The sequence below is a fragment of the Nanorana parkeri genome, unplaced genomic scaffold (assembly GCF_000935625.1).
Source record: "Nanorana parkeri isolate BGI_ZX_2015 unplaced genomic scaffold, ASM93562v1 scaffold586, whole genome shotgun sequence".
NCBI lineage: Eukaryota > Metazoa > Chordata > Amphibia > Anura > Dicroglossidae > Nanorana > Nanorana parkeri.
In genome coordinates, this window is record NW_017306854.1 from 553,932 (window position 1) to 626,020 (window position 72,089).

At 44.3% G+C, this 72,089-nt stretch overlaps 2 protein-coding genes across 2 annotated transcripts in view; one reads left to right on the top strand and one right to left on the bottom strand.

Moving 5' to 3' along the window:
* Positions 1–6,761: 6,761 nt before the first annotated feature.
* Positions 6,762–28,221, bottom strand: COQ8B (coenzyme Q8B). Its single transcript, XM_018562585.1, has 15 exons — positions 28,126–28,221; positions 25,675–25,866; positions 23,355–23,627; positions 22,503–22,569; positions 22,326–22,403; positions 21,750–21,872; positions 20,554–20,639; positions 20,321–20,461; positions 20,057–20,138; positions 19,251–19,344; positions 18,439–18,580; positions 18,238–18,345; positions 15,448–15,513; positions 14,189–14,275; positions 6,762–7,121 (listed from the first exon to the last, which is right to left on the bottom strand). The coding sequence occupies exons 2-15, from the start codon at positions 25,849–25,851 to the stop codon at positions 6,816–6,818; spliced, it is 1,830 nt and encodes a 609-aa protein (XP_018418087.1). The 5' UTR covers positions 25,852–25,866; positions 28,126–28,221; the 3' UTR covers positions 6,762–6,815.
* Positions 28,222–67,265: 39,044 nt separating this feature from the next.
* Positions 67,266–72,089, top strand: part of ITPKC (inositol-trisphosphate 3-kinase C) — a 49,213-nt gene continuing 44,389 nt past the window's right edge. Inside the window, exon 1 of the mRNA XM_018562581.1 lies at positions 67,266–68,915. Coding sequence (XP_018418083.1) covers positions 67,266–68,915 — 1,650 coding nt within the window. The remainder of the gene's footprint in view (positions 68,916–72,089) is intronic.

The following is a 72,089-nucleotide window of genomic DNA, read 5'->3' on the forward strand; positions in this document are numbered from 1 at the left end:
TGAAAGCAAGGCACACAGTAGAGACAAAAGATCACCAGCACTCAGCAATATCTTTCAATATGTCCATTTAATTGGACAGAGCGTCACAATAACAAATGCCAACATTTCGGGGCCACACAGGGTCCCTTCCTCAGGGCAAAAAGATGTGACAACATAGACACATTAAAAAAACCAAGGCACACAGGCCGCACAGAACACGGGGATTCTTTATCTTATGGATAGAATTGGGCAGCTTTGCAGATGCCATTGGGACAAACGCATGTCAAATAAAAGTAAACGTTTTGCTTCTTGGAGAAGGCGGATTAGTGTAAAATAAAAGGGGCATTTCACAGCAGCAGCAGCAGGAAAGGATGCGGGTGAGGAAATGCATCCGCTCTATGCATGGCTGGCATTAATTTCCTACTAGGGGGTGCATGCTGCCATCCATTTATTTCTTTAATCTCCATTGTATATTCTGGCTCCGGAATACAAAGCTGTGATTTGGCTTTCTGGAGGCACATCAATGCATGAAACCTGGCTGACCTATTTTACATTGTTCCTGGGGTCCTCTTGTCAACAGGGACATTTCATGGGGAATCCTATCTTGCTCAACAACCAGGCGGCTTCAAAGGACACAGAACAGTGGATTATGTGATTAATGAAACCAGTTAAAATGACAAGTCAGTGAAAGTCAATCCACCAGTTTGGGGGACAGGCCTGACTTTTACCAGCTTGCAGAAATATATTACATAAGATTTTTTCCTCCTGGTTAAGTTTAAGGAGTTTGTCATAACTGAAAATATAGGAGACAAACCTATTCACTTACTAGACAGAATATAAAAACAGTTTCTGCTAGATTCCGTATTAAAGGGGAAATCTGCCTGAAAGTGAAATTCAGTTTATAGAAGGGCGGGTGGAATTCCCTGCCACAGTTCCTGGCAGGGCTGTAGCTACCATGGGGCGAGTGAGGCACGCGCCTCAGGCGCAGCTGAGAGGGGGCGCAGTCTGGCTGCGCCCCTCGCCCGTTGCCATGGCTAGCACAGGGCGGCCATTATAGCCGCGGCTCAGCAGAGAGATGGAGAATAAGTTAGTTTTGTCAAACGAAACAAATCTATATGCCATTTTGGATTTGGCCATCAACGCATTCTGCGCATGCGCGCTGCCATCCTGGAGGCGGGGCGCATGACGTTACATACCGCACATGTCTGCTGGGGGGCACAATTTTCTGTTCTTGCCTCAGACGCAAAAGGAACTAGCTACGGCTCTGGTTCCTGGCTCTACACTTTGCCACGGAGTTGGGCAATCTCTTCGTGTTTCCAGGGCCTACAGCTAACAGGCAAGACAGAAGCAGAGCGGGGTAAGTTCTTAGATGGCCAGAACATAGTAGAACAGTCGGCAAGCTGAGAGCCAGGTCAGATTCAGACAAACAGCATCCAGGTTTCAGACAGGTCAATCACTTAGCCCTCGTTCACATCTGAACGTTTTGTAGCGCGTTCTACACTCGACGAACGCTCTACAAAACGCTCAAAAATGTAAATCCCATTGTATTCAATGGTCTCGTTCCCACCTTGGCGTATTTCCGCCCGTCCCTAACGCGCTACAAAACGGCCCACGCCTGAAAAGGTACAGGTACTACTTTGGGCCGTTTTGTTGCGCGTTTCCATTGGGATACAGCCAAGTAGCCTTCGGAAACGCGCGACGGTCGCGCAACTTTTTTACTGCGAATCGCTGTTAAAAAACGCGCGACGGTCGCGCATATGCAATACGCCTAGGTGTGAACGAGACCTAAGAACAGAATGAATAGGCCAACAATCAGGATAAGCACAGACCAGCAGGTCATAGGCTTGAGGTTCTGCCCTCGTTTTAAAGTCCACTAATGAGGGCAGGTGTGCATACAATTAAATATATAAGAGGTATTTTCACCATTTTGACATGCAGACACAGCACGTCATGGTGAAGTTATTGAGTAAAAGATTTTTTTCACTTTGTACTGGGCAATTTGCCTGATCAATGTCCTTCCCTTGTGAAAATGGAAGCTGCCATCTGTCATGCTGATGCTCTGGTGCCAATACTTTAATAAAAGGCTTGCCAATCAGGTGCTTGGATTTCACTGGTTTCAAGCTTGTTCCACATCAGTGAAAACTAGGAAATCAGCATATTCAGGAGGTGATCAGTGGAAGCCCACACATATCAATTAGTTCAAGTTAAAGGTTTACTTTACTAAAAAAAAAAAAAAACACGTGTAAAATGGCACCCTATTCTGTCTGCAGACCTGAAGTGTGAAAATCTTTTCACCAGGGTTCCCAGCGGATATAAAAAATAATTGCATTATTTTCTAGCCGCTCATTACTTTCATATAATGAGCACCATACGCAGGAAGCACAGAGGAACAGTAAAGTGCAATCACTGTGCGGCAGTACTAAAAAGGAGACACAGCATGCATATGTAACAAAAACAAAAGGCACCCATCTCTATATGTACAGTCATGGTCAAAAGTTTTGAGAATGACACGAATATTCATTTTCACAAAGTCTGCTGCTTCAGTGTTTTAAAGGAGAACTATGAGGCGAGTGAAAATCACTCAGCCTCATAGTTCTAGCCGACCTGTGACAATGAAACTGTCACACGTCGGCTCAATAGATCGGGAAGTGAGCGAACACATAGCGTCGCTCGCTCACTTCTCGATCTATCCCTGCAGAGAGCCGTGACTGTCACTCAATTACATTAAGTGTACGCAGAGTCAATATTTGCAGTGTTGACGCTTCTTATTCCAGACCTCTTCAATTCCCCCCGGCATGCTGTCAATCAACTCCTGGGCCACATCTTGACTGATGGTAGCCCATTCTTGTATAATCAATGCTTGGAGTTTGTCAGAATTTGGGGAAGTGGGGTTTGTTCACCCGCCTTTTGAGGATTGACCACGAGTTCTCAATGGGATTAAGGTCTGGGGAGTTTCCAGGCCATGGACCCAACATCTCGATGTTTTGTTCCCCAAGCCACTTAGTTATCACTTTTGCCTTATGGCAAGGTGCTCTATCATGCTGGGAAAGGCATCGTTCGTCACCAAACTGTTCTTGAATGGTTGGGAGAAGTGGCTCTTGGAGGATGTTTTTGTACCATTCTTTATTCACGGCTGTTCTTTGGGAGTGAGCCCCCCGCTCCCTTGGCTGAGAAGCAACCCCACACATGAATGGTCTCAGGATGATACTGTCGGCATGACACAGGACTGATGGTAGCGCTCACCTTTTCTTCTCTGGACAAGGTATTTTCCAGATGCCCTACACCAGCGGTTACGCATCTGGTGCAGTCCCCCCTCCACGCCGCCAGATTTCGTTGCAGTAGCCATGTCATCCCTAAATTGTACCGTTGGGGGTCACCACAACTTGGCAAATGTTACCAAAGGGGTCCCGGCCCTAGAAAGGTTGAGAACCACTGCCCTACCCAATCAGAGAAAATGACTCTCCCTCAGTCCTCAGCAGTCCAATCCCTGTATATTCGGAAGAATATCAGCCTGTCCCTGATGTTTTTCCATGAGAGAAGTGGCTTCTTTGCTGCCCTTCTTGACACCAGGCCATCCACCAAAAGTCTTCAGCTCACTGTGTGTGCGCAGATGCACTCACACCTGCGTGCTGCCATTCCTGAGCAAGCTCTGCACTGGTGGTGCCCCGATCCTGCAGCTGAATCAACTTTAGGAGACGGTCCTGGCGCTTGCTGGACTTTCTTGGGTGCCCTGAAGCCTTCTTCACAACAATTGAACCTCTCTGCTTGTAGTTCTTGATGATCCGATCAATGGTTGATTTAGGTGCAATCTTAGTAGCAGCAATATCCTTGCCGGTGAATCCCTTTTTGTGCAAAGCAATGATGACTGCACGTGTTTCCTTGCAGGTAACCATGGTTACCAGAGGAAGAACAATGATTTCAAGCACCCTCTCTTTTTAAAGCTTCCAGTCTGTTATTCAAACTCAATCAGCATGACAGAGTGGTCTCCAGCCTTGTCCTCGTCAACACTGACACCTGTGTTAATGAGAGAAACACTGACATGATGTCAGCGGGTCCTTTTGTTGCAGGGCTGAAATGCAGTGGAAATGTTTTTTGGGGGGGGGATTACTTTCATTTTCATGGCATAGCGGGACTGGGCAATTCATTGCAATTCATCTGATCACTCTTCAGAACATTCTGGAGTATATGCAAATTGCCATCAAACTGAAGCAGCAGACTTTGTGAAAATTAATATTACACATACATACACACACACGAAACTTCCACTTATCCGGTACCTATGGGGATCAGTAGTTGCCAGATAACTCTAGCTTCTGGTTGCTAGAGACGATAGCAACTCTCAAGCAAACACCTCCCCTGAGGCCCCATTCACCTGCTGGCTAGCCTCTGCAGTTGGCAGGTTAATGTATACAATGGGGAGGAATAGCCAGATTGCGATTGGCTTTTACAAATTGCAATAGCCGATAACAGACGGGCTATTGCTTCCCGTTATTTACATTCAGCTGCTGACTGCGGAATCTCGATTTTTTTTGGCCAGTTTCTTGAGAGTGTCAGTTACTTGAATTCCAGAATTTCTATATTTTGTCATTTGCACAAATGTTACATTAAGGCAATATATAATATATTCAGTAAATATATTAAAGTTTAAATATGTAAATATGTGTTTTGGAAAAAAAACATAAAACTACTTTACAAGTGTAATAGCTGGGATTTCATGTCCCATAAAGTCCAAAATTCATATAAAAATGGATTTTAAAGAAGAAACTGGATAACTGAATTCGGTATCCTCAGTAAGGGTGTTGTCCATTGTTCCAGTTTCATTGTGCTGGGAACGTTCTACAATTCTGACAGCAAGGGGTGTTGTCAGATGCCTGCTGTGGGGGTATTATAGAAATGTTATGCTGGCCATACACTGGTAAATTTTCAAATGAACTTTCATAAGAAAAATCTCATTAGAACATTGGATACCATCAGAGACTATTGTTTGTCACTGTGGTCGAATATTATAATTGATTTGCCCCCATTAACTATTAGAAAGGCGAACAAATGTTCTGAAAACAAATCTTTCACAACAGTCCTCTATGAGCCCTGTAAATTAATGAAACCCACAGCGGCAAATAATGGGACAATGTGACTCATTCCATGACCATCTTCCTTTCTGTAATTTTTTTCAGCTTTTACAAACTGAAAGTTAAACAGAGAAGGAAGTCCGAGATATCTACTGCATCACATCATGATTATTTCATTTTATGGTACAGTGCATTCAAAGTATCAATCTCTCCACTCATAAAATAAAAGCCTGTGTAGATTAGAGGCAAACGGGCACAAATTCCGGTAACCAATGTGCGCAAAGTTGCTCAGGCTCTACTATTGTCAAGGAAGCATTTGTTCCTTGCTATTTAAAAAGGAAAGCTCCACTTTAATTAAGAAAAAACAAACAAAAAAACATTCCCTGCAATAGGAGTTTAGGTTTTGGTGCGTTAATTTGGAAGAAGAATCTTTTATCATCTTATTTAATCTTTTATCTTTTATATGGTGCTACCAATTAGGTGATAACAATGAAGACAAAACCTCTGATTTCTAGTCAATCTAAAAATGTTTTATGATTATATATATATATTTTTTTTTTCATTTACATTAAAGGAGAACTATGGGCTTAAGTCTTTTCCCCATAGTTCTCCTTAGGGTAACGGGACGACACAAACTAGCGTCCTCCCGTCACCCTAGGCTCAGTATACCGCAAGCTGTAGCTCGCGGTATACTGAGACGCCACAGCTGAAGCGGATCCCGACAATTGTGCCTGGATCTGCCCAGCTGTGTGACTGACAGCTGACTCTGCCTAGCTAAAAGGCAGAGCAGCTGTACCCGCCACCTCCCCCGTCCATTCCGCCAGTCAGCGGTGGCGGATCGGAGCGGGGAATCCAGCCCCTCCCCTGTCACAGCAGAGAGCCGTGACAGGATCGAGAGGTGAGCGAACGCCGGTATGTGTTCGCTCACCTCCCGATCTACTGAGCTGACCTGTGACAGTCTCATTGTCACAGGTCGGCTAGAACTAGGAGGTGAGTGAAAAGCACACACTAAGAGCCGGCCCGTACAGATCCGTGCAAGGCCGTATCGGGCCGCTCCCTGGAAGGACAAGTGCTGCGTGTGATTGCACAGCAGCCTGTTCTACTCTATGGGAGTACCCAGCCCTATGCTCACTTGAACTGCACATCCGTGAAGGTGTCCGTACTCGGGTGCAGACAGGATGTGCAGTTCGTGTGCTCCCATAGAAAAGAACAGGCTGCTGCGTACAATCACACGCAGCACCTGTCCTTCCCTGGAACGGCCCGATACGGCCGTGCAAGCCGCACAGATCTGTACGGGCCGACACTTAGCTGTGTGAATGAGGCCTTAAAGTCCATGGTTTTGAATTGGGATGTCTAACAAGTTCATATAGGTGTGATGGTGAAATGCCCACAAACTTTTGGCCATATAGTGTATGTTTGATTTCAGTAATCCAGGCACTACAAGTTCTGGTTGGTCACCAAGACCACAGGTCGCTTATGTATAGTGAAGATTGTTTAGAATGAAGGTGTTTTTTTGAAAGTACATTTACTAGCAAGGTGGACCCATAGTGAAAACTGCAAAAGGACAGTTATCGCTGTGATACATCAGTGTTCCACCACAAATTACCATAACGAAGTCTTCGTGCTCCATACAAATCCTCTAATCTCTTGCCAAACAGATTACCATTTAAAGATGACCTTCTTTTAAAGGCAGGATTTCCTGCTCCTCTCCTGCCCTGCTAGAATTTCAAGATTTAGTTCAAGTAAGTGACAAAATGGTAAAGTGGTTTAATCAGAGGCTGTCTGCTTCCCCTCACGTCTGCGTTTTGACCAATATTCCCTATAGACACCATCAAAGAGCTCCTTGCACGGAATAATAGCATTAAGCTTGGCGCAGATCAGAAACGAACCAGCCATCTTCCGGTGCAAGGAGTACGTTTCCTCAGGTGGAGGTGTAAGTCGGTGCTTCAGCATCACAGGGATCAAGTCATAAATCCTCTTGGTTGTGTTCTGTGTACCAAAATTGAATGGCTCCTCAGAGGCAAAGGCTTCTCCTAGGATCATGACAGTATCTACATGTGCTTCTTCAAACACCTGGGGAACACAAAACCAAAAATCACTGGTTACTCACAGTAAGGTACATAGGTATCCTAGTTTCATTGGTTAAGCTGGCCATACACAATAGAGTCTGACTGTACAATCTCCTTTTGTTTTATCTAAACTATGTAGTAGTTTTATACTACTTTCCTTAATACATGTTGACGTGTTTGCAGTGCAGGCTCCTTCTTTAAATGTCACACATTGATCTTTCTAGTAAGGGACTTCCTGCCCTAGACCGTCAACACTTCCACGTTGTATATCTATGCAGGAAGCTGGGACTCTCATGCCAACATGTAGATGCTCAGCATGTCTGTACTTTCAGCTAGACTGCCTATGTGATTAAAGTGACATTAAACCCTCAGATTTTTTAACATAAACCAATACTGTAATGTGTGCCTTACTGTAATCCATGGTAGTTTCCCTTCTCTTTGCTGCTCTTCCTTTTAAATCCTCATGTCTTCTCATGCTCTGCAGAACTTCCCTTTGCAGCTCAGGGCCTCTTCCTGTAGTGCTGGCTCAGATTACAAGCCTATAGAAACGTATACACAGACACCGTGTATCCATTCCTGAGACAAGGCAGTCTGCTGCAAAACAGAAGTTCTGCCGAGCATGAGAACAGATACAGATTTAAAAGGAAGAGCAGCAAAGAGAAGGGAAACAACCATGGATTACAGTAAGGCACACATTACAGTATTGTTTTATGTTAAAAAATCTGAGGGTTTAATGTCACTTTAAATAATATATACATTTTTCTTATCCAACTTTAAATTTACAAAACCACTTCATCTCAGTGCACATCAGAGTCATCTGTATGTCCAGCCAGACATGTTGCGACCTCTTATTGGCAAGGCAGGGCAAAGCTGTCAGCAGGCAAGGGTCAGATTGCTGGAGGTAACCAAAAGCAGGACAGCAGGAATGGATTAAAGATCGAACTTCTTTGCAGGTTGAAGCAGCAGCGCAAAGATGCTTCCCACAATGCTGTACGGCAGGAAAGAGTGCATGAAGGGAGTGTGACTCTCCACCTAGAGGAAAATGTCAGGGTTAACCCCCTTTTGTGGTAGAAACTGATGGGAATGGGGAATAAAGTCCCCAGAGACCTATGTAAATGAGGTAAGCTCTGATGCTTGAACAACTGGCCTACTCACTAAGTGACTATTGTGACAGGGCAAGCGCTGGGGCAATGCCAGCAACTCTACACCTGGAAAGTGCTCCACAGCTAACTGTTACCAGAACAGAGTCTGGAAAGTGCCTCACGTGGAATCCATCACGCAAAGGAGACTTTCAGGCTACCCCTACAACGTCCAGTCCAACTGCGTCTAATACGGTACCCCAAAAGCCAGGCTGAGAACGACTGCCCGGGTAGCAGCAAGTGAAGAAATAAGACCTAGCAAAAAATTGGAGTAAATTGCGCTAGCAAAAAAAAATATTAGTCTTTTAAAGACAGGAAGAAAAGACATCCATCCTCCTGGGATACTAGTTAAAAACGGACGCATACTGGTAGTAGAAAGGCGTAGTAGAACCTACAATTCTGTTTGCCAGTGTCCAATCGGGTGGCAGGATAACCCGAAGGTGAAAGACTTTTGGGGTCGCTCAATGAATGAGAAAGAAAACAAGCTTTCACCTGATGTGCAGATATCTGACATTCACTTTTCAGTGAACGCTACTATGAGGAGTCAAGATTTAAAAGGGAGGGTGCCCAGTGTATCTACTTTAAACAATTTATATTTTAGTTATACATTGGGGGATCTATCAAAACTGGAGCAGACAAAATCTGGAACAGATTTGCACTGCATCCAATCAGCATCTCTCTATCTTTTTCAAATCTTACCTGAGCAAACTGAAAATAGAAGCGGATTGGTTGCCATTGGCAACTGCTCCTGATTCTCTCTGCTCCAGTTGTGATAAATTCCCCCCATTGTCTTTACATCTGCATTGAAGAACAGGTTCACTTTGTAGCATCACAACAAATTGCAAAAACAAAATGTTCTTTATACAGATAACTAGCTGCCTGTGACTAATTTGCTGACTGTGCGACATTTGCCATTTGTACTTGGTACAATTAATCCAGGAGGACCTCTGTACTCAGCTACAGCCTGGAAAGGTAGCTGCTGTACTATAATCTGCAATATAACAGATCATTCTAAAAAGGATGTCCTGAGCTTTACTGTACATCAAACCACTGATTACAATGGCTCTGGAGAAACAGGCTGCCTTATGTGTCCAGGGCAGGAGAACATTTAACAATAAAAATGGAACACAGCAATGTCCTGGACTGTGTCTGACCAGCCTGCTGTACAGACACTATGTACCTCACAGCATGGACAGTGACAGCCATGATGGATTTACATCTGGAACAGTGGGCACGGAATCAGCTGAACGCCACAATTTCTATGCCAGGTCCCCACAGTTCATTGCATAATGTCTGGCCAAATTCTGACCTCCATATGCGGTCTATGAACAGGGTAAAGCCTTGAACACACATGCATTGTTTAATCTTTGGATGTAAATGCTAATTTAAACACCATCAGCAAGCGTTTAATAAGCATCATGTAGATTTCCTAAATTGACCTGTTCCTTTACCTGACAAGGGCAAAGGAAAGGGTCTCCTATCTTCCTTTTCTGCAGTATTTCCCCTCCCTCTCCTTTCAGTCACCAGGAGAGAAGTAAAGTAGGTATCAACTGTGCAGTCAGTTAATGTGTTAGATTTTTGTCTACTGTGTATATTCAATAAATTTACTCTTTTTTCATATTACTATTGAACTCTCCGACTCCCCCTTATTTAACTGCACTCTGTTCAAGAGCCTCCCTTGGCTGAACAAATTCTCTGTGAGAAGTAAAATCCCCACTTCTGCACATGGACGCGTATGCCCTAACTACCATTTGACATCACTGGTGCCTCGAGACTGGCCCACCGCTATCACATGGTGGTAGGGTAGGAGTACAAAGTGTAAGCACCCACAAGTCAGTCTGGAGCTTATAACCCCATTTCCAAAAAAGTTGGGACGCTGTGTAAAATCCGCATAAAAACAGAAAGTCTCATAAAACCATATTTTATTCACAGTAGAAAATGAAAAACACAACTGTTTAAATTGAAAAAATTTACCAATTTAAGAAGAAAATAAAAAATAAAAAAAAAAAAAGGTAAAAAAAAATAAAATGTAAATTTTAAATTGATGGCAGCAACACATCTCAAAAAAGTTGGGACAGGGCAAAAAAAAAAAAAAAGCTGGGAGAACACTTAGCAACTATTTAGGTTAATTGGCAACAGGTCAGTAACATGATTGGGTATAAAAACTGCATCTTAAAAAACCGATCGCATACGATTATCGTACGATAATCGTGCAGTGTATGGGCACCTTTAGAGAGTCAGAGTGTCTCAGAAGTAAAGATGGGCAGAGGTCCACCGATCTGTGAAAAGTTGCATCTAAAAATTGTGGAACAATTTCAGAATAATGTTCCTCAAGGTAAAATTGCAAAGACTTTAAACATATCATCATCCACAGTACTTAGGGAATCTGGAGAAATCTCTGTGCGCAAGGGACAAGGAAGAGAAGGATACTTGCTGCACTCCTTACCGGGATTCCCATATAGATATACAGACGGGTGCTCGAAATGACTGCGGATGACGCCACCACATGTAGATATTCGAAGACGTTCTTTGAGTAGGGACAAGGGCGAAACACAAAATATACAATGCCCGTGATCTTCGGGCCTTCAGGCGTCACTGCATTAAAAACAGGCATGATTCTGTGATGGACATCACTGCGTGGGCTCAGGAATACGTCTTCTCTGGGCCACAGCTCATTTAAAATTGTCTGTTTCAAAGTGAAAAAAACTGTTCTGTGGTCAGATGAATTGAAATTTGACATTTTTGGCAACCATGGGAGCCGCGTCCTCCGGACTAAAAAAAGTAAAAGGACCTTCTGGCTTGTTATGAACGCTCAGTTTAAAAGCTAGCATCTCTGATGTATAAAAGGTGCATTAGTGCGTATATAATGGGCAGCTTGCACGTCTGGAATGGCAGCATCAATGCTGAAAGATATATTCTGGTTTTAGAGCTGCATATGCTCCCATCTAGATGATTTCATTTTCACGGAAGGCCTTGCATTTTTCAGCAGGACAATGCTAAACCGCATATTGCATCTATGACAACAGCATAGCTTCATAGTAGAAAAGTCCGGGTGCTTAACTAGACTACCTACAATCAAAACCCTTCACCAATTGAAAATATTTGGTGCATCTTGAAACAAAAAATACAACAAAGACACAAGACTGTTGAGCATTTAGAATCCTATATCAGGCAAGAATGGGATAACATTCCTCTCCCAAAACTCCAGCAAATGGTCTCCTCAGTTCCCAAACATTTACAGATTATTGTTAAAAGAAGATGGGATGCTACGCCGATAAACATGGCCCTGTCCCAACTTTTTTGAGACATGTTGCTGCCATCAATTTAAAAATTACAGTTTTTTCTATGGTCCATTTTCTCAGTTTAAACATTTGATATGTTTTCTATTTCCAATTGTGAATAAAATGAGTTTATAAGATTTGCAAATCATTGCATTCTGTTTTTAATGAAGATTTTACACAGCGTCCCAACTTTTTTGGAATCAGGGTTGTGCAAAGGGCTTCTTTCCCCAGTCTCTGAAGCCAAAAAGAGCAGTGTGGTAACAAAGAAAAGGTAGTACATGCCACTGGAGAAGGAAGAAGTTCAAAGACACTGCTGCTTTGCCCTGTATTGGCAAAAGGACAGGGTCAGTTTACAGCACCCCTTGCTCTAATACAAATATTCTGAATATAGATCCCAAAGCACAACCCCTGCCATACTGGTGATCACATGTTTTAATATGTAGAGAACGCAATCAATTTAGCGGAACATGCTAAAGAAAAAGTTTTACAACTCAGGGGATGCTTGAATTGTTCACAGGTGTCCAGCCTTAATTTTTTTATACTGGACATTAAAGTGAATTTCTTAGTTGGCTGTGAAGATGCACTTCATTGAATTGATTGCCATTTGCAAAATATATTATTTAAGTTAGCACTAAAGTTAATTTTTTCCCCCCTATTCAGTAAAGAACAAAGGAGACGAGGGAGGAGAGAGGAGGAATTCACATATTCACATAATCCTAACCACAGCTACAGCCAAATCATAACAGCAAGCTGGGCCCAAAAATGAAAAAGCATTACCACTTCCGTCCACCAGATGGCAAACTCAAACCATTCCAGATTAGAACCAGGGGACAGGAGTACACTGAATTTTGCATGTCCCTTATGGCCTCATTCATACGAGAAACGACCGCAGCTCCGTGCTGCGTGCACTGCTGTATCGGGCAGCTCCCGGGAAAGACAGGTGCTGCGTGATATTAGTAAGAAGCCCCTGTCTTTCTCTATGGGACTACGCAACCGTACGCCGCCCTACGCTCACCTAAAGTACAGGTCCGTACGGGTTTCCCGGCACGGACGCAGACAGGATCCATCCTGCCAGCGTACGAGTATGGACACCCGCACAGACGTGCAGGGCGGGTGAGTGTAGAGCGGAGAAGGACAGGGGCTGCATACTTATCACACGCAGCACCTGTCCTTCGTGGGAGCTGCCCGATACGGGCGTGCACGCAGCGCACGTGCTGGCCATTTCTCGCGTGAATGAGGCCTAAATATATACCATTATATGTAGTGAGAATGGATATAACCCATTGTATTTCATCAGCAGAGTTGTTACATTAAAAGTATATTCCCTCCTAACCCTCCTGTCCTCAAATTGTACTGTCATTTTATTTTGTAAAGCACTGCACACACTGATGGAGCCATGGAAATCCTGTACAATAAAACATAATTATTTAATAATAAACATAAGAATAATAAAAACAACAACAACAACAACAACAGTGGCAAAGCAGTGCCCTCAACAGTCACACAACATCATCTTACTTGTAAATTTCACTTCCCTTGAAGTAAAAAGTAAAATTTCACTGACTATTACATTTACGAATAGCAGCCCTTGAACTGAACATGTGACCAGGCTATGCCTATTCAAGTATTTACATATTCTTAACAACCAGTAAATGAGCTATAAATCAAGCCATCACCAACCTCTGTAGTTGTAGGCATACAGTAGTTGAGCAATTCAGCCTCAGAGTTCACAGTAGAAGCACTGAATTTATTGTATAAAGCCAACTCGGCTCCCCCTGCTCCCCCCCTACCAGCAGTGACTTAGACGTCTTCAAATCTCTAATATAAGCACAGAGCAGTAGCTCTTGAGAGCAGGGCGGGTTGAGCTGCTGAAATAAAATGACTTAAAAAGGAGGAGAACTATGGGGTTAAGGCTTTTCCCCATAGTTCTCCTTAGGGTAACGGGAGGACACAAACTAGCGTCCTCCCGCCACCCTAGGCTCAGTATACAGCGAGCTGTAGCTCGCGGTATACTGAGACGCCACAGTATACCCCTTAAGGGCTCATGCAAGTGGACGCAAATACAGGGGCATGGGCATACAGCGTAAAATACACCTCTATTTTCTGGAGTCCGGGAGCCTCAATAGCTGCAATTTTCTGCCTATAAAATTGTATGGACAGAATAAGCTGTACAGGGGTATACACCTGCAAACGCACTGACGTTTTCACATTCAGGAACTCAGGTCAGTACTTGTGTTTATAGGCGTATGCCCAGTGCCTGCAATGAAATTGCCAAATTAGTTCCAAGCAGTTGAGCCCATTTTAATTTTTTTAAAGATACTGTACAGTGAATATTCAAAGGTTTGAACTGCAGTGGCTTATTTGTGCTTGCAACGATTTTGCCTGCTGTAATTGGATGACTGTGCATGATGTAACAGGGTAGGGAGTGCTGTTCTTGTATCTAGGACTGACATGCCCAATCAAGGTCCACAACATAGAGATTTAATATTGTATCACGAGCTTCTATTTCTGGAACAGGCTCAAAACTTCTCAGGAACATTTGTTCTAATGTCTCAAAAAAAAAAAAAATCACAGTGTGACCAACAAACAGTCATTTGTCAGATACAATGAACATGTATTTGTACAATTTCTTCCACATTTGGAACTCTTACCTTTGATTCATACCCAGTCAGAAATTTGAGATCTCTGGATTTGTGGAGAACTCTTGCCCGGTCGCCTTCTGCTGCGGCTTTCACAACCTGCATGGGTTAGAACAGTATTCAGGTCTTAAACGTTTAAGTTAAAGCATCACGTGTACATTATCTGTAGAGCATACGGTTTATGTCGTGTACAGCACCTATTCAGATTTTTCCTTTAATATTTAAACGTCAGTTAGGTAAAAAGTCAAATAAAAAAACCTGATTGCCAAATGGCAAGAACCATTCTTCCTTTAGAAGCATTCTCTATTCAGAAGTATGTACATCAGAAAGTAACAAATAGAGTTTCACCAGAACAAAATTTACCACTGGATCCCCAATACTGTCCATTTTTTGTTGCCATGTAGAGATGACAAAGCCTGTAGAAGCCGCAGAGGTTACGGAGCTGGTGACAGCATGGAAGATACAGCATATGATGTAGCAGGATTATTGATGCTCCAACAAGGGAGCCTACAACCCTAACTCTTATTTCCCAAAAGATAAGATACATGGCATTCTTTTTCCTGCGCGCGCAAGAGCAGGAAAGACCCGCTCGTTTTTACAGCCTGTTTCACATATAACCGATCAGCGGCTCTATAGCCGCCGATCGGTTGTATGGCGCAAATTTTGTCTGGGGATGTATTCTTTCATATAACACTTTTGAAAAATATCCCACCAGAGCGCCTTAGAGAAGCGGCTTCTGGGGACCAGTCACACATGAAGGAAGCCTGCTCGAGTGAGGGATAAGGAAAGTATTACACCTTATTCCTCTACCCTTAGCCTTTAGAAGCATTTGACCCTTTCCAGAGTGTGTGAGTGTGTGTGAGTGTGAGTGTGTGTGTAAGGGAGGGGTGAGAAATGCAAGGTTAGCTTTTGTGTAAATTCCAGAGTTCACCTTTAGGTCCTGTTCACATTGATTTATCGCGCGGTAATTCCTGCGATATCGCGGCTATTTACTGCGCGATATCGCTCTTCAATGCTTTGCAATGGGACCAAGGGTCCTGCTGTCGCGGGTCGTGTGTCGCTACAGCAGGACCCTTTTTGGAGCGGATTTTGCCACGATTCAATGGTTTTTGATGAAAGCATTTGCGAATCGCGCAAAATGCAAATCGCGCAACAAACGCGCGATTTGCGAATCGCTCAATGTGAACGGGGCCTTAGATTTTACCGAAATGAGCTCTGCTTCAGTAGTGTGAATATTTAGCATATTTAATAGCTCATACTGAATTACGCACCTCAATATAATCATCTGTGAAGTTCTCCCCAAACTCTCGACTGGCTCCAAAGTCCAACAGCATCACCTAGAACATCAAAGGCCATTATAGAGGAATTCTAGCATACATTTCATCCACTTTTCATTTGCTGACACCACAACTGGCAATTGTAGCTACGGATTGTGCCTTTCCCGGATATAATAAAACTCTACTTTATCAAAAAATTGTATCTACTACACCATACTGTTTTCTTTTTTTTTTTATAAAAGTTCTTTGTGGGGTAGACTCTTACCCAACAAAAGGGCAGCAACACAAAGAAAGCATTTCTATTGGTTGTGGTACTTCATCTATTTGGGAAGAGAATGGTGAACTTTAACCTATTTTCCAAGTATAATTAAAAAAAAACAAAAAAAACTTTTTTCTTTCTCATTCATTACGGCACACAGGAAGGGATTCAAGAAGTCTTAAACCTGTCCACAGTAAATTTCAGAAAACTGGGGACTGCCTGCAGCAGAGCAGCCTAAAAGGAACTTACATCCAAAGTTGATATCAGATGAGGTCACAAACATCCACTTGGCAAAACCTAGAGATCGTGTGAACAGAAGACCAAGTGGCAGCCTTGCAAATCAGGGAAATAGTTGCTTGGTGATAAAAAAAACCCTAGAGGCCCTCACAGATGATGTAGAATAATCAGATCCTTGAGACCATAAGCTTGAACAATGATCTGTCTGAGCCAGCTAAAGATAGAGGAATGAGAAGCTGGGGTACCTCTCCAATATCTCTCTGGTATAACAAAAACGAGTCAGTCAGTCTTTCTAAAAGATGCAATGGCTGAAGACTTGCACAGCCCAAACTACATCTAGACAATGGAGGGGAAACTTACTTTTGATGAATGTGCACGCCGATCAAAAGAGAAAATGGAGAACAATGTCCTGGTTAAGGTGAAAGGCAGAGACTACCTTAGGCAAAGAGGAAGTCCTGGACCCCAACACCGCGTGGTCCCTATGAAACACCAGAAAAGGTTCTTTGCAGGCCACAGCTGGCGACGTACACTGTACGTCGTCAGTCACGAAGGGGTTAAAATGCTTCCATCGCATGAGGTGATAGCTACTGTACAAGGAGGGCAACCTTATGGGCGAGAGTAGGGAGAGAAATTTCTCCAATGAGTTCAAACAGCAACCTCTGAAGTGCAGATAGCACAAAGTTTTTAAAGTGACACTTAACTCCAGAGTTTAATCTTAAAAATACATTTGAGTACTCTAACTAGTAACAAAAAAATTTCTTATTTGAGTATCACTCGGCTGTAGTTCCTCAAATCATCTCTGAATTGGTGCTGACACTTTCCTTCCTTCTGGAGGGTGGCTACTTTTGTTCCCCATGGTCCTGTGTGTGTTGTAAAGTAGTCACCGCTCCAAGCTCACTCCTGTGATGGACTACAATCTCAATACAAAATTAGTAAACTAAACATGAGATTGTAGTCCATCACGGGAGTGAGCTTGGAGCGGTGGCTACATTACAACACACACAGGGACCAGCCTCACTCCCGTGATATACTAGAGCTTCTAATTCAATACAAATTATATTAGAAACATGAGATTGTAGTGATCCTAAGGAGCCACCAGAGAATACACTGCTTCCGCCAATGGATCCCTGCATCTGTCCAGTTTGTTGTTGAACCTGGAGGCCAGAGGTCCACATCCAGCGTTCCCCACTTGTGACAAAGGTCCTGGAACACCTTCAGGTGTAGAGACCACTCTCCTAGGTCCAGATGCTGCTAGTTAAGGAAATCTGTCTACAACACCAATGTACACGGCCAACAAGGCTGGAACATGCAGTTCTGCTCAGCATAGGATCCATTCTACCTCCCTTGCTGAAGTAAGATTGCTGGTTCCTCCCTGATAGTGGATTTACGCTACGGCTGTGTCATGGTCGGATGACATCCAGTTCAGATGCCTCTCTAACAGGTTGCTTCAATGCCAAATCACCCAAAGCTCCATGATGTTTATTGGGAGAAGAGATTCCTCCAACAAGGTGCCTAGGACTTCCCCACATGGCTCTGTGCCACAGGAGCAGCAGCGGGGAGATGCTACCTCAACACTACAAGGTGGAAAACAGAGCACGGAGCACGCAAATGTAACACTACATCCAGTGGATGACATTAGTGTTCAGTCCCACAGTAAAGCATGCAGGAAATAAGAAATAATGATGGCCAGTCTGCAGAGACAAGACAAGCGCAGAGGCAATGTCAATGCCAGTGGCTCTGGGCATTGAGTGCTCCACAGCTAACTTAACCAAAACCAAAGTCTGGAAAGAGCGCCATGTGGAACCCATGGTCCAATGCTCACTTCCAGGCTAGTTCTGCAGAGTCCAAGTAGTGGGGCCCGGAGGCGGTAGGGCCCAAAATAAATTTTGAGGATGTGCATGCTGGATGGGTGCCAACTGGAGGGGAATACTCCCAACAGCAACGTGGACTAGACTTCATTGAGAGAGAAAAAAAAAAAAAAAATCAAAAAAGAAGAGAAATAAGTGCTAGAAAAAAGCCACTGGTTAGTCTTTACAAGAAAAGACATTCATTCTCCTAGAACACTAGCAAAAAAACTGATCCAAGTTGGTAGTAGGGGCTGTCCTACTGTTTCTCCCCCCCCCCCGTTTCCCAGTGCCCAAACTTTCAGTAGGCTGCAGTATAACCTAGAGGTTTAAGACATCCTGTGTCCCTCAATGAACAAGAGAGAAATAAATTAGCATTAATGATTGTTTTCTTTCATATAGTGAGGAAGCCAGACTAAGTTCTATATCAGTTGTCATACTAACCTTATTAATATCAGCATCATAGAAAAAGTTTGACCAATTTGGATCAGTCTGCATGAAGCGGAACTGAAATACTTCCAACAGGCAAAGGCGTAAAATGTTGTACGAAATCTAAACAAAAATATGCACATATACATAAGAATGAAATGGAATGGATCACAACATGATCATTTTATGGGGAGACTGATGAAGTGCTTGCCTTACCTCATTACGGGTTTCTTGGTCCATTTCAGCACACTGGTCCAATGGCACCCCTGACACCAGTTCAACGGTCAATAACCTTTTAGTAGTGAGGTCATCTATCACCTGAGGGACTCTGAAAAATGGGTCATCACCCAGTAGCTTCCTGTAAAGCAAAGATTAATACAAATTTAAAACACTGTAAACATTTAAGAGCAGTACAGGCCAGAAAATGCTTTAAGAACAAGAATGCCTACAGGTGTGCAGAATAGGCTTGGACTCCAATTCCCATCAGTACAGGGCTGTTGGCTCTAACAAACATAATGCAGAAAACATCACTGCACTTAAAACTCTATCTCTGGGGGGCAAAAAAACATTCCCCTGCCATGGGCTCAATTGCATGTTTAGGGGGATACTCTAAACCATTTTTACTTACCTGATCACCACCCTACAGACGCTTGACACTCATTTCTTTCCCCTCTGATCTGGCTGTGAAATGTCCCTTAGACCACTGCAGAGAAGGTGGATTGGGGGGGGGGGGCTGCAGGCACTGGTCTCGAAGCCTGTGGCAGCAGGAATCAGGTAAGTAAAATTCCTTTAAAAGAATTCCCCTTAGACAAAATTGGCTTCACTCTGATGCAGCTGGCCAGCTCAAACATGTACCGCTATATGCAAAAATCACATATAAAATCCCTGGTTGCTAAGTGTGTACAACAGTGTCCAGAATATCAAATGAGAGTATCAGTTGTTGATTAACTATTAGGATTCTGGTTTCCCTCGAACAACACTTGCATTAGAAGAAAATAAAGCATAAAACAAAACAGAAAAAAACTTACCTAAATTTTTTGCCACACTCGGCTTCCCGCAGGTAGTCACACTCCCAGGACAGCTCTTTCTGCAGGACCTGAACACTGTTTTCAGGAAACAAACCTGGATAAAGATTTGAAAGTTTTAATATACTGCTAATCATTTGGTGTCAAAACAAGCTATACTGGGCTAAATGTTTGCAAATTAAATTATAACTCAGCAAATACAAAATTAAAATTATCAGGAGTATGGCAAAACCTGTGTAGTTAAGGAATGTACCGTGGCCCTTCATCTCAAAAATGCTTCTTCAAAGTGACACTAAACTCAGGAGTTAAATCTTCAAATACATTCAAGTACCTTAATTATTAACAAAAAATTATCTTATTTGTGTATCACTTGGCTGTAGATCCTCAAATCATCTCTGAATTGGTGCCGACACTGTCCTTCCTTCTGGAGGGTGGCTACTTTTGTTCCCCATGGTCCCTGTGTGTGTTGTAAAGTAGTCACCGCTCCAAGATCACTCCCATGATGGACTACAATCTCATGTTTAGTTTACTAATTTGCATTGAGATTGCAGTCCATCACAGGAGTGAGCTCGGATTGGTGACTACTTTACAACACAGATGATTTGAGGATCTACAGCCGAGTGATGCACATAACTGTTAATAGTTAAGGTGCTTGAATGCAATTTTTGAGATTTAGCTCCTGAGTTTAGTGCCACATAATATAGGACTCACTAACCGGAATCATTTTAGGAATTCTTGTATGTTTTTAGATTTCTGAATAATGGTGTCATGCTTTTTGTTATGAAATGCCATTATACTGTAACTCTTACCGTCAGGCAGAACAAGGCTCATCTTGAGGACTGACAGCAGATTGTCCACATCGCTCTTGATGCTCTGAGCAATTCCAGGATACTGAATAGGAAGACAAACTCCAACTAGCACATTGTATATTTTGTAGCATGAATAATACAATACGGATTAAATTATATATCTCTGTGTCTATCTAATATATTATATATATATATATATATATACACACACACACACATACACACACAACCTAATTGCGCCTTACTTTATCTCAGTAAACTCACCTGAATTTTCATAGCCACCTCACGCCCATCCAGCAGCCTTGCGAGGTGTACCTGGCCAATAGAGGCAGCTGCAAAGGGTCGCTCCTCAAAATATGCCAGTCGGTCTCTCCAGCCAGGGCCCAGCTGTTCCTCTAGGACTTTCTGTGGAAACAAAGGAACATATTCATTCCCTTATCCATGTAGACAAGATTACCTAAGATTTCCAATAAACCTGGAATTAAGGTGACACTCACCGTCATCTGCCAGGCTGGCATATAATCTGCACTCTGCCTAACCCGCTCAAATATCTTCTGCAGCTGTGGACTAATGAAGCTGTTATCTGTGGAACAAACAGCCACAATACATTAAATATGCTATATTGACCCCCCCAAATGAATAAAGACTTGAATGTAAAAACGCCCATACATGAGCAGAAAAAAAAAAAAAGCTGCCTTTGGCTTTCTGTGGGCTGTTGGTGACTTGACAGTTTATCTGATGGCTGGTGCGGAAAATATTTTCAGAAAGAGGTTCAGAAAGCACAGAATAGCAGGACAAATGGAACCGAGAGCAGGGCTGCAGAGAGATCCTATCAATGCAGGTCCTCAGGTGCAGCTTTCTTTCCAAGACCAGTGAGTGCCACAGTGGATACATAATCAAATCCTACTCCAAATTTTGTCAGACAAGCTGTCAGAAGCAGTAGTGCCTTAGATTATCTTGCACTGCAGATAGACAGCAATGAAGCTCAAGGCATACGAATGTGTTCAGGAAATGAACTGCTACTTTTTCAGGAGGAATTAAAAACAAGAAAAGGTACTGCTGAGGCACAATTCACATATCAAAATGTTTCCCAATGGACAGCAAATCTTCAAAGTGTCCAAGTCTACTTTAACTAACACTTTCCACCTACAAAGAGGGGTATAGAATGTGTGCCACCCCACACACAGACAATTTCTTACTTGGTTTCATCTATACCAGGTATGGTTTGGTTCACATTAACACGTTGTAAATTGAAGAGGAACTTCACCCGCCCAGTGAATCCAGCATTGTCCTCCTGAGAACTGCTGTCCACTGAACCAAGTTCCGTGCTGCCATCTTTCTCTCTGATATCCTCGGGATCAAACTGTCTCTTCTGGGTTCTTGCAGTCGCCCCCTTGATGATGTGCCACCAGGTCCCCCTTCAGCCACTGGTGTCCCTGCTGGTGCAGCCTTTTGGGATATGCAACGTGATATCCCAGAAGGCTGCAGGAACAGGGACATGACATTTTGTGTTTAAATAGTGGAGGATTGTAGTGGGCAAAAGTCGTTTTTTGGAGCTAAGGTCTGCTTTAAAGTACAAGTTAGTGGACATGAGACAAAATTATCAAGCAGCCTGCATTGTGTTTCCTACACATTGCAGTATGACAACTGCTTGATACCCCCTGCTCCGGTACACAAACTATCATTTCATTACCTTGAATACTCAGCATCTGACCAATCTTCAGAGCAGCGCCCCGCACTTTACACAGTGTGTCCACAATTTTCTCTGCATTCCCCTCAGTCATGAATGCATTGGTCTCTAGAACTGCGCTGCTGACTAGAGAGAAAGGACATTGGTAATATCTTTGGCACAGCAACAGTTTGTGATCCAACCTACTTTGTGAATGGAAGTTAAAACTCAGAGCAAGTCATAATTAACCCTACAACAAGCTAATCTACTAGCACTGCCATAGTAGCAGGCAAACAAGAGTAGTGTGGGCTTCAGACATGATCCTTATAAAATACACTTCAGTCATCATCACTTCAGGAACATGACACTTCCTTTTGGTACAGTTATTGAAATAAAGATATCCTACAGAGCCTAAGGCTGATAACAGGGGCTGATAAGTGTAATGGGTGGTGGGGCATCTTCCCATCAACATCTGCATTACTGAAGCTGGGTACATTGTCGGCGCTATATAAATACCTGTAATAAATAAATAAATAAATAAATATGGTAACGGGCCCTGAATGTTTTTTGCCCTTGTAAAAATCTGGTATCCACACTCACCTCCCGTCTTCTTCTCCCCTTTCATAGATTGTTTTGCCACCTCAGTCAGAGCACCAATTCCAAGGCTGACAGCTAGGCCTGTGAGATGAGATTCAGGGAGACAAATTAAACTACCGGGCAAGATTAAGGGAACAAATAGAAAATCAAAAGATTTTCTCAAGTAAATTAATACATTACCGCCAAAGTTTGCCATGCGGCTGAGACGAGATGCGGGTACCTTCCTCTCTCGAGCTCTTTCGCTGAGCTGTCAATAAAAACATAGTATTCATAATATGAAGTACTTGTGGCTCCCGAATCATAGGCACAAAGCCGACGTCATGGCTCCCTCCCAGTGCAGAGAAGCATACTTGCCAAGTTGTGACAGGCCTGGCCTCGTTTGTTTGTTGGCATTATGCGGTGACAATCTTCTTCTGGCCTCACCTGCACAGTAAATCCCCATTGACTTCTATGGGGCTCATCTACTTCCATCTCCCAGTTGGGAGACAAGCTCTATAGAAGTTAATTTGGATTTACTGTGCAGGTACAGCCAGGAGGAGACGTCTGTCGCAGAAGGTTAACAAAACCACCAAGGCTGTGCCCATAAGAACCCAATAGGTATGCATCTCCACACGGGGAGTGGGAGTTATCTTAAAGGGTCCTAAAATGATAAGTGGACTTTCTTTTAAAGCGCACTTATCATTTAAGTTCTATTGGGGGTATCCAAGACATGGGTTTTGGGTGATCTAACCATTTACATGCCTGAGCTAAGAAAGGTCTTTGTTGTCATATAGCAATCAGAGTCATCCTGGAATTGTAAAATTGGAACAGGAGAATAAAATGTTACAATCTGACTGGTTAGCAGGTCTTAATCCAGACATAACCATATTGAAGGTCTATTTGGCCTTACCAAACTAGTTCATCCAAAAACGTCTTGTTTTACGGCATTCTACTTTAATCAGCGGTGGATATAAAAAAGGAATATGCATCACTTTTAGAATGAAGCTTCCTTGACCTTTGTATAATTTCCCTGTACCAGTACTAAACTGTCACCTTCTGCCTCTTGGGTCTCCCATGATCCTCTGCTCCATCCAGGGCCTTGGTTTCCCGGGCTCTCTGCAGTTCCTCAGCTGTAAGACCTCGGACGGTACTGTAACTTCTGACTTGTCCCATGCCGATTCCTGTGCCTGTCTTCTGAGACCACTGACCAGGGTTATTGCTGGGGGGAGACTCATCTTCTCCTGGAGGAAACTCTGACATCACACTATAAGTATCTGCACTGAAATCAGAGGATGCTGGGCGCACTCTGGAATCGGTCTTCCGGACCTTAACAAGGTACAAAAATAAAAACAAAAGGCCAACAGGTCATTTTTTTGAAACTTGATTATGATCAAAAAACAGCATTTTCATCACAGTAAACAGACCAGGTAAGGGAATACCTCCAGCCTAAACCTTTTATCTCTAGTTATGCATACAGTCGAAAGAGAACTTACTTCATTATTTGTCCTGGTGACAATTTCCAGCGCAATTAAGGGGAAATTCAGAACTTTTAAAGTTGCCACCAGAACAGGGGTTTAGAGGAAATCCTGCAATGGGAACACCAGTTCCAGTGGCAACTGTCAGACGTGGAATTGCTTCTCATTTTGTGGAGAATTTCACTAACTTCCTGTGTTTCTGGGGACAGTAAGGGCAGAGAAATCTCTCCAATGGGGACAAACTTGACAGAGGTTTTAGCCCTTCCCTACCCAAAACTGAAAGAAAATATTCTGGCTGGAGATATTCCTAAATATTAGGCTACATGTAATGGGTGTAAAAGGAAAGAGTACATGTTACTCATTTTTGACCAGCAGTCTGACTAACTGATACATGATGTTCTTTTTTTCTTGACGGTAACAATGGCACCTGGAAGTGAGTGGGATGTTCCCAGTCTGCAGTGGTTAGGACCTACCATAGGTGGTTCAAGGAAGGAAAACCGGTGAACCATTGGCTCATTGATGCACGTGGGAAGCGAAGTCTGGCCAGTGTAGTCCGATCCAATAAAAGAGCTAGTGTAGCTCAAAATTGCTGAAGAAGTTAATGCTGGTTCCGATAGAAAGGAGTCTGAACACAGAGTGGATCGGAGTTTGTTGTGTGCAGGTGACCACCAAAAGAGCCTACAATGGGCATGTGAGCATTAAACTGGACCACAGAGCAACAAAAGAAGGTGACCTTGTTTAATGAATCACATTTTCTGTTACATCATGTGGATGGTCAGGTGCGTGTGTGCCTCTTATCTGGGGAGGAGATGGCACCCAATTCCCAATGTTTTTATTGTATTCACCATTGTTAGAGCTAAAGGAGTTCTCTGTACACGTTTGAAATGTAAAATGTCAAGATGATACCCTATGGGAAAAAGGCAAGCCAGTGGAGGCAGTATGATGCTTTGAACAATGTTCTGCTGGGAAAGCTTGGGTTCTGCCATTCAGGACCACCTCCCTAAACATGGTTGCTGACAAAGTACACCCCTTCATGGAAGTTGTATTCCCTGATGGCAGTGGCCTCACAACTTACAAAACTTAGAGGATCTGCTACTGACGATTTAGTGCCACATACCACAGCACACCTTCAGAGGTCTAGTGGAGTCCATGCCTATACGAGTCAGGGCTGTTTTGGTAATGAAGGGGGACCTACTCATTATTAGATGGGTGGTCATAATGTTATGGTTGAGTGGTGTACTATACACAAATTCTTGTGTCAAGCCTTATCCCTTGCTGCGGTTCCTTCCTCCTCCTCCTCACGCCAAGCCATTATTGTGTCATGTAGTGATGCAAGGGCCAGAAGAAAGAACTAACAGTGAGCAATGGGGGGCAAGGCATCCAACACACCTTAAAAAAGGTTTTTCAGCCAGTGTAGTTCCTGTGAAAATGTGCAGGCATGACATTGGTTTGCATTTTTAAAATAGTGACAGGGTCTCTTTAAGAGACTTCATACAGACGCAAACTGTTAAAGGAAAGCGGTTGTCATAGAAATAGGTCTTTAAAAGATGCGTGCTCTGGGTCATATTCCTCATCCTTTCTTCACTACCTATTGAGTCACTGACCTCAAACATGTATGCAGTCAATGACTTTGGAGTCAGTTAAAGTACCGCAGCGCTGAATACTGAAAAATGGCCTGGATGGGAAGGGGGTTTAACACCGCGGATGTCAACTGGTTAATATGTAGTCCAGATCAGTGATTCAATAATTGAGTAGTGAAGGATGAGAATGACAGCCCCATAGCTTGTATTTCCAAAAGCAAGTCATCATTGGCAGCCTCCTCATTTCTGATGGATTCCCATTTAAAAAAGCTATATAGGCCTGAAATATTCTTTAGCTCTCACTGAACATTTTCTCACCTGCATATTTGTGAACGCGGCCCCCACACATCGCTCCGCGGTAGCCTGTATGGACCTCATCCCAGCTCCCAAAGTGGAGGCTGTAGGGGCCATCCGCAGTTCTTCACAACCCATTTTTGCTACAGCCTGGGCCACGCGGGACGCTCCCTGCAACACCATCACCAGCTCGCCCAACATTGTGCAGATCTGGAATATAAAATGTCAGCATGAGAACACATATATGCCTAGTGATGTACACCAATGCAAATCGCAGATTGTATAAGGAATTGTAACTGACGAATGCTGAAGGTCACAAAACTGGTTTACAGAGCTGTGTGCGCGCTGAAACAGGAAAGCTCTTACAAAACACACATTACCTACTGTTACATCATATAGTATAGCGCCATTTTTCTATTGTATTCACCATTGTTAGAGCTAAAGGAGTTCTCTGTACACGTTTGAAATGTACAATGTCAAGATGAGAACATATACTATATGCCTAGTGATGTATACCAATGCAATCACATGCACAGATTTTATGAGAACTGAAAAATGCTGAGGGTCAGGAAACAGATAACAGAGCTGCGTGTGTACTGAAAGAACAGAAAAGCGCTTATAACATACACATTATCTATGGTTACATCACACAGTGACATCATTTTATACTTGCCAATGTTAGGGGGGGGGGAGCTTTATATAGTACCTTGTAATACTATTATTGTCTATGTCACTGTGAGGGAGATTCTCTCATTTCCTGTATATTTAAATAGCTCACGGCGTATTTAATATGGAGAACAGACACAGCTATCTGCTGGACCCGGCAGTGTTTACTCCATAGTGTCATTCATAAAATGCATGTGTGGAGTCTGAGGTGTCCAAAGCTGGCCATACACCTATAGATTATCTGCAGACTTTACATGATCAGATGGAAAAAGTGAAACAGAGATTCCTCCATCTACGCTAAACTGTGTGGATGAGGAATCTCCCCTGGGGTCAAGCTTCAGTATCTTGCTAGTCGGCCCCGCTGGCTCTCAAAATACCTGAACAATCTGATTGGATGCAGGCATTTAACAGGTATTTGGAGAGCCAGCGGGGCCGACTAGCAAGATACTGAAGCTTGGCCAGCGGGAGATTCCTCCGTCCACACAGTGTAGCGTAGATGGAGGAATCTGTTGCACTTTTTCCATCTGATCATAGAAAGTCTGCAGATAATCTATAGGGGTATGGCCGGCTTTATGGGGGTCTTCTCTGTGATTGTAGGAGAGACTTTGTTTTTCCCTTTGTGCCCATTTATGAAAAGAGAAATAAAGCCAAAGCCTTTTTTTTTTTGCCTTACCTCTCTTTTATGTCAAAGGAGTACATTACATTTACTAATGTGACCCAAAGTCAGCAGATAGTGGGCTTATGACTGCTATCAGCAAACAGTGCAGAGCCGCACCCGAGGAAGACCCCGATAATATTGTTGGGATCCACCTCGGCTGCCTAAATGACAGCTGACTGTCTCTCAAGAACCAAAGCCAGCTGTGCCCGCTTCCTTCCAGTCTGTCCCCCGATGAACACTGGAGGAACAGAGAGGGGAGGGGGGAATCCATGACTGAAGGTTTGTTCACACCAATTCCAGTGCATTCCAGCAATGTTAGCTGCTGGAACGCACTGGATCGCATACTGTTCCTGTTCCCATGGCACCAATACAAGTATGAAAGGAAATGTCATCAGGAAAAGACAAAAACTGCAATAAAAACACTACCACCCAATGGGCACTGCAATAAAACTGCAGTCAGAGGTGGTTCCAAATACCCATGATGATAAATATGTGTTTAGTAGAGGAAGGAAAGATTAGAACATCTGACAATGGGGGGAATTAATCAGAACTGGAGCAGTTGCCCGTAGGAACCAATCAGCTTTTGTCCTCAGTTTGTTTAGTTAAGCTTTGAAAATGAAAGAGAGAAGCTGATTTGGTCGCCATGGACAACAGCTCCACATTCTGTCTGCCCCAGATTTTATTAATTCCTCCCCAATTTTTTTTTGCTATCTGTGACTACCTGTCCAGTTAACAGCTCCCCTTCATTTCTTGTTGTCACAGTGACAGGAAGTGAGGAAATAATCTCCCCATTGGGGTCGCAGACAGAAATAAAAACCGAAATGTTACTTCATATATTCAAATTTATTTCAAACATTTCTTTAGCTGGAATTAAGCTTCAGTAATCTGGTGGGGTACACACAGTCCCTGTAGAGATAATACCTAGTGCTAATGTGTAGAGTTACTAGCACACAGGCGGAAGTCTCCGAATTTTTAGAACACATACACTCTGCCAACTGAAAGCATAACAAAATAAAAAAGGCCCTCAAATGACCGACAAACATTCCAATACAGGGCTCGGACACAAGAGTAAATCTGATAGAGAAAGTCAACACGTGAGTTTTGCTGTCATCTAGAATCGGACAGTATAAGAGCTTCACAGACATTTCTCACCTTTCTCTCTTTTGCCCTTACTGTGCGCCTTCCGCCGCCATCTTTGATTGTGGCAACTTATGTGATGGGCAATTCTGGTCACAGCAAAGCCCCTAAATCTATTAAGCGCTCCGGCCAGCTTTCACAAAGTACGAAGCGAACCTCAAGACCGACGGCACACGTAAGACTAAGAATGTCTACAGGAAGACTCAGCCAACTGAGGGCAAAATACTTTGCGTTCGCAGCCAATGAACGACCTGCATACACTCAACCAATCGCTGTGCTTTTGTTGACTGCAGGCGTTCGCCTCAGAATGAGAGAATAGTTGTGATTGGCTATTAGCAGATGACGGCATTATGTAAATGGTAAGATGGTCACATGGTCTGATCTCAGCTTCTGTGAATTAAAGAGAACCGGTATAGTGGTAAAATTAGCACCATGTGAAAATGTGTACCCTTCCCCCACGCTGTTGCACAATACTTGGCTTGTGAGGCTTCAAGCTGGAGCAAGTAAATTGAGGCATGGCCGAGAAGGCGTGCGCATTAGGGTTGCCACCTTTTCTTCAAGTGAAACCCGAACACTCTAGCACAGCGTGGCAATCTTTTTCTTTTGGAGAATATAGAGCGAGGACAGCCAGGGGAGGGAGTAAGGAGACCGGCTACAGAGGACTACAAATCCCAGCAGTACAGTAATACAAAATAATATGAAGGTTCATTGTTCCAGGGTGGCACCCTGATGTCTCCAGTGTCTCAGGTGGCCTGTGCGGGCTTTCACCAGGGCAGTGCAAGCTCTCAGGTGGACTCTGCAGGCTCCCAGGTGGGCTGTGCGGGCTCTTGGGTGGGCTATGTGGGCTCTCAGGTGGCTGTGTGGGGTCTCAGGTGGCTGTGTGGGGTCTCAGGTGGGCTATGTAGGTTTTCAAGAGTGCTGTGCAGGCCGTTCAGTGTCTCACCAGGGGCCCGGAGGCGTGCAGCATGGTGTCAGGAAGATGGAGGACGAGATGTGCGGGCCGGCACCTGTTTACAGGTACTCGTGAGTTAGAGGAAGGCTGCCGAGGTCCCCAGCAAGCACGGGAACTCAGGCAGCCGCATCTGTCAAACAATTTAAAGTGCGGATATCAGCACTTAGTGTCTTGTGTCCAGGTGTCAACTGGCCTGAAAGCCGGACACAGGACTCATAAACCCGACTGTCTGGGATTGGCAACCCTAGCACGAATCAACACTGCGCCTGCTGTCCAACTTTTTAGCCAGCATTCACACTTGCACGTTCTGTGAATGCGGCAAAACACCATTGCCATTTTATTTCTAATGGCACCCCAAATGCAGCCAGAAAGAGGCGTGTTTTTTTTCTCCAATCTGCGCTTGAATAGCTTCTTTGCAGTGGAAAGGTGACACTGGGGGTCTAGTAGATCCCCAATGTCACCTTGAAGAGTACCTGTCACCACCCTATGAAACAGCAATTAAGAAAAAAAAAAGTTTTACTGAAAACATTTTTTTTAAAAAGTCCCCGGCAAATGCGCGCATTGAAACGTAAATACGCGCCGGGTGCGCCTACGTATGAAAACGTCATTTGCAATACACATTAGGTATTGACGTGTGCGCCAGAGTGAGAGCAATAACCAATATTCATGGTTAATTCTAAACTAATGACCTGTACGGGCTTTTAAAGCTTCCCCTATGGACATTTTGGGGGGCCGTTTTTTGTTGGCATTTCATGGGCGCACACAACTTTGAAGCTTGGCATGTTGGGTATCTATTTACTCATCGTAACCTCCTCTTGTTTATCTTTCTAAATAGGTATTATATTGGGTTGTTCAGCACTAAAATTAAGTGTTATTTTTACTGAAATGTTTGGGTTTAATGAAGAGTTAGGCTAATATTGTGCAACGTAAAAGTTTGCCGCCATTTTATTCTACAGTCAATCAGTCATTGCTTTCAGGAAATATATAACTCTCGGGGGGTTTAAGTCATTCTTGTTGGTTATGTGTTTAAATGAAGAGCCGAGATCTTGAGAAATGCTGAATTAAGTTTTACTTGCTTAGAAGAACATTATGTCAGGATACAGGAACACAGCATCATAGAGAGGAAAAACATATATACAGATAGAACTTCCTGTGTATCATAGAAAAACATGCACGCATAGACCAGCATTGAACCACAGCTCCATCTAGGGCTCAAAAGACATAACAGTAGATCAGAATGTCAGTAACACAATCAGTGAATATTAGTATATATATATACTAGGGATGCACCGATACTGATACTAGTATCAGTATCAATACTGAGTATTTGGGTGAGTACTTGTACCTTTCCCGATAATGGAACTTTCGGTCAGAGGGAGATTTCCTCTGACCGGCAGTGCCGCGAGGGAACATGGAGCCGGGAAGCTGGCTTCATTCTGTTTAGCCGGCTCGACACAAATCTGATAATATGGCGACACGACCTCCACCCTGCAGACAAATCATTCCCCTCACATAGATCCTTAGCAGAAGTCATTACCATACCAGTCCCTCGGCCAGCTGGGCAGACGACGCTCTCCGGGATCTGCCCACGTCTCCTGTGTGTACAGCGCCCATATGTAGTATTAGACTCTTAAACCTTTATCAATAATGAACCCAGATCAGACAACTATACATTGCCCAGGAAAGTATTTCTTTACATTTTTGCTCAAGCACTTACAGCAATCATGAGTCCAAACAGCTCCAGCTCTCTCAGCTCAGCTTCCCTTAACTTCCCATCCAGTACTAGATCACAAGGGACAGATCCATCTCCAGCAGCTGTCAATCTACTAGCCTGGAGAAGGGAGGAAGGGGGAGCAGGGAGGAGGGGAGTACCTTGCCTCACTGTGTCTGTGTGTTTGTACAGACACACACAGCTTACTAGCACACACAAAGGTGTCTCCATAGGATCCTGCAAGGGAAAGGAACCACCCTAAAACAGGATATCAGGGCCAGTGCTCAGGGACCGGCTGATGCTACAGGAAACTAACACTTTTAAATAACAACGAGCAGCATCCATTGTAAGACATTTAATCAGCATTTGAAATAGCTTAAAAAACATTTTAGCTTAAAAAACATTTTAACTTTAAAGGAGAACTATGAGATGAGTGCTTTTCATAGTTCTAGCTGACCTGTGGCAATGAGACTGTCACAGGTCGGCTCAGTAGATCGGGAGGTGAGCGAACACATACCGGCGTTCGCTAACCTCTCGATCCTGTCACGGCTCTCTGCCGTCACAGGGGAGGGACTGGATTCCCCCCTCCCCGCTCCGATCTGCCAGCGCTGACTGGCGGAACGGACGGGGGAGGGGGCGAGTACAGCTGGCTCTGCCTCTAGATAGGCAGAGCCAGTTGTCAGTCACGCAGCTGGGCGGATCCCGGCACAATTGTCGGGATCCGCTTCAGCTGCGGCTTCTCAGTATACCGCGAGCAGCAGCTGCGGCGTCTCAGCCTAGGGTGACGGGAGGACGCTAGTTTGTTTCCTCCCGTTACCCTAAGGAGAACTATGGGGAAAAGCCTTAACCCAATAGTTCTCCTTTAAGACTTGCAGGGACAGCTAATATGTACAGTGACAGAGCGGTTATTAGTACTATAGTTTACCAACACTTCCTTTCTGCTATCTCATGGCACTAGTATGACACAAGACATAGCAGAGGAAGTTGAAGCTGACAGCTCGGCAGATGTAGTGAAAGCTTGGAGAATAGCCCCACAAACAAACAAAAGCCATATCACTATGGGGTGAGACGTGTCCCATCCACTGGAACAGGTATGTAAGATTCTTATCTCTCAATACATTGCTCATTCATAATAATGATATCAAGTAATGATGATTAAGCTGCTACTGATGATTGTGTACCCGGACATGGAGAATATTGCGAAAGCCTAATATTATGAAGTGTTGATGGTCTCAAGAGATGTACTTCCTCCATCTGACGACAACATAGGGCTATCAGTATGTAAGATGACATATATTTAGAAAATGTTTCTCACGCCAAATGTTTGTAAATTGATGCATGTAAAATATGACCCACCGTTCTTTAGTTTTATCGATTCGTGGTTTTAGGGGTATGAAAACATTTTTGCCACTGCCCTGCCTGCTGTCACTGTGCAAGTTCCACTTTGCACACATATGCTGAAGAGCCAGCTGTCAATCACGCAGCTGGGTGGATCTCGACATGTCGGGATCCGTCCTGGCTGCGGCGGCTGTAGCTCGCGGTATACTGAACTTTGGAGAACTATGAGGAAAAACACTTACCCCATAGTTCTCCTTTAAATGATGCCTCTTGATCCCATCATCTTCTTTCCGGTAGACTCCAGGAGTCCCTCCAGCGCTGGTGCCGGTCTCTGATCCAGCGCTGTCTCTTCCTGTCCAACAGAGTCTGTGCGGGTGCACGCTGCTGCATTGACTTACCCCGTGTCTCTCGTCGTCTCCCAGCCGAAGATCTCTACTGATCGTCCGCCCCACGATCCTTTGCGGCCGCCCGAGAATCTTCAGATCTTTGCATGGGAGCACGCAGCGCACACACAGGTAAGTTTTAACCCTTTTGTACATTTTTTAAAATATGTTTTTGCATATATCTACTGCAAGAGGAGAGATACAGGGTAAGTCAATGCAACAGTGTGCAAAAACATGCAAGGCTTTAATGACCCTTTAAAATGACACTAAACTCAGGAGTTAAATCTCAAAAATGCAATCAAATACCTTAACTATTAACAAAAATGCATCTTATTTGTGTCACTCGGCTGTAGATCCTCCAATCATCTCTGACTTGGTGCCGACACTGTCCTTCCTTCTGGAGGGGGGCTACTTTTGTTCCCCAAGGTCCCTGTGTGTGTTGTAAAGTAGTCACCACTCCAAGCTCGTTCCTGTGATGGACTACAATCTAATACAAATGAGTAAACTAAACATGAGATTGTAGTCCATCACAGGAGGGAGCTTGGAGCAGTGACTACTTTACAACACACACAGGGACCTTGGGGAACAAAAGTAGCCCCCCTCCAGAAGGAAGGACAGTGTCGGCACCAAGTCAGAGATGATTTGAGGATCTACAGCCGAGTGATACACAAATAAGATACATTTTGGTTAATAATTAAGGTACTGGAATGTATTTTAAAGATTTAACTTCTGAGTTTAGTGTCACTTTAAGTTTATGACTTCCTGGAATGTGTGGGCAACTGCTCGGGAATGCCAGCAAATATAAGCTGACATGTGCTGACAATACAACACAATACTAAGTAACATTACAATATTGACTATGATATTGAAATTAAAGGAGAACTCCTGGCACAAATAATCTTAATCCTTGCAGTTCAGCTACCCCCGCGCTGCCAGCATTAAAGGAGAACAATGGGGTTAGGGCTTTTCCCCATAGTTCTCCTTAGGGTAACGGGAGGGCACAAACTAGAGTCCTCCCGTCACCCTAAGCTCAGTATACCGCGAGCTACAGTTTGTGACAATTGTGTCAGGATCCGCCCAGCTGCGTGAGTGACAGCTGGCTCTGCCAGCTGTACCCTCACCCGTCCGTTCTACCAGTCAGCGCTGGAGGAGCGGGGAGGGGGGAATCCAGTCACTCCCTGTCACGGCTCTCTGCATGGACAGGATCGAGAAGTGAGCGAACGCCGGTATGTGTTCGCTCACTTTTCGATCTACTGAGCCAACCTGTGACAGTCTCATTGTCACAGGTCGGCTAGAACTATGAGGTGAGTGAAAAGCACTCACCTCATAGTTCTCCTTTAAGTGCTTGTTTTGGTCTAGAAACAAAAATTACCTCGCAGGCGGCTTGCTCCTAGACCGGTACCTGGAGCCTGTCTCATCCTCCGCTCCAGGGGTGAAATGTCCCTCAGCATCCTCACATCTAATACACTATATTGGATGTGATGACTCACAAGACCTTAGGCCACTGGTGTGGAGGGGGAGCAAGGCTCCAGGGACCGGTCTAGCAGCAAGCCATCTCCGAGGTTCAGGTGAATATATCTTTGTTATTTTCATCCTTGGATAAAAACGAGCACTTAACCCTTCTAGTGAGGGGGAAGCCCCACTGCAAGGGTTAAGATTATTTCTGCCTGGAGTTCTTCTTTAAGACTATATAGTCCTTTGTATAATCTGCCAGCACTAAAAGAAAAAGAATATAGGTTATAGAATACTGTTATTAGAATACTACTTTAACAGAAGTCTGATGATGACATCTTAATAATCACTGACATCACATGATAAACTGCAACTATAAAGTAGTTTACATAGAGGAATCTTAGGTGGGACTGTGACATCACAATACTTAAGTGTATCTATAGCCAAAATGTTTTCTTTTAGTTTTTAATGGAGTGAGGAAGGGTTAGATCCCCTGCCGGGGTTTACTGTTATCTTTGTTATAGAGATATGACCTTTCTTGTTCTGGGGATAATGTTTTACCAGACAGGAAGTGATGGAAAAACAGACAACAATGAAAAGCTGAGAGAGGTTGTAGCATTTTCCTGCTTCAAATAAAACACAAAAGGCAGCGCCTTCTCCTCATGTGATTCCATTTATTAAAGATTCATAAATGTAAAGAATCCCATCTACTCACAAATAACGTTCAGTAATCTCTGCTTGTCATGACTGTTATGAGTCAGCAGTAGGGTTGCCACCTTTTCTTCAAGCGAAACCTGAACACTGTAGTGCTGGAAGGAATTTTTTTGGTGAATATACAGGAGACAGCCAAGAGAGAGAGCAAGGAGAGAACTAGTTAGGAAGACTTACACTGACCGCCAATGTAACGGAGGTATATACACTGACCGCCAATGTAACGGAGGTATATACACTGACCGCCAATGTAACGGAGGTATATACACTGACCGCCAATGTAACGGAGGTATATACACTGACCACCAATGTAACGGAGGTATATACACTGACCACCAATGTAACGGAGGTATATACACTGACCGCCAATGTAACGGAGGTATATACACTGACCAGCAAGGAGGTGCAGAATTTGCATGTTAATTAACCACAATATTTACATATGAATGAGCCACGGCTTATCCATATGTAAATAGTGCCACCTATTCATATGTAAATATCACAGTCAAGCCTAATTTCAGTGTGGGGGGGGGAGCAGTGGCCCCTATCTTAATTTTGGTTGCCCCTATTTGGCTGTGTCTGGGTTTCAGCTGCCATGAAACCTGGACACAGCATTCAAAACCTGGACTGTCCGGGTGAATCCTGGACAGGTGGCAACCATAGTCAGCAGTGTTCGCAGCCATCGCTGTGGACTACAAAGATGTAGTCCTGACACACTTCCTGTCCTACAACGCTACTCCTCCGTAGATAGAGTACAGTGAGTGAGCATTCCCTAGGACAGGAAGTGTGTCACTGGCAGAATCAACAGGTGAAAATAAAGGGGAAAACAAACCTGAAATAGGAAAGCTAATGCAACCATCACATATAAGGGATGGTAAGCTACAATATACTACATTTTTGTTATTGGGTTTAGACACACTTTGGGGTCTATGTTTAAAGAGTTCACAGAACCAGTCACCCTGCAAATCCCTGTAAATGTTTATTCTGTGCGAACAGAGGCAAAAACGTTCTTAGTTTTTTTCAAGTCCAATGTAATGTAAAACCTCATTATGGACACTAGATAGAGCTGAGGAGCATAGGAACGAAATAATCCTCTTAGAGACTCTATTGGGGAGATAGCTGTGTGTCAGTTATGGGGTCAGTATACCTGCTATGGCCATTGCAAAGGGATCTTATGGCCCCTGTTGAGTTTTTCACTCAAGAGAATGTACCAGGAGGAGCTGGGTACCAGAAGGAGCTGGAAAAAAAAGTGGATAGGACACCCAAACCTCACAGGTGGACAAGATCAGAGTCAGGAATTATGGCAAGGAGATCTCTCACTGCTGGAACATCAAAGACATTTGAGAAGGCGGGGGCTGTCTCAGCCCACTGGACTCCACCTGTTACCCAAATATTACTTTGGTTGGAGTACCCTTTAAGCATAACAGCGTTAGCAGCTGATTGGAGTCGCTGCTTAACATTTACACCAAGCTCGGCCAGCGGGCTCTTAGCCACACATTTCTAGGCTCTAATTCATATAACAACCTAATATAGCCTGTAAGTCAGACTTCTGTCTCTTGTTTACCCAGAGGCATGTTGGTTTAGTAATGGCAAGCGTCAGTACAATGTTAGTCTGGGGTAATTAACACAGACTTGGCAGAATCCTGCCACTCACAAACACAGAAAGCATTTGATTGTCAGGGGCAGCAAATATTGGATGGAATTGTTTGGATCATTGTGGATAGTTGGGCCTGCAGGAAGCACAACATGTTATAATTCCTGCTATAACAAGGTGTGAAAACACAATGCATGACTCCAAGACATTTTGCAAATACTTATTAAGATAATTAAAAGCTGATAAGGTAAAGGAGAACTATGGGGTCTGTGTTTTTCCCCATAGATCCTCTTTAGGGTCACGGCGGACATATACCCATGACCCAAAGCTCAGTATATCGCAGGTACTGGCATCGCCGCAGCCGGGACAGATTCAGACAATACTGTCGAGATCCACCCAGCTGCATGAGTGGCAGCTGGCTCTGCCTATCTACAGGCAGAGCCAGCTGTGCCCGCCCTCTCCCCCATTCGTTCTTCCACTCAGCGCTGGAGGATCGTAGAGGGGAGGGGGAATCCCTGCGGCGAACAGTGACTGATGGGCACTGCTCACTGCAGGGAGACGATCGGGAAGTGAGCAGATCGCTGCATGTTTCTGCTCGCTTTCCAATCAATAGCGCCAACCTGTGACAGCTTCTTTGTCACAGGTCGGCTCTAGTTATGAGGCTGAGTGGAAATCACTCACCTCATAGTTCTCCTTTAACTTTTATTATGAATACCGTGAGGAGTCTGATGGAGGTTGCAGCAGCTCAACTTGGGAAAAATATGAGACACTGGCCACTGGAGAGGTAAGTATGATACCGTCACTTACCTTGATGAAGTGTGAGTTGATTAGGGTGGCCTCCTTTGGAGCTCCAGTCCCAGAGCCTCTAGATGGCAGAACAGGGACACAGAGTGGCATGAGTGCCGTTGATGTCACTCTGGCAGGAAAGGTCAGTCTCTGGGATGCCAACAAGTCCTGTGCAGAAAACAGGCACAGAAGAGTAACACAAAAGGAGTTCCACAAGAGCCAGGATGTCAACAGGTGGGTAGAGCAGTACCAAGTGACAAACAGGAGCGAAGTGAGCAACAAGTCGGGGTCAGTAACATGCGGGCAGAGAGGTACAAGGCGTTAGACCGGAATGGTTGAAGAATAAGCCATGGCCACTGGAACACAGAGTAGGGAGAAATGGTCAAACAATGGATCTCAGGAACACAGAAAGATTGACGATCACTCAGCACCGGAGGCCAGAACATCACGGCCTAAGTAGCCCTTAGGGTACCAGAATTCACAATAGATGGGCATGTAAGTCCGTGCACACGCAGTGAAACGCGTGCACGAATTTGCATGTGTCTGCACAGGGTTACACGGCTCTATGAGCCAAGCCAGACATAGACGCCCGCACTGGAACTCTGGCTTCTTGACAGATACCTCTGTTATTACAGGGAACTGCTTTACGGAATTTTTGGGGATGGAAATAGCATTATTATTATACAGGATTTATATAGCGCCAACAGTTTGCGGAGCGCTTTACAATATAGGGAAGACATTACAATACAATTCAAGACAAGATGGTAAGGAGGGCCCTGCTCGTGAGGGCTTACAATCTAAGAGGTAGGGGCAAGTGATACATGAGGAGGTAGCTGTGTGGGGATGAATTGTTTGAGAAAGAGTTCAGTGGTTAGTTTGAGGTAGGATAGGCTTCCCTAAAGAGATGAGTCTTTAATGATCGCCAAAAGACAGTGAGAGTGGGAGAAAGAGGGACAGGTTGGGGTAAGGAGTTCCAAAGAATGGGAGAGACTTTAGAGAAGTCCTGGAGGCGAGCATGGGGGGAGTTGATGAGGGAGGTGGAAAGCAGGAGGTCTTGGGAGGAGCGTAGGGGACGGTTAGGGTGATACTTTGAGACAAGGTTGGAGATGTAGCCGGGGGCTGAGTTGTGGATGGCTTTGTAAGTGGTTGTTAATATTCTGAATGTTCTCCTTTTCGGTGATTGGAAGTCAGTGGAGGGATTGGCAGAGGGGGGTTGCAGACACCGAGCGGTTGGTTAGGTGGATAGAATAGGTTAGGTTGCTTTCAGTGTGGTTTTACCAGGCCAGTTTAGAAGCCATTGTCACAGAATGGAAGTTAACTGACACGGTCTGGTTCACCCAGCACAGAGGAAGACAACTGAACAAAATTATTTTTTTTGGCCGTTAAGGTTGAACAAAGTAATCATTTCCACAATCATCAGAATCTGTCATGCTATTTAAAACATAGCTACACCCAAAAACGAAAATCGTATTTAATTTATTGTAGTTTACCAATCCTTAAAGTGATATTAAAGTCAAAAAGTTTTCAATCTATGTCAAATGCTGATGAAATCACTTACAATGGATGCTGCTCCTTGGTGTTTAAAAGTTTTAGTTTACACTGAATCAGCTGGTCCCCTGAGGACTGGCTCTGATATCCTGTTTTAGGCCTCATTCACACTGTGTCAACTTGGGCCATACACGTCCGTGCAGCGTGCACGCCCATATCAGGCCGTTCCCGGGAGGGAGAGGTGCTGCGTATGATTGCACGCAGCAGCCTGTTCTTCCCTATGGCAGGACGCGGCCGTACGCTGTCATACACACACCCGAATTGCACATCTGTGCGGGTCTGGGTATCCGTGCTCGGACGCAGACAGGATTAATTCTGTCTGCGTCCGAATACGGACACCCAGACCCACACGGATGTGCAGTTTGAGTGTGCGTACGGCTGCGTCCTCCCATAGTGAAGAACAGGCTGCTATACACAGCACCTGTCCCTCCAGGGAATGGCCAAATAAGGGAAGTGCACACCGCGCAGACGTGTACGGCCCGACTTAACGCAGTGTGAATGAGGCCTCAAGATGGCTTGTTTCCCTTGCAGGGTCCTATGGAGCCACCCTTGTGTGTGCTAGTAAGCTGTGTGTGTCTCCACAAACACACAGGCACAGCAAATCAAGAAACTTCCCTGCTTCCTGCTCATCCTCTCTCCAGGCTAGTAGATGGACGGCTGCGGCAGACTGCTCTATCCCTTGTGATCTTGTACTGGATGGGAAGTTCAGTGAAGCTGAGCTGGGAGAGTTGGAGTTGTTCAGAAACATGATGACTGTAAGTGCTTGGGAAAAAATCTAAAGAAATACTTTGCTGGGCAATGTATATTTACTTCATCTGGGTTCATTATTGAAAAAAGTCTGAAAGTTTAATACTACTTTAAAAATGGTGGCTGCAGTAGTTTTCTTTTTTAGACTTCTTCACTAGATGAAAATTAAAAGAAAAAAGCCTAAAAAAAATTACAAAACAAATGCAGCCAGCACATCTAAGAATTGGTAAGCTGTAATATAATACACGTTTGCTTTGGGGTTCAGATATGCTTTAAGGATACCTGTAAGCATGAGCTCTCATGAGATCATCTTCTTATATAAATGACAAATGATCTTTCCTCATATGATAGCGCCAATGTGACATACAACAGCATTCACCACCGTTTTATATCCATAACATGTCAAATTTCTAGCTGCACAAGGTCTTTGAAATGATCTGATTTTCTGTGTGAAAGGTTCCCAAAATGCAGTCTGACCTGCACTGGCGCCATATATAATGAACCCAGATTAATTTAACAAACACTGCACACCCCACTTTACACTGACTTTTCTTGGTTAAACAATCAAGGTGCTCATTATAAAAGGAATGTGACTTTCCCCACCTACACAGCCGCATCATCCATTCACAGATCCTTTGACAGCAACTGTGAATGGAGAAACTACAAGTCCCAATGGAATACAAGTGTAGTGATGTCACTGGTAGCCCATTCATTCTTCCTTCCAACCATGTTACTGAATGTCTGCAGGGCTGTCCCTATCTTTTTCGGCGACCAGGAGAAGTAGGCCGAGTTGTTAGCCACAGGCAGAGTTGCTGTTGCTGCTACCACCTCAGGCTGCCTCAATCAGGGGACCCCCCCTAAATGTCTGTATCCGGTGGTGTCCCTAATGCTTTTGCTGCCTTAGGTGGTGTCGGGGTGGGGCGGGGGATAGGTGTCAGTCTGGCTGGTGTCCCGCTCAGTGACATCACTGGTTGCCAGGAGCTGGGCAGGACGCCAGCCAGAGCATCCCATGTTGCTAAGAGCTGGGCTGGGAGATGTGTATGGTAACCCGGGACACTCTGTCCAGTGCGGCACATGTATCGTGCAGCAGAATGTGCTTGCCGCCCCCATCCCCACATGAGCCAAAGAGAGGGTGAGGTGACATCCTCAGGCTGCCTCATTAAAAGCACGGCTCTGTATGTACCGAGGTACAGACATGGACAGGAGGAAGAATCTGCAGTGATGTCACTGGTTGCCAGGAGCTGGGCAGGACGCCGGCCAGAGCATCCCTTGTTGCTAAGAGCTGAGCTGGGAGATGTGTATGGTAACCGGGGACACTCTAGCTGGGGCAGCACAAGTATCGTGCAGCAGAGTGTGCTTGCCGCCCCCCCGCATGATCCAAAAAGAGGCTGAGGTGACATCCTCAGGCTGCCTCATTAAAAGGACGGCTCTGTCTGTACTGAGGTACGGACATGGACAGGAGGAAGAAATCTGCAGGAGCCAGAGCATTGCATTGTGAATGTTTTACTGGCTCCAAAACGAATACATTCAGATGTTTTCTTTTATGAAGAAGTGTGCAGTTATTATTTCTTCTAAACGTTAGAATTTCCCCTTAACTGCTAGGTAGTGTGAAGATACACCTGCTGGAATCCAAATGTATTGTTTAAATAGGTCTTAGCAATACAAAGTTGTTGGCAAATTTGGTTCAACTGACCAATCAAAGTGACTTTGGCCATCGTAACTTTCCCAGCTGTAGATGCATTTGTTTTGATATATTCCACATGCCCACCTACGCTGTTGCTTTTTTGGTCTGTTTGTCATGACATTTAGAAAAGAAGGAAGTATACGCTCTGATTTCTGTTTCTCTGTTTATTACAACCTAACGTACAGTTATTTATTGATGAAAGAAACGTGACTGTTTCCTCTTTTTTCTGAACCACCTAGATAATACGATAAGTGTCCGTTTTCCTTTTAACTGGGCAACAGGATAAGGAAGAAGAACAGCAAGCAGTGACACATCTTAAAGGGTATGTACACTCCAACGCTGAACTTCTCTTATTTGGTCCTTTTTGATTTATTAAATATACCGTTGAAAGTGTTTTGTTATATCTGTTCAATAAGTGGCAATAAAATAGCTGTTGATCCTGCTAGAAATCATGTCAGATAGTAACTTCCCCTTCTGACTATTATAGGTTACAATATTGCCAGTTATATATAAGGACTACAGAACCCTGCCCAGGGCGGGCATGGTAGGGAAGGTGCTGAGGGTTGAGTGTCCATACCAGACACTCTGGGTGGAATATACTTAGAGTAGAGTAGACCGAATCTAAAGCATTTGCCCCTAGTAACCAATCATCTTCTATTTTCAGTTGTTGAAAATAGAAGTTGATTGGTTAATATGGACAACTACTCCAGTCTTGGTAAATGCTCCTCTCTGTCCTTAGTGCAGCTCAGCAACACTGAGCCTAATATAACCAGGCATAGCATTACTGAGCTCTCTTCCAGTCAACTTCTCCTGTCACACAGGCAGGCGCAGCCACCAGGCCCCTTCAGTGACGCAAGCCTGGTAAGGGCTCTTGCACATGGGCGCCAGCTCGCGTACTCTGTAAATGCCGGTGTATTCCCACTGCAGACAGCCCCAGGTGAAGTGTAAATCCTCACACTAAAGCCAATAGCTGTACGCTGGTTTCGCGAGTATACGCCAGGACTGCATAAACCTACATCCGCGATTTTACATCCGTGCACATGCGCAGGTTTATGCAGTGCCGGCCTATACCATTGACTTTAGTGTGAGTATATACGCTGCACCTAGGGCTCTCTGCAAGGTACAGGAATATACCGGCGTTTATGTAGTACGGGTGTTGGTGGCCATGTGCATGAGCCTTAACAGTGTAAGGTCAGCGTCACTGAGCACATTGCTGCTGGCACTACGCCTACCTGTGGGCACCAGCGCATACAGAGGCATGAAGGGGCTCTAAGTAAACAGTGATGTCATCTGCTTGACTTTGCAGTGTCATAGGTGTGTAAATACAAGGCTTACTAAACCTTAGGTTAATAAACCTTATTAATGAACCTTGCTCTTTTTTATAATTAGCAAGTGTGTATTAGCATTCTGTGCTCATATGTACAAGCCCAAGTACAAGCACTATTTATGGATACATCTAAGTATATATGTGATATATGTATTTGTGTGTGATATATCAATTCAGTCAAATCCAACTCTGCGGTTCATTGGATCAGATTTTTGGGCACCGTGTCTGCTACGCTTGAGGGCCTTTTCCTTAGAGTTTTCTTGGCCAATGTTTTACGAGGTAGGTTGCCAGGTCTTTCCTCAACCCTCCCATTTAAAAGGCATTGGGACCAGCATGCAGAATGTAATAGCACATGTGCATAGCCAGGGCAACTTTAGACAAAAGCCACCAAGTCTTTGGAGCGTGGGAGCGTGGGAGCGTGGGAGCGTGGGAGGAAACCCACACAAGCAAACTGAGAGTACACTCCATGCGACTGGGAGAAAGAGGGGCAGCATTAGGAGTGAATCAGCTATCCTGCATGCATATGTGCTGACTGGCAACATGCTGGTAGAAGAAGAGAACAGAGTGAACATTGCTAATGACCTAATGACCTATCGGTGTAACGCTAGTCCATTATTGTCCAACATGCAGGCCGTGGGCAGGGAAGTGATGCCAATATGTTCTTTAACTAAAAGTGACATTAAAGGACACCCCCTCCCCAATGCTAGTGTAAGGACTTACCTTAAATGATGCCTCTTGATCCGACCATCTTCTTCTTTCCTGTAGTTTTCAGCTGCCCCTCCAGCGCTGGTTCTAGTCTCCGATCCAGCGCTAACTGCTGTGTTGTCTGTGTCCCACGGAGTGTGTGCGGTTGCACTCTGCCAGGCTGTCTGCATTGACTTACCTTGTGTCTCTCCTCGTCTCCCAGCCGAAGATCTGTACTGCGCATTCGCCCGCCCCAACATCCTTTGTGGCCGCCCAAGATTTTTCAGATCTTCGGACGGGAGCGCGCGGCGGAGACGTTTTAACCTTTTTCATAACTTTTCTTTGAATGTTTTTGCATATGTCTACTGCTTGCTAGCAGTAGATATATGCAAAACCCGTTGAGGGTTCAATTATCCTTCTCCTGTAACATAGAGAGTGGTGTTACCCTCCTGTCTGCACTTTCTAACGTATGAATCACATAAGTGGCTGGACAGAATAACAGATGTTGTGGCAGATAGTACACATACTGTATGTGTATTTCAACTTTGTTTAGCTGTCTGGTTAGAATTCAGCTTTAATTGTTGGACTAGACTGTTGTAAATAATCTTTACTGCAGTATACTGTATACTATTTACCCATTAACAGCCATACTTTAGGCCTAAAAGACTTGGGTCTAGAGGGACAGTTGGTAGCTCTGCAGAATCTACCCTATTCATCTAATTGTCTCTGCTACCTCTGTTTGGAAGCTGTCCCATGCATCCATTATGTTTTCAGAGGCAAGCTTGTTACGTTCTGCACTACTTGTGCTCAAACATTCCACAATTTCTAATTTCTTTGGTATTCCTGGCATTGCTGTAAGGCATTGACTGAGGTTATTAGTGGCTGTGAGCAGGGCTGAATTCTTGGCTGCATTCCTATTGGCTGTAAGGGAGAAGAAAGCTGCGCTGCTTTGGACTTAGCAGCCTGATGGTGATCCCTGACAGTCCTGTGGCAGTGAGCGCACTATCTGCAGCTCCATTATCCAGCCTGGAGGGACCCCCACGTATGTATGTCTGCTTAATTATATTACATGGCACATATTCTTAATAGCATGATGGGCTTTGCAGTGTATGTTAATGAAGTACACTTCATGCTTTAAGCTGATTGTAATAGGGCATCTGATTGTTTTGAAATGATCTCCCAGACCCATAGGTGATTTTGTTTTTATAAGATACGTATCAACTATTCAATATATTTAGGCAATATTCCTATGCCTGCCTATAGCTGATAAAGCATGACGGCAGCTTATCACCAACTTCCTTTCTACCCTGCGACTCTGCAGCTGTTCTCCTAATGCCTTCATTCATGCTTACACATGCTGAGATATTGACATAATTCCACTGATATAGATTGTATCACTCAAACATGATTTATTATGTGTGGCAGAGCTGACTGTTACTGTGCATAGGCAGGTCTGTTCCCAAGAGCACTAATCAGTGTGAGTTATGCCATCCCTTGAATTGAACACTTTCGTGACCTGTTGCATCTTTTCCTATTGATTTAGCCAAGATATGTATATTTTGCACTATTAACAAATGGTGAAATGGGAAGAAGCAGAGCTAAGTGGGTGCAAAGGTTTTTTAATGATAGGACAACTCTATGTGTAAATAGTAACACTTGTGACACTAGCCAGTGCATGTTATTGCTCAGTCATTATTGTTTACATGGTATAAATGATGCTCGGTGGGACAGCATGCATGTATTAGTCTAGTCCCTAAATTCTAGATATAGGTGACTGCTCTATATGGCCAAACGTTTGTGGACACCTTGCAATCACACCTATGAGAGTTTGTTGGTCATCCCATTCCAAAACCATGGAAATGAATATGGTGTTGGCTCCCATTTGTGGCAGCCTTTACTCTAGTGCAGGGGTGCCCATAAGGTCGATCACGATCTACCAGTCGATCGCGTAGCGATCACTGGTAGATCGCGATGTCCTCTCCTCCCGCTGGTGGGGCTTCTCTGGATCCCCGCTGCTCTCCCCATCTGTATGCAGCGGGGATCCGAGAAGAAGTGAAGGAACCGGCGGCAGGGGAGGGCAGAGGACGGAGCCGCTGTCACTGAACTAATGCCGAGCGGTGAGGAGAGAAAGAGATGCTCGGTCTGGATCTGCCAGCCGGCGCTTCTCTCTCCCCTTACCGCTCGGCCTTAGTTCTGTGACAGCGGCTCCGCCCTCAGCCACCCCCCCGTGGCTGAAGTGCATCGTGTCGGATCCCCTGCTGCCTCTGCCCAGGAGAGCAGGGGGGATCCATGGGAGAAGCTGAGCCCCGTGTGTGTGGCCGAGCGGCAGAGGATCGGTACATATCAGTGATATATACCGGACCCCCCCAACAGTAAAAAAAATAGTTCTTGCAGCATTTTTGCAGATCGCACAGGACTGGAACGCAGGCACGCACTGTGGGCGAGGGGCCTATCTGCGGTGCCATTGACTTCAATGCACCGTCACGCCCCCTCCCGCCCCTGAATGCAGGTGTTTTTTTGTTGGTAGATCTCATTGAGCGCGTCATTTGAAAAGTAGATCTCCAGACGAAAAATTGTGGGTGCCCCTGCTCTAGTGGGGTGGCTTGTACAAGATTTTGCAGTGTGTTGGTTGGATTTTTTGCCTTTTCAGCCACAACAGCAGTTTTGAGGTCAGGTAATGATGCTGAACATGAAGATCTGATTCACAGTGGGCTTTGCAATTAATCTCAGTAGCGTTCAGGCCAGGACTTTGTGCTGACCACTTGAGTTTCTTTATACCATATTTATCAAACCATGTCTTTATATATATACAGTATATATTCATAATTAAGTACAGATTAGAAAAATAGAGAGCAGATAAAATTAATTATAAACATTGTCACATTGTCATGTAGTTTGGGAAGGCCGCCATATGAGGGCGCAAGTGGCCTATAAAGAATGCAATATCTTTTCACACACTTTGTGTTTTTGTCAGTGAATTATATTTTAGGGGGATTCTTATAAAGGTGCATTAATACCACGGAAATACTGCTGGACTTTGGTATTTTTCAACGTTTCTCAAGCTGGACCTATAATGTGAAAGTAAATTTTGATCAGCCTGCCCCCCACATTACCTTCTGTTGCTAAACCCTATAGAGAGCTCCCAAATACTTCCATGTCACCCAGATCAGTCTCTTTCCAAGTCCAACAAAGCAGGAAACAGTTTAGGTGAACTTAGAGTGGTCCACCAGTGAAAACTAAAGTTACACAAAACCATCAGTCACGCAGCTGGGCGGATCCCGGCACAATTGTCGGGATCCTCTTCAGCTGCGGCAGCTGCGGCGTCTCAGTATACCGCGAGCTGTAACTAGCTGAGCCAAGAGTGATGGGAGGACACTAGTTTGTGTCCTCCCGTTACCCTAAGGAGAACTATGGGGAAAAGCCTTAACCCCATAGTTTTCCTTTAAAAATACATTCAGGCACCTTAACACTTCTGGAGGGTGGCTACTTGTGTTCCACATGATCCCTGTGTTTGTTGTAAAGGTGCTACCGAGCCACGTTTACTTCCATGATGGACTACAATCTCACGTTTAGTTTACTAACTTGTATTGAAATTATAGTCCATCACGGGAGCGAGCTTGGAGTGGTGGCTACTTTACAACACACACAGGGACCGTGGGGAGGAAAAGTAGCCACCCTCCAGAAGGAAGGACAGTGTCAGCACCAATTCAGAGATGATTTGAGGATCTACAGCCGAGTGATACACAAATTAGATACGTTTTTGTTAATAGTTAAGGTACTTGAATGTATTTTTAGGATTTAACTCCTGAGCTTAGTGTCACTTTAATGCACACTATAATGTGATTGGTTACTGCCTGTTTTGGCTATTTGAGAACTTCAATACGAATAAAATAAAAATCATAAGTAATCGAATATCATCTCACTAGAACTCCAGGTTGTATTGACCCCTGCAGTGGGAATACCTCCGCTCTGGAAGGGTTAAGTGCTAATTTTTTTTTGTTCTGGGTTCAAAAATAAAAAAGTTAAACTCACCTGATTCTCAGAGCTGGCTTGCTCTTAGACCGGCCCCTCCACTCCAGCGAGAAGGGAGCGCTAGGGACTAGATTAAAGGGAAATCCACCTTTTAATAAAAAATAACACATGGACAAATCTTCATAACAGAAAATATTTGCATTCATTATTTGTATGCATTGGAACTAGTAAAGCATTGTGTCCGTGATCAGTGGATATCAAGCTCCTGCAGATTATCCCTCCTGTCTGTACCGAGATACGGACATTAAAGTGACATTAAACCCTCAGATTTTTTAACATAAACCAATACTGTAATGTGTGTCTTACTGTAATCCATGGTAGTTTCCCTTCTCTTTGCTGCTCTTCCTTTTAAATCCTCATCTCTTCTCATGCTGGGGGAGAACTTCCCTTTGCAGCTGAGTTCCTCTTCCTGTAGTGCTGGCTCGGGTTGCAAACATACACACAGACACCATGTAGCCATTCCAGAGACAAGGCAATCTGCTGCAAAACAGAAGTTCTGCCCAGGATGGGAACAGATATGATTTAAAAGGAAGAGCAGCAAAGAGAAGGGAAACAACCATGGATTACAGTAAGGCACACATTACAGTATTGTTTTATGTTAAAAAATCTGAGGGTTTAATGTCACTTTAAGTAACATGGACGGTAGGGAGAATAAATTGACTACAAGTGCACTGTCGCCACCACACTTGTATTCCATTGATAACTACAAGTCCTTCTGCCATGGTGGATGATGGGGCTTTTAGTTTCTCCATTCACAGATCATGTCAAAAGATCTGTGAATGGATGCCGCATCTGTGTGGGTGGAGCCCTGGCGAGAAGAACCCTGTGGGGGCTAGGGATGCACCGATACCGATACTAGTATCGGTGCCGATTCCGAGTATTTGGGCAAGTACTCGTACTCGCCCAAATGCTCTGATGCTTAGCCCGATACCTCCAGGGGAGCATGGAGCCGGTTTGGAAGCTGGGTGCCGTGTAATGACGTGGCACCTGGCTTTCTGATTGGCCCGAAAGCCGGCTCCATGCTTTCTCGTCAGCTGGTGACAAGAAGCATGGGGACGGCTTCCCTGCTAATCGAGAAGCCGGTGGCGAGTCTTTACATGCCACCCAGCTAATTAGGATGCCAGGTGACGAGTCATTACATGCCGCCTGGCTTCCTTAATGGGACTTCCGGTATCATTATTAGGTATCGGCGAGTACCGAAAAAAATATATCTTTACTCGTACTCGATACTGAAAAACCTGTATCTGTGCATCCCTAATTTAGGCAATTGGGGGTCAGGAGGGGGTATATGGGTTGCAATCTGACAAAGCTTCATGTTACACATAAAACATGGTCAGAAAGATGAACTTAGCCTTTAAACGGTGAGCGAAGCACCTTAGCAGACAACGATATGTCGATGTAACTCTCCAGCAGCCACCCAAATCAGAAAGCTCGTCTCTGATTGGCTTAGCCGTACCAGGACTTATTTTGTGAAGAGAGGCTGCTGTGTGTCATGCACGTGTCAGTGTACTTTCCCAGCCTGTGGCCTTGGTTTCAGGCAGAGATTTAAAGACTCTGTTTGTGGCCTGTGCCCACGTTTCTAGAAAAAGAGGATATAGGGGCTCACTTTTCAAGCTGACATTTGCTTTCCCCGCCATCTTTTCCTGTGGGTGGGCGTGCGGGGAGGCATAGATGGAAAATAAAAAGAGACTTAAAGGGACAGCTCATAAAAGCGCTATTGTATACTACAGAGGAATTTACAGTTTCCTCGACTGAGGCTTTAGTCTTCAGCTTCAGTCACCATATTAACCTCATTCAATAAAACCACGTACAGACGTCAAAGGGGCGTATTAACCTGAAAGACTCAATAAACATAAATGCTTGTTACTTCTAGTGCTGTGTCACCATGAGCATTGCCTGCAGTGTCTGGCTGCATTCGAGAGCGCAATCCATGTTAAAGAAGAACTCCGGGAAAATTAAAAAAAATGACCTTTGCAGTAGGGCTACCCCGCACTGGAAGGGTTAAGTACTTGTTTTGTATTCGGGCTCATAAAAAGCTGTATTACTCACCTGATCCTCGGTCCCGCTGGGCTGCTAGACCAGTCTTAGGAGCCTCTTCTCCTTTGGGCCCCGGTGATCTATAGACTTCTAAGGTCATCACGTCTTATACAGGTCTACTGACCTGTACTAGATGTGAGGACTCCGAGGGACATTCCATAGCCGGAGAGGGGGAACTTACAGTGGTCGTGGAATTAAGGATCAGGTGAATAAAACTTTGCACCCCCCTAGACAATTTGAGCACTTAACTCTTACAGTGCTGGGGAAAGCCCCATAGAAAGGGTAAGTTTTTAATTTTGAGTTCTTCTTTAGGGCCCATTCACACCACATCCAGATCGTCTCCATACCAGACCAGATTGTTTCATGACCCAAAATGCATCCTTATGAATCCCTGTGCTATTTCTGGCCTCTGTTCACACCAGTGCAGTCTATTCCAGACCAGACCAGAAAAGTACTGCATGTCTCATGTTGTCTGGTCTGGAAGGCACTGGAAAGCATGCAAACGCATCAAAAATACATGCAAACACCCTGGAACACACCTGAAAGCCCATTATAAGCTATACATAAAAAGCAAAAATCAGCTCCTGAACGCAGCAAAATCGTAGTAAAAATGTGGCAAAAATGCGGCAAAACGCAATGCGCTGCGTTCCAGATTTGGGCTGGGTTCACACCATTTTCCTGACCAAATCTGGAACACGGTGCATTGCGTTTTTGCCACGTTTTTACCTGCGATTTTGCCGCTCTTGGAAATGTTTTTTTTTTTCTTAGCTTAAAATGCTCTAACAGGTGCGTTCCATGCGTTTTTTTATGTGTTCCAGTGCATTCCAGACCAGACAAAATAGGACAAGCAGTATTTTTCTGGTCTGGTCCAGAACGGACTGCGCTGGTGCAAATAGAGTCCAGAAATAGCATAGGGATACATTAGGATGCATTTTGGGTCCGGAAACATTCTGGTCTGGTCTGGAGGTAATCTGGATGTGGTGTGAATGAGGCCTATGTCCAGATCTGGACCAGAAAATGGTGTGAGCCTGCCCTCAAATGACCCTATAATCCAAGAAGTCACCATGTTTTTACCCTTCTTACCCGGGTTCTCTGCATGATGTACAAGTCTCTCTTGATTCCTTTCCTTCCCAGGTGACCCGTATTTTACAAGGAAGTCCTGATATGTCCACAAATGTAAAATGCAGTAAATGTATATTTTGCTGTTTTGGCTACTTCTTCTAAAGGTATGACATCTACATATGGCCATTGCATAGCCCTAGTTATGTCTCTGAGCCTGACGAAAGGGACCCTGTGTGGTCCCGAAAGCGCTTGCCAATGAGAGACAGCATCTGTCAATAAATGAGCATCAAATTGCTGTTATTATAGTTGTTGGAGTGCTGGTGACGTCTTCCTTTTTGTCTACGTGTGGCGGCACCATCTGCAGTCATTTCGAGCACCCGTCTTTTTCTTTTTTCTTAGGTTATAGAGTTGGAGACCAGAGCTCAGGAGTGTTATCGGGGTCATTGACTATTTTCATGCAATCAAGGATCTAAAAAGATAGTTTATATCACTAGAAAAACTTCATAAAAGATCTCAAACCTGTTCATTGGCTTGTCTGTGAAGGTTTTCATTCATCCAGGTCATGGTAAATCTGTAAAAAGTAAGTCAAGACAACTGAACTTGCTGCATTTTTCTTGAAGACATTTTACTGGTCATCCAACCAGCTTTCTCAATTCAGAATGACTTGTACACAAATGATCTGGGAATAAATATGGTGAAAGTTAAACCAATCAATGGCTTATTTTGTTTTTCGACAAATCAACTGAAGGTGAACAGAAGATGCCAATGGTGTGTGGTGCAATTTACAATTGTCTCCTAAAACAAACAAAAGGTTGATATGTGGCATTGTGAGGCAATACCATGGTGTTAGGTGGCATCAAAGTCACCCAGGGTTCTCAGCCAGAGGGGCTGAGTGGCTCCAGGAAGACATTACTGGTACCAGGAGAGAACTGCCTTTTCAGTTCTTTCTGGGTTTTCTGGATCATAGTTGGGATCCTGGAGCCAGGAGATTTCTTAGAGCTCTGGGTGGGAAGAAATCTCCATTCCTGGGTCCATGCTTTGGTGGTGACCAGCACCTGATTGTGCACCTGTTTACATCCCTCATGAAGTGTGTGCTGGGATGTGTTCAGGGCCCCACCTGTGAGTCAGGAGAGCTCCACCCCGGAGTCAGTGGAGGCCAGGGCAGCAGGGAGCTGCGGGGTTTGCGAACCATATTGAGAGGATTGGCATGTTATTGCCGTTGTCTGGAGGAACCAGACAGTGGCCCTAAAGATTGAGGCCGGAGCAGCAGTGCTGCAAGAGAGACAGATGTCGGTGAGCCCTTATCTGTTATATGCTACAGCGAGCTATTTATGTTGGATTTCATGTTATCTACCGTTTTTGAAAGCAAATAAACTGCATCTGACTTGCACCTCCGGTCTACAGTGGAGTGTCCTTGTTACAGATATAATCCTCTTTATGATAGAATCGTTTTGTTTTTTTATTCCTTGTATGTACTGTACATACCTCCCAACTTTCAGAGATGAGAAAGAGGGATACCTTCCAGTGCCGTGTATTTAGGTAATAGGCATACCCCTGCCACGTACCCAGTTACATGGACCAGAAATCATTTATTTGTCAAATATGATTGATTAATCCCAGAATATTTTTCACCATCGCTTTTCCTTTGCACTGGCTTTCTGAAATAGCAAACAAGATAAATAAGAGATAAGAGAAAGGATTTAGTGCAGAAATAAACTTTTCATAGATATCTGTACTTCAGACCAAAAAGAGGGACAATCGAGGAGGAAAGCGGAACAGAGGGGTTTGGTTCCAAATGAGGGTCAGTTGGGAGGTATGGCAGGAACAAAAGGCACAGCTTGGCTTCACATCTACTGTATGCTGTGCAGATTTTCAGTATCCTTCATTCTGTATGTGTTGACGTTCTCATTCTTGTGTGAGCTTGGAGGCTAAGCAGGGTCGGGCTGGGTAAGTACTTTTGTGGGGAAATGCCAGGTGTTTAAGGGGTTTTTTTTGCCTTCTCCTAGGCCAATAGGGTAGCACAGCGGCACTGGGGTCCCCAGTTCAAATCCTGTTTAGTATACTATCTCCAAGAGTTTACCTGTGCTCGTGTGGGTTTCCTTGTGCACTCCAAAGACATGCTGGAAGGTTAATTGGCTCTTGTTTAAATCGGCCTGGTATGTGTGTGAGATATGGACCTTAGATTGTAAGCTCCTGGAGGGCAGGGACTGATGTGAACGTGCACTATGTAGAAGCACTGCATAAATCGGTGCTATAGAAATACCAATAATAATAAATAACTGTGGGCATAGGGTTCTGTTTATTTTTTTTTCTCTATAGGTTAAACTCAATAGACTTGTGTCTTTTTGCAACATAACTATGTAACTATATGTAATTATGTTGCACAGTAACAGCTCTATTGTCTTGTATACTAGGTGTAATATCTGTATCTGTTCTTATTCCATACCCATGGATGCTCCATAGCACTATTTCTTACAGTCTGTATGGTGGGTGTAAAGCATAGACGGCTTAAATTTTGGATGATCTATGCTGAATTGGTCGAAATTCGAGCCGTCGGCACCACCCAACTTGCCAAAAGTCAATTGAAAAATTGACTGAGCCTGGTTGAAAAGTATTTGACAACAGTGATGGCATCCTATCAGATTCAGTCACTGTTTGGCAGTGCAATTTTATTAAGGACCCACAGCTGCCTAAATACAATGGAGATGGTTCCATTAATCCTGCTAGCATGGAGGGAGGAATCAATTTCTCCACTCCGTCTCCTGCGGACTGAACGTCCAATACACAAGAAGTCTATGCCCAGCCTTTTTCTCAATACCTGTTCTAACTTATTCTGTGTGGACACGGCACAATAGCACGCCTCTGTAATTTTCATTATCTGTTCTTATTCTGTATACATGGAAAAATGCATATATACAGTATATAGAATCATAGTAGGAAAAAGTTAAACGCCAAAGGTCACTGTAATTATAATATATATAATAACATTCATGACAATATATGAACTATCTCTGATTTTTATCAATCTTCCAATGCACAAAGTTGTAGTTTCACTAAAGCCATCAGCGCTTAGCTGTTCACAGATCTCTCTTTCACATACAGCCCACTGAACAGTAGGCTGTATGCCATTGTAGATTTTCCCACTGTTACAGGAAGGGTTAAGAACGATTGCACAACAGAATTAATGACAAACGCTAGTCATGTAGGCATTGGTGATTCTTAAGTCACTCATGCCCTGAAAAACAAAACACAATGAACTTGTGACTGATTCTCTTCTGCAAGCAATCAGCATATCTGTCTAGCTCAGCACTCATTTCCTGCCCTTTGTGCGTCATAAATAAGCATAATTTATGCAAATAGCTAATTTGGTAAAAAAAATATTTGGAGCCATTCACATATGCAAACTACAGCTAAATTTCCCAAAGTAAGCAATCACATTTCATGTACCAGTGTTATAAAGTAGATTACAAAATTAAAGTTGAACCATAATCGATTGTAATGGGCATTATGAGTTCATTGTTTACTGCCTCTGTAGCCCTTTTCTTTGTCCTATATAAAGAAAAGTAAAAGGGACACTCAACTTCGCTCCCCCTCCCCAGCAGCACATACTCACCTTTCATTCAGGCCACCATCAGCCACTGGCAAGAAATTGAAATACTTCCACGTATGGGTGAGCATGTGACTCACTCCTGGCTCCCTTGTGACAACGCTGCCACCTTGTGATTGGCCCTGCATTTAGGGTAACCACCTTTTCTTCATGTGAAACCCGAACACTCTAGCGCCTTGCACAGCAATTTTTAATTTTCTTTTAGAGAATATAGTAGAGAGCGAGGAGAGAGGGCAAGGAGAGACAGCCAAGGGAGCGAGTAAGGAGACCGGCTATAGAGGACTACAAATCCCAGCAAAAATGATATGGAGCTACATACTCTGTGTTGCTCCGGGGTGGCAGCCTGATGTCTCTAGGGTCTCAAGTGGCCTATCTAGGCTCTCACCGGGGCTGTGCATGCTCTCAGGTGGACTTTGCGGGCTCTCAGGTGGAATCTGCAGGCTCTCAGGTGGACTCTGCAGGCTCTCAGGTGGACTCTGCAGGCTCTCAGGTGCACTCTGCGGACTCTCAGGTGGGCTGTGCGGGCTCTCTGGTGGATTCTGTAGGTTCTCAGGTGGGCTGTGATTGCTCGCAGGTGGGCTGTGCTTGCTCTCAGTTGGGCTGTGCAGACTCTCAGATGGGCTGTGTGGACTCTCAGTTGGGCTTTGTGGATTCTCAGGTGGGTTATGTGGGCTCTCAGGTGGGCTATGTAAACTCTCATATGGGCTGTGCGGGATCTCTGGTAGGCTGTGTGGGCTCTCAGGTGGGCTGCGTGGACTCTCAGATGGGCTATGCGGGCTCTCGGGTGGGCTGTGTGGCCTCTCAGGTAGGCTATGTAACCCGGACACAGCCTTCTAAACCCAGACTGTCCGGGTGGCAACCCTACCTGCTTTGTCCCACTGGGATTGAGTCCATAGCATGAGGTACAATGAGTTGGTTCAAAGCTTACACGGTGCCTTTCCTAGAGCAGATGGCAGGAGTGGCACAATAGTGATGAAAGGTGAGTATATGATGGGGAAGGGGAGTATAAAAGTATATGATATAATGTTTGTATATGATATGATGATTGAGCATAGGAGTATATGATCTGATGGGTAGAGGGGAAACTAGGTTACTCATACTTATCCCGGCTTCGGCAAAGGAAAGGTTTATTTTACAAGTATATTGCACTTCCTGTGAATGATTTCTATAAAAACAGTCACGTTCTGATGTCACAATACATTGTTTATACAGTATATAAGTGTATGATAATGTGATTTTTAGTGAAATGGGGTAAGGGTCTGCTTTAAGTAGTTTAGCAAAAAACAACTGGGCAGGGCTGACACTACTTAGTGCACAGAAAAGCTGTGTGTTGTCAGCTAAAAACAGGAATTAGGAGCTGAGTATATTTTTGGCAGATCAACTCAACAGGTATTTTCTGTACTTGCAGGGTCCTTAAAGGGATAAAACATGGGTAAATGTGCATGAATTGCAAAGACGTACTGTTCTGGGCTGATTTATACCATTAATCGCTCTGCACACAGTCCCTGCATTTTTAGCTTTCATTTACTATATACTTGTAATGCACCGATACTAGTATTGATATCGGTGCCGATACAGAGTATTTGGGCAAGTCATTACACGCTGCCCCGTTTCCTGATTGGCCGGGAAGCGGCTCCATGCTCTCTCGTCACTTGTGATGAGAGAGCATGGAGCCGACTTCCCGGCCAATCAGGAAGCCGGGCAGCGCGTCATTACACGCTGCCCCGTTTCCTGATTGGCCGGGAAGCGGCTCCATGCTCTCTCGTCACTTGTGATGAGAGAGCATGGAGCCGACTTCCCGGCCAATCAGGAAGCCGGGCGCCGTGTAATGACGCAGCGCCCGGCATTCTGATTGGCCGGGAAGCTGGCTTCCTGCTCACTCGTTATCTCATGATGAGGGAGCATGGAGTCGGCCTCCCGGCCAATCAGGAAGCAGGGCGTCGCGTCATTACACTGCGCCCGACTTCCTGATTGGCCGGCCAGATGGCTCCGGCTGGGTTTCGGATTCTGGCTGGAGAGGCCTTGGGGGTGACAGGCTGGACATACAAAGGTAAGAGTGGACTTTCTTGTTAATCGGGAAGCTGGGTGGCGAGTCTTTACACGCTGCCCAGCTAATCAGGAAGCCACCTGGCTTCCTGAATAGGACTTCCGTTACTCGGTAATTGGTATTGGTGAGTACTGAAAAAAAATTATCGGTACTCGCACTCGGTACCAAAATACCGGTATCGGTGCATCCCTACTATATACTGTGGAACCTGCACTGTCCTTCAGAGTGTTATCTGCATAACGCTGCTAAGAACATTCTGTAATAGGAGAAGAACCCCGTCACGTGACCTGTCAATTCCATGTGACTGGTTTCCTCCTCCGTGTGGCACTTTTTTCTCCAATCATTTTTCTCCAATCATTGAATGAGAACTGCTTGTTTCAAAGTACTGAAGCAAGCAAAGTGGAAAGCACATATGCAAAGCACGTTGCTGTCCTTTAAAAAACGTTTCAGAGGAATTTATCTTTAAAAAGCTGCAATATGGCCACAGTTAGGCCATACCGCCGCTTTCTTAATTGGCCCTATAGTCTAAATATTATCATTGTGATGGCAGTATGATTATAAAGATTAGTAGATCTCTGATATCATTACATGGGCTCAGAATCCATCTGAATTGCACAATATTTGTAAATCCAGATGTTCCACTTAGTACACGATGTATTATACCCCTGCAGTGTTTATCTGCAAAATCACACTTCCTTCCTTGTCGGAGACACGCGTCAGAGTCCCTCTGCATGCTGTAACTTTCAACTTCTTATGTAAGAGCTTGATCTCACTGCGCACTTTCAGGAATTGATCTGCATAATACTGAGGTCTATGTCGGTATGTCATGTATATGACATCTGTGTATTCAAATCGCCTCTCTCTCTACTCATACCTTTCCGTGGCCCGCTGGAGACTTTTTGCATATACAGCCTTTCTGCACTATTTGCATTTCTGCTACTTATAACGTCCCTTAATTCAGGTAATAAAGAACTCTGTGTCTTGCTCGGCAGCGTGGTGAGTCTTGGTGGGGTAGGGGTTAATGAGAGGTCTCTGTATTAATGTATGAAAGGAAAAACCTTTATTCCATGGTAGGCAATTAAAGGGCAGAATTAATGACGCCAAAAGCTGAACACCATTTCCTTTAAATAACGTGTAATTTCTTTTACACTGGGTCCCTTTGATGTACACCGATACCTTTGCTACCGCACGGAATCTCATCTACATCACAAAGTTTGTTTATTGAACATAAGAGTTATGTGTGCTCAGGGGTTAAAATTCCTTCCCCAAAAGCAGGAATAAAAACTGAAAGAAAAGTTGAGTTATTTTACCAGGAGTTAAATATTTACATAATAAGTTTTTATTAGGTATTTAAACATTAACCAAAAGTACAATTACAATACAAGGAAATTCCAAGCAAAATCCTCCAGTACACAAACGTCAATAAAAAGATAAAAAAGGCACAAGAGACGGGTTATGAGTAATGCAAGGTAATGTACGTTATACCGAAAATAAGTACAAGTCAGTATCTAGAGCAGGAAAAAAAAAAAAAGGAAAGAAAGAGACTCATGGGCGTTTAGTGATCGGCCAAAAGTATGGTTGCAGTGAGACCACTTAAGGCTTTACTGGCTGAGGTATTTTGCTAGTACAGCTTTAATATATACAAAAGACAGGGGCTCCACGTATATACAGTAAGTCTCACTTCTGTCATGAACTTGTGCGGCCAGATTCTCCATCCTCATAACATGGGACAATTATTTGGCCGATTTTGTAATAGTGGGACATACCGTAGACTTCCAGTGATGAGGTATGATTGTTTGGGCAGCAAAAGCTAGTCATATACCGTACGCATTTCATCTGGTTCTTGATAAACTGGCCATGTTGGCACCCTTCTGTCCAGTATCCTTCAATCATAAAATTGAAGAAGTCGTGGGAAAATTTTGGGGTGAACAAGAGTCCCTTCTTACAGCGGGAAATAAAGTCTGGAAGAACGGAGAGGAGTGCAATTTGCAGAGTTGCTGGTACCGAACTTGCAGTAGCTTGATGAAAGGTATGAAAAGTCTCATGCCAAAACGCCTTAATGGGAGGACATCCCACCAGATATTGCAGAGATTGGCTCCCTCCATTCCACATCTCCAGCAGGTATCAGGAATGGAACGTTTCATTTTGTGGAGTATTTGTGGACTCCGATACCACCTAGTTGATAGCTTAACAGGCAATGGGTGGTATATGAGTGAGAATGTATGATTTGAGCACATCGGAATCCGTTAATGAACAGTTAGGCTTCATTCACGATGGGACTTTTGGGACTTTGTTGCTGGATGCCATGTTCGATTACATGCGGACTGCCACTGACAGATGCGGCCACTGTCAACCTGTCATTAACACCTGGGATTCCTGTGGCAAAAATCCTTAGGTTCTTGCCACATGATTTCCAGAAGGTAGAGTGTGAATACAGGCTAAGAAAATCCTGCTCCCATTCCCAGGAGTAGTTGCATGTCAACAAGTCAACAGCAAACCATATATTAATGAGACCACATGACTTGGACCTTCGGACTGTTGGCATAGCTTCTTAAAGGGAGTGAGCTGCTGCGATACTCAAGTTCTAAAATGTGTTTGTTATTTCTGTGTTTTCACTGGTCATTGCGCAATGGAATGGAGACCCCTCATTTTCCATCTCTTCACAAAAATTGCATTTTTAGAGAACAGAAACAGACAAGTAGAAAGTTGCAGCATGTTGTATTTGTAACCACCCAAGTAGTTGCTTTCTTATATAAGTGTCCTTGAGGGTTTAACATAAAATGCGCATGCTGGCAAAATGTTTTAGATTATTTTTTTTGTGGAAAGATTAGAATCTCTGAAAGGTATTCACTACTGTGTCCCCATTAGGGAGATTTCTTAATTTCCTATCCTGTTGATAGTGTCGCGGGGACAGAAAATGAGTGGAAAGCTCTCCAATTAAGCCACATAAAGAAATGAAGACCTGACACAGAATCTAACCCTTCTCTCCTTCAGTTAAAAAGAAAAAAAAAAAGTTTAGCTGGATTTACACTTTACACTTTACGCTTTTCAAATATCTATATAAAGGCCACCCTCATCGTGTGCACTGTTGCTGGAATCAGCTGTCAGTTTGACAGCCAGTTTCCCATTTTGCAAGCAGAAGGTGGTCACTGTGGCTCCTGCTTCATTGATTCGTGTACTGGATTGGATTGTCACAGAGTTGCAGCTCCTGCCACTGAAAATCACAGTGAGTAGATGTCTCACTGCACTCCTTACCGGATACGTTCCCCTGCAGGATGGAGGTGGGTGCTTGCAGTGACCACGGGTGGCGCCGTGCGATACGATACAGAGTTCAAGAGATATCACCAGCTCACCATAATATCTTGTGCAATTAGCAAAAGTCCATTTATTGGCAGATATTGCCACTCAAGGGCAAGCACTTTAGGGGCCACGCAGGGTCCCCTTCATCAGGCTCAGTGGCCTCTGTGATCTTATAGGAGTTGTTACAAAGATTTTTTTTTAAAAGTTTCCTCCTATTCAACCTCATAAAGCCTTAATATCCTCCTCCCCATCCTATTACCCTCTCTCATTACCTATTATTTGTACTTTTTTTTTACCGTTTATTTCTAAATTCTTTAACATTTTTCTTCATAAAAAAAACATATTAAACTCAATAAATCTAAAACCACAGTTAAAATGTCATGAAAAAAACAAATTATTTCTTTAAGATGGAAACTTGATGGAAGATGGAAACACCTGTATGTAAAGTTAACTATCAAGCACATAAAGTATATGAGATGTAAACAAAAAAATGTAAACTAGATACCGATGTCTATGTAAATATATACAACCTTGAGACGAGTGCTTGTGATTCTGGATCATACTTCTTTGGCCTCCTGGTATAATTATCAGGGATGAGTTGCAAACTGATGTATGGACACTAAGGCCTTGTTCACACCAAATGCAGAGCAGATCTGCATCAGTTTCTGCACACGGAGTGCAGTGGTTTGTGCCGCGTTTTGATGCATTGAGGGGCGTTTTTGGTTTTAAAAAAAAGTTTAAAATGGGCTTTCAGTGCGTTCCAGGGTGTTTGCATGCATTTTTTATGCGTTTGCATGCATTCCAGAGCGTTCCAGAGCAGGTAAAATAGGGCCTGCTGCAGTTTTTTTTACCTGCTCTGGAACGGAACGCTGCGATGTGAACTGGAGCTAAAAATACCATTGGAATACAAAGGACGCAGTTTTGCTCCGGTCTGTAATTGCTCTGCTCCTGGAACGCGCCTGGTGTGAACAAAGCCGAATGTATTAAAATAAATTACCCTGATAAAATATAGGCACCCAAGGGAAGCTCGCTTGTGACCAACACTGGATTGCTCTCAGCAACCAGCCTAGTCTTTGGCAAAGAGGGCCCAGTAGCAATGGCCATATTTAGACATCATGCTGCCCTAGGCAAATGTAAATGATGACGCCCTTCTCTGTACAAGCCGTTGTCATGCGTAAACATATATTGAGAGGCAGCACACTGTCTGCTTTTTATGCAAAACCTCCAGAAAAAGCAAAAGCAAGGATGTTTTAATGTTTCCTGAACCGTAAAGACCCTTGGAACTCCTCCCAGCATATTCGACAACCAGAGACCCTACAGTTCTGTAGCTGAATTAGCCACAAATCTCCAGAGATGGCCAGAAGATGGAAACAAAACAACGAAACATCACAGTGTGTATATGTTTAGGCTTGTTGTTGGCTCCTCTAACCCCGCTGCCCAAGGTAGAGGGTACCGAATGCCATTACAGTAAATACAGCTCTGCCGGTAATGTGACCTGATTCAGATTGTGCAATGAAGCTTGATTCCTGGGAGGTCTCTCTGTGCTGGTGACCAGACCGGAGATATTGTGAGTAATATCCCACATTCATGCATCCGAATTTCTGAATTTGAACGCGTCTGAATGCAAACAAATCCAAATGTTTGTTTAACAAAAATTCAGATCTATCCCAATTTCATTCAAAACAAAATTAAATCAGACATGTGACTGTGTTTGTGACCGTGTCATAAGACATGTGACTGTTCTCTGGCCAATCAGATTTTGTTTTTGGCTGTTGGGGGTGTCATTACAGGCACAGAGTGATCCAAAACTAAACTAATTTTTTGTGGGATTACCCCACATTACCCCACATTGCAAAGGGGCTAAAATAAAGCAGATATACTCACCTGATCCTTGGTCCTGCCAAGCTGTCAGACCCATCCCCTGGGATCCCCTTCTCCCCTGGGTTCTGGAGCAGCAAGGACCGCTGAGGTCATCATGTCTAATGCAAGCCTATTGACTTGCTTTAGATGTGAGGACGTCAAGCGAGGGGGAAGCGAGGGGGGATAGAGGTGAGTGAGCACTGACTGCCGCAAGACCGAGGATCAGGTGAGTATATTTTCTTTATTTGCGACCCTATACCAAAATGAGTACTTAACCCTTGCAGTCTGGGGTAGCCCCACTGCAAGGGTAAGTTTTTTAAATTCCTGGAGTTCTTTTCTATTTGTAAGTAACTTCACCATATGTTGTCCCAAAATCATGGTTGGTTAGTCCTGATAAAGAGAACAGAATACAGAATAAAATTTAAACCAACGGATGAGTTTTGTGCATTAAAAACATGCGAAAAACTAAACAAAATTTTAAATGACAAAAACTCCAAAAAGAAAGCATTGTCCTCCAGTCAGATTAAAATTGGAGCATAGTCTTCAAGTTGGGAAATACGTCCGGTGAACCCTGGTTAGGAAAAGATTGTCCACATTTGCCACGTGTTTTGACTTGCGCAATTCAATGTGTTTATCCCTACTAAAATGTCAGGGCCTGCAGGACAAAAGAAATCACCCAGTGACCGAGACTGCTCAGTGACCGCGACTGCTCAGTGACCGCGACTGCTCAGTGACCGCGACTGCTCAGTGACGCTAAGCCTGTGAGTGCAGACTCACTGAGCAGAGCTCCTGGCCACTGTGCCTGTCTATGTCCACTAGTCCCTTTGCCTGATGAGGGGACCCTGAGAGGCCTCAAAACATCGCTCTTTCTTTTGACATGCTGAATAACTGTCAAGAAAGACATTATTGGATGAAGATCCATAGGTGTGCTGGTGACTTATTTTCTACTTGAACTAAAGCAGCCCCATTCGCAGGTCACTACCCAGAATGAGGGGGTATGCTGGCTAGGTAGGATATCTGTATGCCTATGTGACAGCCACAATGGTCAGGAGCTCTGCTCATCAACACTCTTTATCAGGCTCTGCATCCCTGAGGTTACCACCCGGTGCAATTGTTTTTGCCATGCTGGGGAAAGAGGGCGGCAAGAGGCAGGTGGCAATTAACCTAGGCACACTCGTGTTTAGAATTTTGGGTTTTCCTCATTTTCAGACCCGGTGACAACTGTCTCCACAGCAAATGGAGAATGAGAATCTTCCCAGCAAGGACACAAACTTGAATAAAAGCCTGACAGGTGATCTAACCCCCTCACCACTTTACCCAAAACTACAGAAAAAGTTTGCCTTTAGCTATACCTTAACTACAAAGTTATTTTGAAGACTAGCAGAACTTTCAGTTTAAACCTGCAGTCTTGCAATTTATCATCTTTAGAAAACAGCCAGAACCAGAACCTGGGTAGGAAATACTGTCCATTGCCAGCATGCTAAAGAGAAAGACCCGTTTTCTCTCTGTGGAAACAGTGCTCTCTACAGAGATCCAACATACACCCTCCTGTGCCAGAGCTCTCCAATCAGCAGGAAGCAAAAGCTTGCTTCATAAAAAAAAAAAGCCAGACTTTTAACACCTCCTGTTTTGATGTTTCAGGCATGTATTTAGCTGATTTAACCTGAAGATTCAATCGGCCTTTAAGGAAATCATCAGGAACAGAACTGCAGCATGTGATATTTTTAAAACCTAAGTGTAACACGTATGTGGCCAAACAAATGGGAAATGTGCTGCAGTTTCCTTTCTGCTTTTAGACAAAAGATTTAAAAGCAGGGCAAAGACTGTGTGGGCACACGGGTGAGGACCTGCATACAGTTTGTAGCTATTGCCAGTTTCTACAGTTCAGATGGATGTAAACACAAATTCTCATTAACTGGATTTTCAGATAAGGAAAACCTGTGATTAGGTGATCTGAAGATGTTGTAGCTTTTACACGGAGGATGCCCACATACAGGCCAATTAGTGGAAGGACTCAACAAATATTTATAAATATTGAAGGCATGGACAGAAAAATAATCAGTGACAAATAGGGATAGGCAGAATTACTTTTTTGTCCTGAACTTTTGGGGAAAATTGGGAAAGTTTTGTCATTTTGGTGACATACATTGGAGTCCATTGTAGACAAAAAACGTTTAAATGCACAAAAAACTTTTGGGGAACATTGGGAACGTTTTGCCATTTTGATGAAATACTGTGGAGTCCAGTGTTGACAAATAGTCCTGAGACCCAAGTCTTGAGACCTAAGACCCAAGTCCTGAGACCCAAGTCTTGAGACCTGAGTTCAGAGCCCTGAGACATGAGTCCTGAGACCTGAGTTCCGAGACCTGGGTCCTGCATTCTCTTACCTGGGACCTGAGTCCTCAGACCCGAGTCTTGAGACCTAAGTCTTGAGACCTGAGTCCAGAGACCTAAGTCTTCAGTCCTGAGACCTGAGTTCAGAGTCATGAGACATGAGTCCTGAGACCTGATTCTTGAGTCTAGAGTCCTGAGTCCTGAATCCTCATACCTGAGTCCAGAAACTTGAGCCTTGAGACCTAAGACCTGAGTCCTGACACCTAAGTCATGACACCTTAGTTCTGGGACCTTATTCCTGAGACCTCAGTCCAGAGCCCTTGGACCTAACACCTGACAAGCCCTCGGACCTGACAATGGCTGTAGGGGCAGTGGGTGACTAGGACTTTTTTGCATAACAGCTGTGCTATGCCCAGAAGGGCAGGCCACAGGTTTACTTTTAAAAGGTTAAGGGTTACATTAGGAATTAGGCTCAAGTTAAAAGTTAGGGATCAATTTAAGGTTATGCTAGTGTTTTGTCTAGCTTTTGGTTATGGTTAGGTTTGGGAGTTATGCCAAAGTTAAAGATCGATAAGTGAATATTTTTTGGGGGTTTTTTTTAGTTGCTTTTTTACGTTCTCTCTAAAATGAGCAATCCCAAATTCAGCAATTATCCTATAAGCAATGTTTATCATCATTTATTTGTAACTGTGGCTTAGAATGACATCCCGTTGATTGAATTCCTAGGATCATGTTATGATAGTCTTCAGTTATACCTATGACATAGTTGACTGTCAGCAGTGACACACACGGATACCCAGTGAAATCTCTGGCAGTGTGCGGATCCTGTGCATCTATATTTGGCCAAGTGGTAAAACAATTATGTACCGGTGGTTTACTGACTCGTAATGTAGTATCGACCTTGAATTCAATGTGTCAGCCAGTCCTATTCCTGGCAGTTCCACATCCGTGAGTCACAATGCATCTGTGAACCAGCATGTAAGTCATGGCAGCGTCACACTTCAATCACATCTGTGGAGTAACAATAGATCCCGGGCTGGGATTGTTTCAATGGGATAACATCACACATAATCCTCTCTATTTTAGTGCAGAGGTGACAGTGGATGTGTGCAAACCATTGTATTCACTTACAGAGTGTGACGGCCCCGCTCCTAGGTGTGTCCGCTCCTTTAATACACCATCTTGCGAATTCCTTTAAAGTTTCTGAACTGACAACAATGATTAACCGATGTTTGTAATACCGTAAAAGGCGTAAGCTACTTTTATGATTAGGATATATAGCACCAACATATACAGAAGTGCTTTAAAGAGTCTTACCCTTTTCTTTTTTCTTTTATGAGGGTGTGATAATGTTTATCTTTAAAATAAACTAGTCTCCCTCTGTTTCAGGGACTGCATACGTTACAATGACCTGTTTTTTTCTGCCAGTCCCCCTTCTTCCTGACCACGCAAAGCACGGAAGCAAATACGCGCTTGCATGGTCAGTTTGCATGCCAGGGCTTAACACCTTCATGTTCCGTGAATGCGACAAAAACATGCATCGCACTTGTGGTGCAGGCCTTTACACTCAGAAATCAAATTCTACCAATGCATCCCTCTATGTATGATGATTAATAATAACATAGACATGTGAGGTGTAAAATGCTGTGATTGTGAAATACTTACACTTCCAGAGCATTCACTTCCTGCTTTGAAACTGCAAATGACTTTAGTTTGCCAAAGCAATGCACACTGGGATTGCCTTGTCATCAGCAGAGCATTGCTGGGAAATCTCATCTGTAATCTCACAAGATCTCAGGGAAAGACATTTTCCTCCCCTGAGATGATGTGCATGGTCACATGTCTAGTCACATGTGCCATAAATCCAGGAAGTAATAGGAGAGCTAGTAATATGCCCTTGGTAAACATGGCCACTGTCAGAAAACTGGGGAAGAAAAGAGAAACAAGGAATGCAAATAATACAAAGTCTGCAATGATCTAGAAGTATGTGTTTGTAGATTGTCATCACTAAACATTTCTAAAGGTGTGTTTGTTGTTATTTTAAAGATATGGGTAAAGGTGCGCTTTAATGGCACCCCAAACATGGCAACGCGTACAAATGGGTGGCAGAAAAATGTGGTATGTCACTAGCAGAATCTGCTACATGAGCTACTTTCCTGTGTGGCGCCCATTGAATAATATAATTAATAATAATAATAATCAGTTTAAAATAACAAAGAATAGTTTTCTTTTAAAGTGAACCAGTGCATGGCAAAGCCCCCGGTGCACTTTGATGCAGCCCCTCCCCCCAGCATCCTACACTTACTTTCCATGCTTATACCATGTATTGTGAATGAGCGCCTAAAGAGACCCTGTCACCAAACAATGAAGTACAACTGCAATCTTCCCACAAGATTATTTGTCCATTTCACTTAATGAATGTATGTTATGCATTTCCTTGTAAAAACCTCCTTTGTGTAGACATCCAAAAGCCACAAGATTTCTTGGATGTGATGTCAACAGCCCTAACAAACTCATTGAAGTGGCACTCTATTGTATCCTCCTTTGCTTCTTCCCTGGGAGCTACATAAAGGTTTATCTAGGGAGATGAGGGGTGAAGGAGCTGTGCCAGCACAGGCAGAAATTATTATTATGATACAGGATTTATACAGCGCCAACAGTTTGCGCACTTTACCATATAAGGAAGAAATTACAATTACAATTTAAGACAAGATGGTAAGAAGGGTCCTGCCCCTGAGGGCTTACAATCTAAAAGGGAGGGGCAAGTGATACATGAGGAGGTAGCTGTGTGGGGATGAATTGTTTGAGAACGTGATGGTTGAGCGGTTAGGTTGAGGTGGGATAGGCTTCCCTGAAGAGATGAGTCTTTAGCGATCGCCAAAAGGCAGTCAGAGTGGGAGATAGACGGACAGGTTGGGGTTAAGCGTTCCAAAGGATGGGAGAGACTCTAAAGAAGTCCTGGAGGCGAGTATGGGAGGAGTTGACAAGGGAAGTGGAAAGCAGGAGGTCTTTAGAAAAGCAGAGGAGACGGTTAGGGTGATACTTTGAGACGAGTTTGGAGATATAGTCGGGGGCAGAGTTGTGGATGGCTTTGTAAGTGATTGTTAATATTTTGAATTGAAGAAAGAGACATTCCCATTAGAGGAGTGGGCTATGATGTACACGGAGGGGCGGGGACTGTGCTGGGGATGTGTCACATGGTATGTCAAGTGTTTACATTGTAAAATGCTGCACAAACTGTTGGCGCTATATAAATCCTGTATAATAATATTGATAATGTGCGTTGCACTAAGGCAGCCTATTGAAATCAATGGGCTTCAGATGCACCCAAGTGTCCAAAACAAATCTGACTGGTCACACATTTTTTACTGCAACTCCCTATTGTGGGTTGTTATGTGTTGCGATGTGACATGTATGCATTGCCTTTGCGCCTTTCTGTTAAAAAGTCAATGGACTGCAATGTAAGATGCATTGCGGAAATGTGCGCTCCCACAACGCATAAAAGCAAATCGGCCATCAATAATATCAGCCAGGTCTGCAGGTACCCCATAGGCGTCAGATTTAAAGGAACTGACCACATTTATTGGCACTCTGACTCCTCATGGTCCAGAGAATGGACAATAGAATGTTGTATGCCTGCATGCTTCTGTTTACTGAACTCCATTGACTATGACTGTGTTTATGTCTCCACAGATAAACCTCAAGGCCTCATCTGTGTAATTTCCACACCGAGAAGCATCTTTCCGGTATGACTCACATGATCGATCCCGGTGGACTATAATACTATAGGGCGGATGGATACATCTCATTGTAAAGAAAGACAAAATCCCCTTCTGAGCGCGCATTGATACAAATGCATTGCTCGTGGCCGTAGCCGCGCCCCGGGACGTGCGATTGGTCAACTTGGTTGGCGACGTCATCTGCAGGAGGGGGGAGTCTCCTGGCAACGGGAGCTGTAATGGGGCAAAGCTCTTCCAATAGCGCAGCGGAGTCTGCTGCTGCCTTCTCCGCGGCCGGAGAGTGGAAGAAGCACTTTAGAGTCCGTAGAAGACGGAGGAAAGAAGGCAAGAGCCCGGCCAAGCAACTGTCCGGCCCCCAGAGGAGGGAAGGGAGCTTACAGGAACCTGGGACTGGAAGCAGCAAGTCAGCAAGTGCAGCTCAGGACAGAGAGCATCCTGAGAGCAACCTAGCAGCAAGTAGAGTGCAGAGTATAGAGCAGCCTGAAGTATTACGGGGAGGCTCATCACTGGGCCCAGGACAGGTTACTGGGGGCAGTGTACAGCATCTGGATATTGCCAGCAGCCTGACCCTAACCAGAGTGCAGAGTGGACCCCATCCACAGTCACGTGGTGGGTCACCAGTGGGCACAGAGCAGGGCTTAGGGCAAGCTGAGCCATTGGTAGATAGCCTGCAGTCTGTCCCATCTAGGTGTAGTTCCAGTGACTTGTCATCCACTAAAGTTGTGCAATCCCATGACTCAGGGGACACAGCGCATTATATACCTGAGAACACAAAGGGAAAGGCATTCATAGCCGCTCTTCACCCATCGGATCTACCTGGCGCACGAGACGGCACGCTGACACCGTGCCAAGGTACAGTGGCCAGCACACAAGCTGCTGCAGATCTTGACATGAGACTGGATGGGCAGGGAACGCGGCACAGAAGGGATATGTCCTCGTGTGATGCTGCCAAGTCCGCTATGATTGGCAAAGGGAGAGCATGGGTTGAAGCCGATGGAAAGACCATCATGGGGTCTTCCAAGGACACTCTTAAAAACGTGTTGGGGGACGCAGAGCACCTGGTAGAGAGCATGGCGAACAGAGATTGCAGGAGGGTGGAGGTGACCAGCAGAATGGTAACTTTGGAAACCACGTCTTCGGAACACAGAGGGAACTTTTTTTCCGGGAGTGTAGAGAAGACGGTAACGCATTCAGTGTTGAGTGTGAGTACTGTGGACCAAACGTCGAAAAAATCTGGGACTGAAGTAGACGCACATGGCAGACAGCTTGACAAAGCTCCCAAAGAAACAACAACTGGATTATTCCGCACTGAGGTCTTCTCGCACACAAACAATATCTTGGGGACCAATAAAAAACTTGGATCAAACTTCCATCCCCATCATAGTCCCATTGAGGAATTGTGGAATCGGGACTCTGGAATTCCTGGCTTAAGGCTAACCATCACCCCACCGGACGCAGAGAGCACCAGTGAAGCAGCTCAGACAGATGAGTTATGCAGAGACTCGTTGCATAGAAGGGGCCCTCCTTTGCTTCTGGCCTCTGACACCCACAGTTACTCCATCCCCCGACTTATCGTCACTCGAGATGCCAGCCCCAGGAGGGGTTTCTCACCTTCCTTGTCTCCCCAATTCCATGAAACAGGCTTTGTTCTAGATGTTCCCTTCTCAGGGGAAGCAGAATCCCCCGCCTCGGACAGTGGCTGTGGTGGGTCTCCTGTACCGTCTCTTTTCCTACGCAAGCTGTCCAGTTCCTCCGGTCTGTCGTCTGCTTCATCGTTTGAAGAGTCCGAAGATGACTTCATTGGCAGCGATGTAGAACCCAATGGGTTACAACTACTTCTCTGCAATCCTGACGAGCAAGGAGCAGCTGTGAGTATATCGCATATGATATCTGGTCACGACTTGTCTGTTCAGGCTTGGTATGGGTACACATTGTACCAGAATTATCTCCTGCTAATTGTTGTTACTTAGAATAGTTTACAAACTGTGGTCCTCAAGGACTGCAGAGTCTATGGGTCTGTTTCTTGTAGCCAACACACACTTCTCATTCCCTGAGAAAATGAAAATGCTCTGTTTACGTTAGTTCTGTAATAGGTGATATATCCTGCCCATGTTTCTCACATTTCCAAGTCTGAGCACACGTGTATTTATTAGAACTAGTCATATTTCACCAGTAAAGGTTCTGAAGAGCATGGACGGTTGTGGCATCAGTTGTGCTAGCCCCGGGCTGGACAAATCCCGGGAGTCGGGTAACCAATGCACCTTAAAGTGACATTAAACCCTCAGATTTTTTAACATAAACCAATAGTGTAATGTGTGCCTTACTGTAGTCCAGGGTTGTTTCCCTTCTCTTTGCTGCTCTTCCTTTTAAATCCTTATCTCTTCTCATGCTGGGGGAGAACTTCCATTTGCAGCTGAGTGCCTCTTCCTGTAGTGCTGGCTCAGGTTGTGAACCTTCACACAGACACCATGTAGCCATTCCAGAGACAAGGCAGTCTGCTGCAAAACAGAAGTTCTGACCAGCATGAGAACAGATACAGATTTAAAAGGAAGAGCAGCAAAGAGAAGGGAAACAACCATGGATTACAGTAAGGCACACATTACAGTATTGTTTTATGTTAAAAAATCTGAGGGTTTAATGTCACTTTAATGTTTACAGTTGGCTCCTAACTTTTGAGGTTCTCTATAGATGTTGTCAAGGGATTTGCTCGTAAACAAATCCTGCTTGCTATTGGATAGACTGCCTCCTGAATCCTGTAATGCTGAGTCCACCACTGTGCTAGCCATACACATGAAATCTCTAGGCAATTCCAGCCAGCTTGTAATTGTAACGGATCAACGCAACGTTCCAGCAATAGGTGCTCTCAATATCGGTTGGTGGTAGATTGTCTTGTTCTAGGTTTCTAGTGAGTTTTGTGATCAAAAGCTGGGGGACATTGCCTTAAAATCTTGCATCTATGGCCAGAATTGCAGGCCATTATTGACAAGCATATGGGTTCAGGATAATCCCAAAGTCCCTCCTTGTGCAAGCCACAGAGAACCATGCAGATCTATAACTTGGTGTGAAGATTTCACGGTCAACACAAATGAGTTTGCGTATTCAGTCGGATTAAAGGTGATAGTCATTCCTGTTTGACATTATTTTGGGGTTTCTTCAACCCTTGTACTACTATCTACAAATGTGCAGGGTTATTCACTAAAGGGTGATGAGTTTGGAGAAGGCAGGGGAAGTGAACAATCTAGGACAACATAGCTGAAGTGGAAAGTGAGCTGAATTGGAGCGTAATTCCAGTCCAACTATGTTCTCCAAGATTGTACATTTCTTCACCCCTTTGTGAATAACCCTGCTGGTGATTACTGTAACGTCGTTATGAATGTTGGACACACCGGAAGTCACCCATGCTCTTGAACCCTCAGTGATACCTACTGAGGGATTGTGGGAAGTGTATATGACATAAACCCATAGAGCTCTTCTCCATTATTATATTTTCTCTGAGATACACATTTAAAATAATGTTCCACAAAGCTCCTGCGCTGTAGAAAGCAGCCATGCCCCTGAAGCCAACTATAAATTGACCATGACCTCCTATTATCCATAATACATCATCACCGGGGCTGCATCTGTAGGTATAGAGATGGTTAAATGACAAACCTGCCTTTCTTCCTGGGTTCCTGAGTATCTCACACCTGGCGTCTTGTTGGGGCCTGCAGAAAATATGAACTGCTACTGATTCTTAGCTGCAAGAAAACAAACTAGACCAGGATCTTGTCCCATTTAGGGATGGAAGTAGATCATCTCTTTGGTAGCGACCACTGTGACACCAGTTATGTATTTTGAGCAAAATGCACTAAGGGCTCATTTGTACCCGTGAAATGTGTGGCTGTATGTCTGCATGATATGTGCTAATGTCTGGGAGATGGTTCTTATGATCAGCTTATGTCATTAAGCAGATGGACACATCACTAAGATGTTTATTATACTCTGATCCCAGCACTGGGCATCAAGGTGTGTTGGTGAGGACACGTTTTTGCCTTGCCATTGTCTGAACCACCATGCTTCGGGATTGTCTTTGAAGTGGTTCTCAGTACTTGAATATCTGTTTGTTTTCTTCACAGCCATAATGGATATTTTGTATTCCACAATGAATGCCATACAGTCCAGCTGCCAAACATTTATAGTTTAGGTGCCACATTTTGCTACCATAGGCCTAGTTCACACAGGCTTCAGCTTGTACACCAGCAGTGCAAACGTCAAGCTTTTATAGAGCATTTACAGAGCTTTCAGCAAGATTCGTGCAAGCTTGCAAAGTACCTTTCAGCCCAGTTTGGGAATATTAAACTTGGATCTTAACGGGAGTGATGACTGTCACTTGTAACAAGCTGCTAACAGACATCAGTAAGCTTCAGCACAACTTGAAGCTCGTTGAAAGCCTGCTTGCAGCTTGTTTAAAGATACGGTCGGCACTCCCATCAATATCTGAGTTCATAAAAAGTGCTTTACAGGTTTCAAGAATGCTCTTTAAAGGTGTTCCCATTGCTTTTATACAACCTGAAACCGGTGTGAACTGAGCCTTCTATGTAGCAATTGTTACCTGTGGTGTTTACCCGCAGCCAGTAATACTTCTCTGGACCTCTGTGAACTCCTGTAGCAGGTGTAGGTCAGTGGAGGATAAACGTCCATGTGAGCTGGTTGCTGGTAGGTTAACTTTGTGGTTTAAAGTAGGGATGCACAGATACCACTTTTTTAAGACCGGGTACGAGTACCGATACTTTTGATCAAGTACTCGCAGATACCAATTACCGATACTTTTTCTTAAAGGGACAGGTCACATTTTTTCTAAAGCAATACAAACTAATGCTTTAAGGTCACTTTCTTAATATTATGATTCATGAGATGACGAGGGAGCATGACGCCGGCTTCCCGGCCAATCAGAATGCCGGGCGCTGCGTCATTACACGGCTTCTGGATTTGCTAGCTTCCTGACCAATCGGGAAGCCAGGCAGCACGTCATTGCACGCTGCACGGCTTCCTGATTGGCCGGG

Excerpts from the sequence above, each read along its gene's own strand:
- COQ8B (XM_018562585.1), bottom strand. The coding sequence starts at position 25,851 with ATGTTGGGCGAGCTGGTGATGGTGTTGCAGGGAGCGTCCCGCGTGGCC. Across the intron at positions 14,276-15,447 it reads TCACAGATGATTATATTGAG|GTTGTGAAAGCCGCAGCAGA; the intron begins GTGCGTAATTCA and ends TAACCCATGCAG. Across the intron at positions 7,122-14,188 it reads TGACTGGGTATGAATCAAAG|GTGTTTGAAGAAGCACATGT; the intron begins GTAAGAGTTCCA and ends TGTGTTCCCCAG.